This window comes from Trematomus bernacchii, unplaced genomic scaffold (assembly GCF_902827165.1).
Source record: "Trematomus bernacchii unplaced genomic scaffold, fTreBer1.1, whole genome shotgun sequence".
Classification (NCBI taxonomy): domain Eukaryota; kingdom Metazoa; phylum Chordata; class Actinopteri; order Perciformes; family Nototheniidae; genus Trematomus; species Trematomus bernacchii.
Genome location: NW_022987567.1, coordinates 9381245 through 9453333, shown reverse-complemented (window position 1 = coordinate 9453333; position 72089 = coordinate 9381245). Strand labels below are relative to the sequence as shown.

The 72089-nt window shown below is 39.3% G+C and overlaps 2 protein-coding genes across 2 annotated transcripts in view; both read left to right on the top strand.

Annotated features, from left to right (window-relative positions):
• amacr (alpha-methylacyl-CoA racemase) overlaps nucleotides 1-4119 on the top strand; it is a 26541-nt gene extending 22422 nt beyond the window's left edge. The window contains exons 6-7 of the mRNA XM_034126072.1: nucleotides 1799-1985; nucleotides 3007-4119. Coding sequence (XP_033981963.1) covers nucleotides 1799-1985; nucleotides 3007-3416 — 597 coding nt within the window. The 3' untranslated portion in view covers nucleotides 3417-4119. The remainder of the gene's footprint in view (nucleotides 1-1798; nucleotides 1986-3006) is intronic.
• Nucleotides 4120-34604: 30485 nt separating this feature from the next.
• Nucleotides 34605-66861, top strand: slc45a2 (solute carrier family 45 member 2). Its single transcript, XM_034126051.1, has 7 exons — nucleotides 34605-35067; nucleotides 38233-38409; nucleotides 49312-49679; nucleotides 52708-52851; nucleotides 57978-58101; nucleotides 62222-62427; nucleotides 66601-66861. The coding sequence occupies exons 1-7, from the start codon at nucleotides 34605-34607 to the stop codon at nucleotides 66820-66822; spliced, it is 1704 nt and encodes a 567-aa protein (XP_033981942.1). The 3' UTR covers nucleotides 66823-66861.
• Nucleotides 66862-72089: the final 5228 nt, after the last annotated feature.

The window sequence follows — 72089 nt, the reverse complement described above, 5'->3', positions numbered from 1 at the left end:
TGCCGTCTACAGCCCTGAGCGAGGGGTAATATATGCATTAAAATCTGATACCGAGCCCACACACATTGTGCATTACATGAATGCACAGCGTGTCAACAACATATTGGTCTTTACCTTTGAGCTTTGTTCGCCTTTCATTTCAACAGTTATTTACAAAACATGTCTCTATAAACACACCGTACCCGAAAAGGAGCTGGGAGAAGAAAATAATCTTTTATGACCTGCCCCGTTCTAGAAAAAACCTGTCTCATATGTTCTTACTCACAGCCAATCATAACAGTATCGTAGGAAAATAAGAGAAACACAAAAACGTACAAAATAAATAATTAGTTTCCACTTGTTGTTTCTCATGTTTTTGTTCGCTGCACCCTACACCAAAGACAATTCCTCGTATGTGTAAATGTACCTGGCAATAAACTTGATTCTGATGTTGTAAAACACCTAGGAGGGACATCTATTCCGACAAGTCCAATTGCTGCATGTCCAACCCCCCCAGAATAAAGGAGTGCTCTCTTTTCTTCTGCCTGTAGAATTTAATTCACCCTGAAAGCAAAGGTACTTTCTATGCCCAATTCCAAACCAATACTTAGGATCATATACCCGTGTCTTGTCTAGAAAACGGTAGCATCTGAAGCATCTACTCAAGATAGTAACTTCCACCTTTAACGTAGCTGCTGCTCTGTCCCTTATGATAATTACTGCCAGATGGGGGAGACAAAAGTTCCTCACTTTGACTTCGAACTGTCGTTTATAATTTGTTGTGAAAATCCTGAATGTCCTCTTCCAATCTGAGAGTACATAATAACAAAGGTATCCCAACTGTAGCTGTGAACATGACAGGATGTATGATTACCTAGAAGAGCATCAGGACTGTTTGAGGCATATGATAGCTATGTGATTAACATGATGATTCAGCCTCTATGGAGATAGACATATGACAAGCATGCTCATTTCTGACGTGGAGCTAATCTGAAGTAAACATTGAATACTGCTTTCTATTCCTCCATCTTGTGACTGTGTATCTCCCTCTCTTGGATATCAGCATGTGAAGGACACTGTTCAGGAACTAGTTGATGCTCTGTGTGTGATGACTACTTCCATTCTGGAGAGGATCACAAATACATGGATCCTGAGATTGAAGCTCAAGCCGGGGACGAGCGATTATTAACATTTTAAGTATTCAGAAAAAGACAGAATGTTGACATTTTGAGAAAAAAGTCCGAATTTTGAGATTTTTAGAAAAGGTCGGAATATTTAGAGAAAAGTCAGGATTTTTAGAAAAGATACAGAATTTTGAGAAAATTCAAACATTTTGAAAAAAGTCAGAATTTGATTTTGCGAAAAAGTCAGAATTTTGAAAGAAAGTCAGAATTTTGAGAAAAAAAGTCAGAATTTTGAGATTTTGAGAAAAAGTCAGAATTTTGAAAGAAAGTCAGAATTTTGAGAGAAAGTCAGAATTTTGAGAGAAAGTCAGAATTTTGAGAAAAAAAGTCAGGATTGTGAGAAAAAAGTCAGGATTTTGAGAAAAAGTCAGAATTTTGAGAGAAAACGAAAAGAAAGATGTATGATTACCTAGAAGAACCGGTATTCCTCCATCTCGTGACTGTGTAACTCCCTCTCTTGTATATAAGTGATGACTACTTGATGACTACTTCCTTTCTTGCAAGGATAATAAATACATGGATCCTGATATTGAAGCTCAAGCCGGTGACGAGTGATATTTTCCTGACAGAAACACAGACCCCTTCTCCTCTAATGTCCTCCTTCTCTCCTCCTTCTCTCCTCCTTCTCTCCTCAGGTTGAAGGAGCAGCGTACGTGGGATCGTTTGCCTGGAAGTCTCAGAGCATCGGGATGTGGGATCGCCCTCGAGGAGAGAACATGCTGGACAGCGGGGCGCCTTTCTACGACACCTACCAGACCTCAGATGGAAAATACGTGGCCGTGGGCGCCATCGAACCGCAGTTTTACACTCAACTGCTGAAGGGTTCGTACTGGGCAGAACCGACAGAAACGGTTATATAATGCTGCTCTTATGAAGCCTCTCCTCAGACCCCTTTATCGGAGAACACACGGTGGAAGTGCTGAACGAATTTGAATCTGAAGAAATAGAGCAGATGATGACACACGGGAGGGTGATGCAATCAAAGTTGGAGACCTTAATTTTGCCTCCACCATTAATAAATTTACAAACAAGGATTTTGTATTAAGTCTGAAGAATGCTGTTTGTAGGCCGGGGGAAAAACTTCATTCAGATATATTTACATATTTTTGCTTTATTAAAATATTGCGACTTCAGATACATGTTTAGTATTTATCTGAGACCTATAATATAATCAGGGGGGCACATACCTTTTTTGCCCTGGTTCTCAAAGGAGCACCTGGAGATGTTGCTTGGTGCGCATCCTTAAAATGAAATAAACCGGACCTTTTGAGGGGTTCTTGACTTTATGAACCGGGGGGGGAGGTGCGCTAGTGAGCACGCTCATGAACTGTTCGCCAGAGCCTCGCAGCAGGGTTACTGTGCGGAGCGCATAAAGCAGACCCTTCACGCGATAGCGAGGGGTAGAGCGAGGGATCTGTCTGACCTGTCTGAAAATGAGCTGATCAGATTTTGGCCACTTCATGATGTCATAACGATGTTTTGTCTTGTGTAACCATTAGCCAATCAGCAACCAAGGTAACCCCCCATCCCCCCTTATCACCTGGATCTCCTCCTAGAGCACCATTGAGTTCTTTGTAACCAAATCTCTCTCAGAGGGGCGTGGGGAGGGGCTCCTTATTGTCATCTAAAGTAACAGACAGAGAATCAGCACTTTGGAAACAGGGCTGAAACAGAGGGGATTATGGGTAATGCTGCAATGATCTGTTTGGTGTTTCAGCCAATCAGAGACAGGTTCTGGATATATCTGAGACCTGTAATATATTGAGGCAAAACAGTATAATAGGGGACCTTTAAAGTAGTACGTGCAAACTGATGCTTAACATTTAATTTCCTCTTCCTATAGGCTTGGACCTGGACCCTGGATCTCTTCCTCCTCAGATGAGCTTCACCGATTGGCCGGAGCTGAGGCGAATCTTCACCGAACGTTTTGCTTCTAAATCTCAGGAGGACTGGTCGCAGGTTTTTGACGGGACGGATGCGTGCGTCACACCTGTGCTTTCCTTCGAGCAGGTGAGCTCCCACCCTCACAACCAGGAGAGAAACTCCTTCCTCACGGACTCTAACGGGGAAGAGAGTCCTCGTCCGGCTCCGGTTCTCTCCAGAACTCCTGCAGAACCGAGCCTCTCCTCTGACCCCTTTATCGGAGAACACACGGTGGAAGTGCTTAACGAATTCGGGTTTAAATCTGAAGAAATAGAGCAGATGATGACACACGGGGTCGTGGAGGGGGATGCAATCAAAGCAAAGTTGTAGACACCTTTTTGGGTTTTTTTTAAAAGCACAATTTGTTGATCTGCAATAAAGCAAATTTAAATCAGAGGTGTACGAATTGTTGAAGCTGCTTTTGGAGAAAATAACTAATTGCGATTATTTTTACTGATATCGCCATTGCCATATGATTTACTTTATTAAAGGTAATTAATAAGTGTACCAGACAAGGATGTTGTATTAAGTCTGGAGAATGCTGTTTGTAAGCCTCGGCAGATGTGTAAAAAAAAAAGTATAGAAAATATATTTTTAATTATTATAAAATGGATAATAAATATACAAAAAAACATTTCAAATATTTTCAAAATAAAGTCATTATAAAACAGGTTATAATGAAAATACACAATACGTTTCTTTATTATTGTTCAAAACCCTCGGGGGACAAACTTAACTTTTGGGTATATTTGTTTTTTTCAATCATCAATTACATTTTTCGGAATAATAATAATAAATTGTATTTATAGCGCTTTTCTTGAACCTCAACGTTGAAGAAAAGCACTATAAATACAATTTATGTGAATCAAATGTCTACATTTCAAATATATCCAACCTTGCCGAACGCCTTTGACAGCAACGTGTGATTTATTACAATTAGTGTCATGCTATGAATGTAAATGTAACTCCTAAACTGTGAAACAATGTTGTAAAATAATCACAATAAAATGCAAGTTTTTCCTCATGGGTGAAATGTTGTTACTGTGAAGGATTATTTTTAAAGACACGACTGAAATGACTTTGTGACTGAACAATGAGATTAAGGGTTAATAGGATATAAAGCAGATTAGAGGTTTATTCCATTGTGCTTTTTACCATGAGCCTATTGGTTTTAAGCAGCATGGGGTCAGCATCAGGAATGTCTCACCTCAGGAAAAAATAACTCATTTGAAGGATTTCAAGCTTTTATCGTCATTATGCACAGTACAGTACCTACAGCAATGAACATCTTTAAAGGGCCCATGTCATGCTTTTCCGGTTATTACCCGTCCCCTTGTGTGTTATGAAGGTTTTTATGCATGTAAACGGTGTGCAGAGTCACAAACCCTCAAAGTACACCCTGTAGGGAGTAAAACTAACACAGAAAAGACCTCCCCAAAACGCCTCGTTGGAGATACGTCACTGTCCATTTGATTCTTCCATTTTGTTCCGGGTACGGCATGATCCGTGGAGCCGTTACGTTACGTCCGCGGAGCCGTTACGTTAAGCCCCCGCTGATTGGTCCAAATTGACCAATCCACAGACTTCCTCACACACACATCTGTGTGCAGGGAGCAGGCAGCTCAGCTGATTTCTCCTCCCTGGCTGCAGGCTGATAACAGACAGTTGGGATCGCGGCTAAATTCTCTCTGCAGACCCATTCTCTCTGCAGACCCATTCTCTCTGCAGACCCATTCTCTCTGCAGACCCATTCTCTCTGCAGACCATTCTCTCTGCAGACCCATTCTCTCTGCAGACCCATTCTCTCTGCAGACCCATTCTCTCTGCAGACCCATTCTTCTGCAGACCATTCTCTCCGCAGACCCATTCTCTCTGCAGACCCATTCTCTCCGCAGACCCATTCTCTCTGCAGACCCATTCTCTCTGCAGACCCATTCTCTCCGCAGACCCATCCTCTCTGCAGACCCATTCTCTCTGCAGACCCATTCTCTCTGCAGACCCATTCTCTCTGCAGACCCATTCTCTCTGCAGACCCATTCTCTCCGCAGACCCATCCTCTCTGCAGACCCATTCTCTCCGCAGACCCATCCTCTCTGCAGACCCATTCTCTCTGCAGACCCATTCTCACAGCGTTTATCAACCTTTTTCTTACTCAATATCAAGCCACACTTATTGTTTTTACTTCGGCTGTGACTTTGTGTGTGCTCAGGATGAGTTTGGCTGTGTTTCGCTATGTATCGCTAAACAAGGAAACAACACCTCCACGGAGCTCAGCGCGATTCACATAGCTGGAGCTATTGGAGCTACAACGAGCCGTTAAAGGCAGAGAGTGAAATTCAGTGAATACACGTAGTTTACAGAGATGCTGTATGAGAAACCAATGTGAGTTTGGAGAGATGCTGTATGAGAAACCAATGTGAGTTTGGAGAGATGCTGGATGAGAAACCAATGTGAGTTTGGAGAGATGCTGGATGAGAAACCAATGTGAGTTTGGAGAGATGCTGTATGAGAAACCAATGTGAGTTTGGAGAGATGCTGTATGAGAAACCAATGTGAGTTTGGAAAAATGCACAATATAAATCTATTCTAGTAGACCTCAACAATGGAATTATGATCAGTGGAAATGGCCATGACATGGGACCTTTAATGCTCCTCAAACAATGCAATTTATAATATAGTAAAACAAATAATAATAAAGTAATATTATTTATTTGATGTTAATAAAGAAGTGAAAGTACATTGTAGGAATAAGACAATATACATAGTAGAATAAATAATGTTTATTTTAATAATTAGAATAATAATACTTTTAATTTGTATGGAACATTGTAATAATAATAATTATTATATCAAATAAAAAAGAACACATAACAGAAATAAATATTGTTTATTGTAATATAATAATAATAATGTTATGTGGAATATTAATATAAAAAATAAAACAGGAAAGAATAAATACTATTTATTGTAATGTGAACTATTAATAATAATTTTATTTATATGCAGTATTATTTGTATAATTCTTTAATATATAAAAAGTGCAAGTTAATTGCAGGAATAAAACAAATATATATATATTTATTTATTAATAGAATACAAAGTATAATACATACTATTTTTAGAAATATTATTATTAATAATAAAATAATAATAATACATTTAGTTGATATTTATTATTATAATACAAACATGTTGAGTGTGTTAACCACAGGTTGGAAACATTTATACAAATAGAATCTTAAATAGCGGATTGTAAAATAAATACTGTTTACTGTAATAATATATACACATGTGGAAAAGCATGTCAAATGAACAGTGCACGTCTCTGAAATCGGCACAAAATGTCCAAATAAGGTTCGTTGTTTTTCAATCGATTGTGATGCTCCTGTTTGAATCACCAGGGAGCTGAAATGTGCACAAAAGGTTCAAAGGTCACTTCTCCGCTGCCTCTGGTGTTTTCCAGACACGACGATGGATTAGATTTCCTTGTCCGACAGATTGTCTGTATAATAAGGTGATTTCCAAAATGGCATTTTAAACACTCAGTAGCTGCAAGGACAATGTTCTCAGTGCCAAAGACATTCATTACTTTATACTGAAGACTTCTTCTGCAGTATTAGAGGACGGAGAGAAACCCCACGGAGACGCAGGTGCTATCTTTAGCTCTGAGATCCTGTGGTGTGCAGGAACATGTGCTAAACAGTCCTCAGGCGGCATGCTGGGTTTCCAAATCCCATGCAGCAGAGGAGCTTTTATATATGGTACGCACTTGCCACTCAAACAACCTGAATATGTAACCAGAGTTAACATGTGGTCATTGTTTGAAAGGCAAATGTAGACACCAATCACTTCGAAAGAAATGAACACTTTGAGAACAGTTGATCAGTTCACACGTGGTGGGTGTATTTCTGGGAACCCAAGTGGTGCAATGTGGACCATTTGGCACATTTAAAGAGGCCCTATTGCGCTTTGTATTGTGCGTCTTTGTGCATGTTAATGGTCTGCAGAGGCTGAAATCTCTCCCACACACATCCTGAAACACCTCCATTAAACTCCTTTGTTTACTTCTGGAACATAATGGCATCAGTAGAGACGCTACATACTGATATACACCTGAACATCAGCAGGAGAGGACTCTTTAAAGTAGAGACGGTACATACTGATATACACCTGAACATCAGCAGGAGAGGACTCTTTAAAGTAGAGACGGTACATACTGATATACACCTGAACATCAGCAGGAGAGGACTCTTTAAAGTAGAGACGGTACATACTGATATACACCTGAACATCAGCAGGAGAGGACTCTTTAAAGTACAGACACTACATACTGATATAACACCTGAACATCAGCAGAGAGGACTCTTTAAAGTAGAGACACTACATACTGATATACACCTGAACATCAGCAGGAGAGGACTCTTTAAAGTAGAGACACTACATACTGATATACACCTGAACATCAGCAGGAGAGGACTCTTTAAAGTAGAGACACTACATACTGATATACACCTGAACATCAGCAGGAGAGGACTCTTTAAAGTAGAGACACTACATACTGATATACACCTGAACATCAGCAGCAGAGGACTCTTTAAAGTAGAGACACTACATACTGATATACACCTGGACATCAGCAGGAGAGGACTCTTTAAAGTAGAGACACTACATACTGATATACACCTGGACATCAGCAGGAGAGGACTCTTTAAAGTAGAGATACTACATACTGATATACACCTGAACGTCAGCAGGAGAGGACTCTTTAAAGTAGAGACACTACATACTGATATACACCTGAACATCAGCAGGAGAGGACTCTTTAAAGTAGAGATACTACATACTGATATACACCTGAACGTCAGCAGGAGAGGACTCTTTAAAGTAGAGACGCTACATACTGATATACACCTGAACATCAGCAGGAGAGGACTCTTTAAAGTAGAGACACTACATACTGATATACACCTGAACGTCAGCAGGAGAGGACTCTTTAAAGTAGAGACACTACATACTGATATACACCTGAACATCAGCAGGAGAGGACTCTTTAAAGTAGAGACGCTACATACTGATATACACCTGAACATCAGCAGGAGAGGACTCTTTAAAGTAGAGACACTACATACTGATATACACCTGAACATCAGCAGGAGAGGACTCTTTAAAGTAGAGACACTACATACTGATATACACCTGAACATCAGCAGGAGAGGACTCTTTAAAGTAGAGACACTACATACTGATATACACCTGAACATCAGCAGGAGAGGACTCTTTAAAGTAGAGACTAACTATACCTGTATATATTTTCTAACTCGATTCTGCAGTCTGTTTCCATGCTGCATCACCAGAGGCAGAGCAGAGGAACAAACACGGATGTAATCAAAGCAGGTAAGGCTCAGACTAACAATTACTTCCATTAAACAGTAGATTTTTCTGATACATTTCTCAATTAACTGATTATTCGTTCAGCCGTTTGAGTCTCCCCTTATCAGAGGCCCACAGTTTTATTTACTTTGATTATTTCAAACACAAGCGGTTCATATTCATTTCAAAGCAAATATTTGGCTGTTGATTGGATAAAGAATGTGTATTTATTATGTGTATTCAGCCTCAAGGAGACACTGTCTTTGGTTATGAAACAGTCAATGTAAACATGGACTTTTAAAGGAAAACTGTGCAGATATTTTCAACGCTTTTTATCATCACTAAAGAGTGATGATAAAAAGTAAAAGAGTGTGTAAAGAGTGTGCGTTACTCTTTAGTGTCCCCTGGTCTCCCAGCTGTGTGCGTCACTCTTTAGTGTCCCCTGGTCTCCCAGCTGTGTGCGTTACTCTTTAGTGTCCCCTGGTCTCCCAGCTGTGTGCGTTACTCTTTAGTGTCCCCTGGTCTCCCAGCTGTGTGCGTCACTCTTTAGTGTCCCCTGGTCTCCCAGCTGTGTGCGTCACTCTTTAGTGTCCCCTGGTCTCCCAGCTGTGTGCGTTACTCTTTAGTGTCCCCTGGTCTCCCAGCTGTGTGCGTCACTCTTTAGTGTCCCCTGGTCTCCCAGCTGTGTGCGTCACTCTTTAGTGTCCCCTGGTCTCCCAGCTGTGTGCGTCACTCTTTAGTGTTCCCTGGTCTCCCAGCTGTGTGCGTCACTCTTTAGTGTCCCCTGGTCTCCCAGCTGTGTGCGTCACTCTTTAGTGTCCCCTGGTCTCCGTTGTGTTTTGAGCTTCTTGCAGCGTTTGGTTTCTGCAGCTTTTAGTAAACGCTGTGCATGTCTCCTCAAGTTGCTGAATGTTCTCTAAACGCTGCACGTGTTGTCAAGTTGCTGAAGATGTTTCTTCATGTGGAACCTTTGGGTTTTTATATCTGCATCGTTTCTGAAGCTGCAGCGTGTTTCTGATGGAAGAGATTTCGGCCACCGTACTTCTCCCTCCGTCTCCATCTAACATCCGTCTTCCTCTTCATGAATGTACCGTCTCACAGTTGTAGTTTTAAAGCTTAAAGTATGTGAGGAATGTCTGCAGTGTGACTCCTGACGTCTGACTCTCTCCGTGCCGAAGGGAACTGTAAGCATGAGATTAATGCAGCTTCAAAAACACTGAGATATTATATGAGAGAGGAATTGATCCAAATAGTTTAGGGCTATTAAATCAGGTTTTTACTTTGAATATTTAAAGATCTGAACTAAATGTCATATCTTATGTGGGTTGGCAAACTTAATTATGTTATAATGGGAATTATTTTTAATTGACGACATTTACCATTTGATTCGCGGAAAGAATTAACTTTTAACACGACATTAAATCAGAATAATAAAATATATTTATCCCGGGGGAAATTGGGTTTTGTTGCTTCATTTCTGAATAAAATAAATAATGTAAAAAATAGAAAACACATATTTATATTAATATAAGAAGTGAAAGCCCTCAAATACCTTATCATAACAGATCATGAGGACGACAGCATCAACTCGAAATCAGCAAATGTTATTTGGTTATGAAAATAAATGCTGATTAACCAGTGGCGGCCGGTCCATAGGGGCGCTAGGGGCGCCGCCCCACCTCTTCCCATATTGAAAAAAAAATAAAAAATAAATAAATAAAATTAAAATTAAAAAAAAAAAATATGTTTAAAAAAAAATATATATTTTTATTTTTATTTTTAATGAACAAGGTAAATATTATATAATTGGTATCAGTAAAATGTATAATCTACAATAAAATCTCGTTTAAAATTGTGTTACGATGTCTAAAGTTACTGATAAGTCACATGTTTCCTGCCTGGCCTTGCCCATGCACCTTCGCTCGTCTGGGCGCTAAGAGAGGAGCCTTCAACCAGTGCAGCAGCAGCCACTAGCAGCTGACTGTTGCTATCTGTAACGTGTAAACTATGCCGCGAAAATATAATTTCAGCCAATCAGCGTCGTCAAAGATGACGGTCACCGGGCGCCAATGTCAGCGCCCAGTGCAGTCTGTGAGTAGTTTGGACAGTGACTCGTATCCGGTTGACGCAGTAGTTGATGAGGATGGCTTCGTGTGCAGGTGGAGTCTCCGGACCTCGGTCCCCGCCTAATTCTGTTCAAGAGCTAATCTCCAATCCTTTCGAAAGGAGAAGTTTGGCAGATAAATTGTTGCTTAAAGACCTTGGACCGGACCAACCCGATTTGAATATATCGCAGCAATCTCGTGAAAAAGACAAAACGTATACACGAGGCTTCGCAAGTAGCTGGTACACAAAAAAGGCTTGGCTAGCTGGATGCAAACAGGTAAATGCTGTCTTTTGTTTCCCATGCTTGGATATCACTTTATATGTAGAGAGGAGGTTTCCCATGGTTGTTAGAAGTTTATTAATAAGTGGGCATTTATCACAGAAGTGATTGTTCTGTCTCCACGTTTGTTGCATTGTCTGTGATGTATTTTCCAACGGTTATAGCTCCTGTTCTGTCCCAGCAACACTACACGGTTTGCAGCTCCACCACATTTTTGGTTTATCTTCGGTGTCGCTTAAAATCTGCTTCCCATCGGACTAAAACCTCCACGTAATCTGAAGACAGATACTTGAAGTTATTTAAACCTTTTGCAAACTTTATGTTCTTTCTTGCTCTAGCCTTGCCAGTTACATTGTACATAACACATATATTATCATTATGCTAAGTGGTTGTTCGTGTTAGACGATGTAGCTTTTTCATTTCTGAGTTATTGCTATATGTAAATAAGCCTGTTTGTAAATAATCCTCAGAGAAACAAAGAAAAAACACAATTTATGACATTTTGTGCTGTGGTTATTTTTTTTAAATTGCATTTATTCACAGTTCAGTTTGAAATGCTGTAGTGACTTGTATTGAACCACTTAAATATTTATAATTAATGCTACTGTAAAGATGCTATTAATTTTATATCTCACATGCAGTTCACTGTAAAGCTACTTGGTGAAGGTGTTGGTTCATAAAACATGAACAGTTTTAAGAAAGAAAAAAACAGACTAGTTCTGAGAACACAAATTCCTGGTAAAGTAGTAGATGTTCAGGTTGATAAATAATATTTTCCACACTGAAGATTATGGAGGTATTGATCAGTCTTCTCATATTTTTAAGCCTCGATTTCTCCTTTCCCCCCCCCTCTAACATCACCAGAAGTCATCATTTAAGGGGTCATTTCTCGAAAAAAAATTCCGGGGGGAAACCCCCCGGGTAGGTCACTTACGGTACGTCAAGAGCCCCACCCAAAAAAAGACCACCGGCCGCCACTGTGATTAACATATATTGCATCTGGTTATTAATTAAGTCCATTAATGGTAACAACTGTAGGCTTTTATATGCACATGTGGCGATGATAACACATTGGATTCATGCAAATACAATGCATAATTAAAGCTGCAAGCAGCGTTGAGCGGGTCTTCGACGCTCCGCAAACTGTTGTCCGCACGTCGAGGTGTGTGTGTAGGTGTCTCGAGGACTCGGCCGTTGGCAAACGTGGGAAGTTTCAGGCCGATCGGACAACGTACATACATACGTACGAGTTACAGCAGTATCATAAACATTGTGTTTGATGGTGAGTGATCTGTCGCCATGGCAATGGAATTTGATGACACCCCATAATACGCCTAGATGTGTTGAGGGATGCATCGTTATCAAACCTGTGAAGTTTTGGGCCGTTTGGAGCATGTTAACTCGAGTTATGAGAAAACCGTGTTTCATGGCGACCATTTTGTTACCATAGCAACGACATTTGACGAAATCTCAAAACTGACACATATATGTCTCGAGGGCTTGATGGTTAGCACACATGTGAAATTTGAACACTTTTTTACCATTTACACAGGAGTTATAGCAATATCGTGCTTAACGGCGAGGGATGCGTTGCCATGGCAACAGCTTTTGAGGAAAACTCACTATTGTCATATTGAGGTGTTGAGGGCCGGACCATTAACTGTCATCTGAAGTCTGGCGCAGTTTGGACCATTTTCCATTGACTTAAGACAACATTGTGTTTTTTGGCAAGGGATGCGTTGCCATGGAAACGGCATATGATGACACCCCATAATGGACTTAGAGCTGTTGAGGGCCGGACCATTAGCCATCATATGAAGTATGGTGCTGTTTGGACGATTTTCCATTGAATTAAGACAACATCGTGTTTTATGGCGAGTGATTCGTTGCCATGGAAACGGCATACGATGAGATCTCAGATTTCACGTAGAGCTGTTGAGGCATGGACAAGTGATATAAAAGTGAAGGTTGGGGGACGATGGGACCGTGTCCATTGGAGTTACGGCGACACCGTGTTTTATGGCGAGGGATTCGTTGCCATGGTAACGCCATATTAAGTAACATCAAATTTGACGTAGAGCTGTTCAGGGCCGCAGTGTTAACCATCATGTGAAGTTTGGTGGCGTTGTGAGCATGTCAGTTTGAGTTATGACATCATTGTATTCCATGGCGAGGGATCGCCTAGCATCAAGCGAACGCGAACTTTGGCGCCAAATCCCGGCTACGCCGTGCGAAAGAAAAAAACTTCCGTGATAACTTTGAATTGCCCATGTCTCGAGACGCTACCCGACGAATTTCGAGTCATATGGATAAAGTCCCTGGGAGAAGATAGATTTCGTGCGGAGGACGAAAAACGCGATAAATCGCGTTTTTCCGACGCCAAATTCAAAATGGCCGACTTCCTGTACGTTATTTTATACCCCTCCAAGAGGCTTTTTTGTTCGTCTCTGCACCCTAGATATGCGTAGCGAGTTTCGTTCGTTTACGTGAAAGTTAAAGTGGGGGGCGTTTACGTTAAAAACGGAAGTGGGCGTGGCCTACGCAATTTTTTACGCAAAGTTCCGGAACCAATTACATATCGCAAGTTGCAACACTTCTGACGCGCGTGCAAAATTTGGTGAGTTTTCACATATGTTGCGGGGGTCAAAGGTTTATCGGTCGATGCGCGACCGATTTCAATAGGGTCTTCGCCGACCTAGGTCTCAGACCCTAATTAAACCAGTATATTTAATAAAGAGGCGAGCACATAATGAAACTTAATTTGTGTATACATCCATGAGTGAACGTATTAAAGAAGGGAAGTGGCAACCTGTAATAACAATACTAAATTGCTCTTTAGCATTAGTTAAAACAGCCCTGAGTGTGTGTTATATATTAATATTCCCTCCCGTGTGCATCTGTACGTCAGCGTGTGCACCCGGAGCAATCTCCACACCGTCTTTCAAATGAATATTCCCTGAATGCCGCTCATTTTCTGACCTTTTTCATTCCGCTCTCCCTCCTCGAGGATCACATGGATCATCACTTGATTTGCTTTAAGTGCTGCAGAGCGGCCAGAAGAGCCCTTGTGATTTCATGCTTTGCTGAAGAACACATCCATCAGAGGAAGTGCTCTCAAACACAAGTATTTCCTTGCTTTATCCCACCAAGTGTTATGGATGTATGGTCAGGCTGGTAAAAATAATCACAGTGCAGGTCAGAAAATCCTTTTAAAATTGCTAAAAAAACAAATTTTCTTTTTCCCACAGAGACGAGATGTCCTCCCAAGTAATTGCCTCCATGATTGACAGGTATGTAAAAAGCACACTTTAAAATACACTAGATAGGAGTCCTCCAGTGCTGATAGAAGTGTCAGCTTTTTGAGTTGAACAGAAGTTTTGTATCTGTTAAAGTGCGTCGTTCAAAATAAAGTTTGGTACATTGTTGTGCCTTTCAATGGAAGTTCACCAGCTCGTTAACAAAGAGAGGATTTATGATTGAAGTGTCTAATTAGATTTTTTTATTACCTCGAAGCAGATATGCTGGGGACTGGAGCCATCAATTATAATAATGATTATTTGAATACCTTTGCAGTTTTGCACTTTTAATTTGTTTTTTGGGACAGTTGACTTTCATCCAGAGGCTTTCGGAGGACGCCCAGTATTTTTTATCGTTTGTTAAAACTGAAATAAATTAATCAGCATTCAAGCAGACAAGTTCAAATCCAGCCGGACAAATAACACACAAAACATTGAAATAAAAAATCACTCACTTGCATGGCAAAAACATCAAATATGCAGTTTTTTCTCCTGATCACGCTCCCTTTAAACAGGCGCTATTCTGTGTTTTTAGTGCATGTAAATGGTCTGCTAAGACTGAAATCCCTGTGTAGGATGCATATTGTTAACCATTAAAAGGGCAAGCATATACAAATAATATTTGTTCTATTATATCTAGGCTAACATTTCATGATTTCTTAAAAAAAATTTGTCTTACGAGATACGCTGCACATTTGATATACTATTACACCTATATAACATCCATATTACATCCATATTACATCTATATTACACCTTTATTAAACCCACATTACACCTAAATTTCACCCATATTACACCTTTATTACACCTATATTACACTGTTATTGGTCCTATGTTACGCCCTATAATACCTATGTTTTTACTCATGTTACACCGGTATTACACCCATATTACGCCTATATTACACCCATATTACACCCATATTACACACCATATTACGCCCATTTTACACCCATATTACACCCATATTAGACCTATATTACACCCATATTACACCCATATTGCACCGATATTACAACCATATTACACCTATATTACACACCATATTGCACCCATATTACATACTATATTACATCCCATATTGACACCCATATTACAACACCCATAGTACAACCCATATGACATAACCCATATTACACCCATATTAGACCCATATTACACGCCATATTACGGCCCATTTTACACACCATATTATACACCCATATTACACCTATATTACACCATATTACACCCATATTGCAACACCCATATTACACCTAAATAACACCCATATTACACCTAAATAACACCCATATTACACCTAAATTACACCCATATTACACCTAAATAACACCCATATTACACCATAATAACACCCATATTACACCTAAATTACACCCATATTACACCTATAATTACACCCATATTACACCATAATAACACCCATATTACACCTATAGTACACCCATATTACACTCCATATTCACACCCATATTACAAACCCAGAATTACACCTATATTAACACCTATATTACCACCCATATTACAAAACCCATATTACAACCTATATTATACACCATATTACACCTATATTACACCCATATTACAACCCTATTAGACCCATATTACACCCATATTACACCTATATTACACCCATATTACACCTATATTACACCCATATTAGACCCATATTACACCTATATTACACCCATATTACACCCATATTACACCCATATTACACCCATATTACACCTATATTACACCCATATTACACCCATATTACACCCATATTACACCCATATTACACCTATATTACACCCATATTACACCTATATTACACCCATATTACACTCATATTACACCTATATTAGACCCATAATACACCCATATTACACCCATATTACACCCCATATTACAACCCATATTAGACCCATATTACACCCATATTACACCCATATTAGACCCATATTACACCCATATTAGACCCATATTAGACCCATATTACACCCATATTACACCCATATTACACCTATATTACACCCATATTACACACCATATTACACCCATATTACACCCATATTACACCCATATTACACCTATATTACACCCATATTACACCCATATTACACCTATATTACACCCATATTACACCCATATTAACACCCATATTACACCCATATAGACCCATAGTACAGCCCATATTAGACCCATATTAGACCCATATTACACCTATATTACACCCATATTAGACCCATATTACACCCATATTACACCCATATTACACCTATATTACACCCATATTACACCTATATTACACCCATATTACACACCATTTTACACCTATATTACACCCATATTACACCCATATTACACCTATATTACACCCATATTACACCCATATTACACCTATATTACACCCATATTACACCTATATTACACCCATATTACACTCATATTACAACCTATATTACACCCATATTACAACCTATATTACACCCATATTACACCTATATTAACACCCATAATTACACCTATAGTACACCCATATTACACTCATTACACAATTATAACACTATATTACACCCATATTACACCTATATTACACCCATATTACACCCATATTACACCCATATTAGACCCATATTAGACCCATATTAGACCATATTACAACCTATATTACAACCCATATTAGACCCATATTACACAACCATATTACACCCATATGACACCTATATTACACCTATATTACACCCATATTACACACCATTTTACACCTATATTACACCCATATTACACCCATATTACACCTATATTACACCCATATTACCCCATATTACAACCTCATATTACACCTCATATTACAACCTATATTACACCCATATTACAACCCATATTACATACACCCCATATTACACCTATATTACAACCCATATTACAACCCATAGTAACACCACCCATATTGACAAACACCCATATTACAACACCTATATTAATTACACCCATATTACAACACCCTATTACAACCCATATTACACCTTTATTAAACCCACATTACACCTAAATTTCACCCATATTACACTTTATTACACCTATAGTACACTGTGTATTGGTCCTATGTTACGCCCTATAATACCTATGTTTTACTCATGTTACACCGGTATTACACCCATATTACGCCTATTTACAACCCATATTACACCCATATTACACCCATATTACGCCCATTTTACACCCATATTACACCCATATTAGACCTATATTACACCCATATTACACCCATATTGCACCCATATTACACCTATATTACACCTATATTACACCCATATTGCACCCATATTACACCTATATTACACCTATATTACACCCATATTACACCCATATTATACACCCATATTACCCCATATTAGACCCATATTACACCTATATTACACCCATATTACACACCATATTACACCTATATTACACCCATATTACACCTATATTACACCCATTACACCCATATTACAACCTATATTACACACCCATATTACACCCATATTACAACCCATACACCCATATTACATACCCATATTACACCCATATTACACCCATATTACACCTATATTACAACACCATATTACACCCATATTACACCTATATAAAACCCATATTACACTATATACACCCATATTACACCCATATTAGACCCATATTACACCCATATTACACCTATATTACACCCATATTACACCTATATTACACCCATATTAGACCCATATTACACCTATATTACACCCATATTACACCCATATTACACCCATATTACACCTATATTACACCCATATTACACCCATATTAACACCTATATTACACCCTATTACACCTATATTACACCCATATTACACTCATATTACACCTATATTAGACCCATAATACACCCATATTACACCCATATACACCCTATTACAACAATCACCCATATTACACCTATTACACCCATATTACACCTAAATAACACCCATATTACACCCATAATTACACCCATATTACACCATAATTACACCCATATTACACCTAAATTACACCCATATTACACCTAAATAACACCAATATTACACCTAAATTACACCCATATTACACCATAATTACACCCATATTACACCTATATTACACCCCATATTACACCTATATTACACCCATATTACACTCATATTACACCTATATTACACCCATATTACACCCATATTACACCCATATTAGACCCATATTACACCCATATTAGACCCATATTACACCCATATTACACCCATATTACACCCATATTAGACCCATATTACACCCATATTAGACCCATATTAGACCCATATTACACCTTATTACACCCATTTAGACCCATATTACCCCATATTACACCCAGATTACCCTATATTACACCTATATTACACACCCTAATTACACACCATTTTACACCTTATTACCCATATTACAACCCATATTTACACCTATATTACACCCCATATTAGACCCATATTACCTCCATATACAACCCCATATTACACCTATATTACACCCATATTACACCCATATTACCCCTATATTACACCTAATTACACCCTATTACACCCTATTACACCCCATATTAGACCCATATTACACCTATATTACACCCATATTAGACCCATATTACACCCATATTACACCTATATTAGACCCATATTACACCTATATTACACCCATATTACACCCATATTACACCCTATTACACCTATTTACACACCCATATTACACCCATATTACAACCCATATTACAACCCATATTAGACCCATATTACACCCATATTACACCCATATTACACCCCATATTAGACCCATATTACACCTATATTACACCCATATTACACCTATATTACACCCATATTACACCCATATTACACCTATATTACACCCATATTACACCCATATTACACCCATATTAGACCCATATTACACCCATATTACACCTATATTACACCCATATTACACCCATATTACACCTATATTACACCCCTATTACACCCATATTACACCCATATTAGACCCATATACACCGATATTACCCTATAGTACACCCATATTAGACCCATATTACACCCCATATTACACCCATATTAGACCCATATTACACCCATATTAGACCCATATTACACCCATCTTACACCCATATTACACCCATATTAGACCCATATTACACCTATATTACACCCATATTACACCTATATTACACCCATATTAGACCCATATTACACCCATATTAGACCCATATTAAACCCATATAACATCTATATAACACCAATGTTACACATGCTACACAAAGCCTGTGTATAGGAAGGGTTTCAAGACGTGCTTTTCTTTCGTTGAGGCTTCTAATTCTCTCGGTTACTGCAAGGCCACCGCTAAGTAGTTGCTGAAATGTTTCTCTACTGTCCTCTTCATAAGGATTCACAGAAATCCCTGGATACCTTTTCTAATTGCCTCTCCAGGGTTTTATACAACAAGGCTGCATGCTAGAAGCTTTGTTAGGCTGTGCTGTGAGAGAAATGCTAAAGAGTGAATGCTCTCAGGATGAAAATACAGATAACACTGTTTCATAGCGACCGATGATAATGTACCCCTAAAGCTCCTTAATCGTCTATTTAATCATCATAATGCTCTAAATGAACATCATGCTGTATTAGAGAAGACTTTAAACTAGAGATTGAGACCATAAAAGCATAAGAAAATGTTAACTGAGGTTTTAAATTAAAGGTGGGGTAGGTAAGTTTGAGAAACCGGCTCGAGATACACTTGTTGTTATATTCCATGGAATGCTCTTAACATCTCCCGATAGCATGAATATCTGAAGTGCTTTGACAACAAATCCATAAATAAATGTCATCTGTGGAAGCCGTAATACTGTAAAAAGCACGACCAATCATCTGAGCCGGCACCGGCTAAAATAACTGGATGGCCTACCTGCCTGTCAGCCTTCACATCTGTGCACAAACTTATCTCGTGCCCTCATTGGTCATGTGCGCGTTTGTGGTGTGTTGGAGGAGGGGCTCTGTGAGGAAGTGGCAGATTTTTTCCGGTTGTGTATTTTCAAATTCTAGTGCACTCGAGCTGGTTTCTCCAAAATCTGCCACTTCCTTACAGAGCCCCTCCTCCAACACACACGAACGCGCACAGACCAATGAGGGCACGAGATAAGTTTGTGCACAGATGGAAAGCTGACAGGCAGGTAGGCCATCCAGTTATTTTAGCGGGCCGGCTCAGATGATTGGTCGTGCTTCATTACAGCCGCCACGGCTTCCACAGATGATATTTTTTTTTATGGATTTTTTGTGCCAAAGCACTTTAAGATATTCATTGCTATCGGGATAGTTATATCCATGGAATATAACACAATGTAATCTCGAGCCGGTTTTCTCAAACTATACCTACCACCACCTTTAAGTGAGAATAAGGACATTTTTTCGTAGACTTCTATACAATTCCTTCTGTATAAAGGTCCTTACACACCAACTGACACCACAGAACACGTCTCTCACGTCTCCTGCGTCTTGGCCATGTCTCATCGACGGGCCGACATCTATCGACGGCGCGAAATCGGCTTGGCGTGTAAGGGACTTTATAGAGACAATGCAGGATTCAGTTATTCCGCATTTGTATTGGAAGAATTACACATGTTGAACCGCTGAGGGTGCTCGATTAAATATTTAAAGATCACCAAAGTGCCTGAGGGAAATATTGAATGGATGTATACCGAATTTTGTGGCAATAAATCCAATAAGTTTTCAAGATATTTCACCCAAAAAACACAAATATAAACCTCACATTTGCCCTGAAGAAAAATCATATGATCACTAAAATCATAGGGGTTCATCCTCTGGGGAACAATGAATGTCAGTACAAATGTCTATGACAATTCATGCGCATTTGTTGAGATATGTTCATGTTTATAACTCAGTAGGGCACGCTGCAGATACAGTAGAGGCATTGATTACGGCAATTTTGATCAAAGTGTCTTGTTTTGATCAACTTTTTCTCCAACTTTAACCTAATAAGCGCTACATTAATATCCAAGGCCTGTCTACTTTGACTTTATCTTGTCTTAAACCTTCAGTTCCAGCTTCTTATCATTCCAATTAAGCCTTTTTATTCATGTCCTTCACAGATAGATGAGCTCTCTGAGGGTTTTAGGCTTCCTTAATGAATAACAAACGAGTGTAATATTCCTTTGGAGCCACAGTGAAAACATTTGATGGACAAAAATAGTGAGAATTAAAGGTGTTAAGTGCTTTCCTTTTGTATCACGAGGGCAACATGAATGTTTATACTGAGTGTTTCAACATTAAAATTCAATAGTGTTGTACTCAAAAACACACATTCAAACCCCATGGTGGCGCTATAAGTAAAGTCACACGTGTTTATACAGATTTTCATGACAATCCGTGCACTTTTTGTCGAGATATTTGAGCTTGTACCGAAGAATCTTGAAGATGAAATTATTCATGGATAAAGGCAATATTTGACCCCAGTGACATGTTTTTAATGAGCTCATAAGCCCCCACAGGTGACATAAAGTTACTTATTATTCAAATAACGCCTCAAATATGGATATTAAGGGTCAATATTATGCTAATTGTGTGTATTTTGCACCTCTACTGTGATGTTGTTTCCATGCTTTAAGATCAAAAAGGTCTGTATTCTTCTCCCTAGGAACAGAGGGATTTTCACCTTTGTAGAGACCATTGACATGCACACAAACCTACACTAAAAGCATGTGAACACCCCCAACAAAGCATATAAGGTTCCTTTAAATACGTTTAATCTTCCTTTGGGACCCACAGTCTATAGAATCGATGGACAAAAGTAGTAAATATGGAAAGTTTAAAGAAGTGATTGCTTTTCATCCTGAGGCGAACACTGTGTCCCAATTAATATTCCACACAAAACGAAAACATTCAGCTCATAATGGCGCAAGAGGGAAGAAGTTATTTAAATCAATCTAAGTTGGTGAGATTCCTCCTCTGTGGAACATGAATGTTTGTACACAATTTTCACGGTAATCTGTTTGAATATTAGTTGACACATTCTTTCAGGGGTTAATTGGGATTTTTCACACGTGGCGCTAAAAAAGGCACGTCTCAATTAACACACACTAATTGGAGCGGAGAAAAATGGCTTGTCTTATTTGTCACCCTCCAGCTTCACCTCCCAATTAGACACACACACGCACACACACCGCACGCACGCACGCACACACACACACACACACACGCACACACGCATATTAGATTTATGCCTTCACCATTATAAACTCAGGAACGTAAGAGACCTTTACCGTCCAAGCTAGCCTCTTTATTATAATTAATAAACGGTTATATTGAAGTAATTTGGATCTTTAATTTATATCAATGTAATATACCATAGTGTAGAAAAACCTGTACATTTCTGAGATAAAAATGTAAAAATATATATTACAATGTCCATATATTTCCCCTCATTCAAATGTCTAAAAATGACCACATGCCCATTTTCCTTTTTAAAAAGTGTATCTTTGATCAAATGTAAGTTTGGTTGGTTTTACAATACTGCATATTAGGATCAATGAAGTCACTAATGTTTTAAATTCAAGAAATTAAGAGAAGAAGGAGGTGATGAAACTGGGTAAAAACTCACCATTTCCTGGATAAAGTTGTACATGTATTTGGGAAAAAACCCACGAAAATGCTGAAATGTGAGTCGCAAATTGACGAGAAAATGAACTCGGAAAAATAGAGTGTTTTTTGTATGATTTTCTGGCCAATTACCATTTTAAATCTCAGAGAAAATCCACATCCATTTTCTCAAAATAGAACCCACTCGACAACCAGTTGAAGTTTCCCCCTGGTTTCCTGTCAGGGGCGGACTGGGCCATCGGGAATACCGGGAGTGTTCCCAATGGGCCGGTACCGAAGTGGGGCCGGTCGGACAATTCACTAGCACCCCCCCCCTCCCTGTACTTTAAGTGGAGTACACGTTACTATAAGTGGAGTAAAGTGGAGTACACGTTACTATAGTAACAAGTAGTATCAAGTATAGTATACAGTAGTATCACTGCTTTGAGCACCAGGAAAAGTGTAATGTATTATTATTATATAGTAACTCCAATCCAATGTATACATTTTATGCATTAGTAAATGAATGCACCAAATAGCTCTATTATAAACCTGGATCTTATGAATTTAAATGCATAGGCTTTATTTATATTGAATACATGAGCCTGGTTTCTAATGTATTTGAAACACTTAGGATGTATTGATCAGTGCCGTGCGGTGAGGGTTCATGGCTGGTGAGGCCACTGACTCTTTTCAGAGTCAGATTTACAAATAGTATAGCCTATTTTGAGACCTTAATCGAAATATTCTGTTTATTTTCAAAGCTTTTTTAGTCTGATGCTATGATTAATTCTTAAACAGACCCGATCAACAAAAGGATACCCAAAATCTAAATATTGGGATTGTTCTTTCTAAGTAAGATCCCCATTTTAATTACAGTTGTGGTCTTACTTGACTTGAAGATGAATATAAGTCCATGCTATCCTTCTGGACAACAATCTCTATTACTGTTTTGTAAAAGTCCTCCTTATCTTCCTGTAGTTTCAAAAGTCGAGTTTGTTGTTTGCGGTAGAATAACAGTAGCAACAAGAACCTGTGGGCTCACGTGCGCCCCCTTCAGTGCGGCAGAGGTTTATGAGGGCTGCCTCCTTCCTTGTGATTTTTCATTGCCGTTGTATAGTGTAGCGAGCCTAAATAATCATATATACGTGAAATAAGTTATTAGAGCTATGGATGGCGAGGATAAATGTAATAAAGGGATCTAACAAACATTACATTGGTGACCTACAGTGAGATGGTAACAGGCATTGCAGCTTAGCGGCCCCCCGCTTTCCAGCACAGTTTCTTGCGTGGGGTGACGCATTCTGAAGTGAGGCAGATCTCATCTGTGCCTCACCTACCCATGGATAATAAGAAACTGGATACAGCGTGGGAGGCGGGGCCTCATTCATTCCTATGAGAGTTGCTCAATCGCGCATGATGACAAAATGGCCCAACTTTTGAGAGAGCGAAACGTCACAGATTACCCGGCATGCCTGAGAAGTACCCGTATGTGCGCTCATAGCGCATGCGCAACTTTAAACATGCCCCCCAAAATGCTCGTTCACATCAAGCACGTCAATTTGCGTACACGTAACAGCACCGCGCGTTCATGACAGCATGGTAATGGGTTGTTATGATGGATTTGATATTAACGACGAGGCGGCAGTTAGCAGCTAGCGGCTAGCTAGTAATTATGCTAATTTACACATCAGTCGTTATGTACTTTTATATTACGCTGATGTAACAGGATCTAGTGATATCCAAGCAACAGAGCTTAATTTAGCATGATACTTGTGTGGGTTGTAGCCTACATGAAACCACTTGGTAATATATAAAAATATATGTATTTTGAGTTATGATCAATTGTGATTTAAATCTTTATCATTGTTCATTGTATATGTAAGTTATTTATATGTATGTAAGTTTTGTCTCGTGTGTATGTACTGTTTGTGATCGTTGTTGTGTCCTCACTCGTGGCCTGCACCTTGACGTGGTGAGTGGGCTTTAAACTAAGACAGGCCATTTATGTTTGAAATATCATGCTAACAAACCTGCAATTACAGAATTGAATGATAGTGGTTATATATGTTCATGTCTTGCTGACATTATTTGTTATCCTTTTCCGCATAGCCTCTCAGATGGATTCCTGTTTCATCTGTTGGTGTGCCACTGTCCAGTGTCTGCCGGCTGGCTCCCTCTCAGAAAAGTGCCATCTTCTGTCAACAGGAAGAACTGAGCCTCCCAACCAGCATTCTGACCATGAGTCTGACTCACTAAATGAAGCTCAGCGCAAGTTCTTTCAGGAAGACTGGGTATGTATACATTCACTCCGCAGCTGCTTATAATCAGCTCATCACAGGCGTTCTCTTTAACCTATTACATTCACCTCATTCTCCAGCAGCCAATCACCGAGCTGCAGCCAAACTTTAAAATGGTTCTCCTCTCTCCTGCAGTCAGCTGTGATTTCAGGTGTTCATGCTGCCGCCCGCCTCCTCCCCATCCACCTCCTCCCCATCCACCTCTTCTCCACCCACCTCCGTTCATCATATCCAGAGCCAGGAGAGCTAATCCAAAGACCTCATCACACCTCCTCTTCATCCCATCTCCTCATCAAATCCAGATCTTCATCATCATCACCAGTGTCTAGACCCCGGGGAGGTTCCCTATATGCTCACGGCTGCATTTCCCCCTTTAGATATAAGATTTCAGGATCGGGGTCTAATCGCCAAAGACTTAACATTTATCATATGACATGTGTCAATAAATGTTCTTTAAACAAAATGAAGTCTCTCCTGATTTAACTGTCTGGACCCCATCCTCAACTTTTTTTCAAACCACAACATGCCTTCAGAGGGCTTTCCTGTTGATCATAATTGGTGGATCTTTTAATCTAATAATTGCAATCAATATTAATATATTACCTTTTGATCTATATAAATTGTATTTACATTTGTTGTCACTATTTTTTCCACCTAGTTCTACAATGCCAGCCATAAGAGGTATACATTTCTTATTTTTGTGAATTTCTATATAAAATGCTGATTTTCTACCTGAAAATGCTTATGTATTTTTAATTACATTTTCGTAGAGCTTTGACTTTTTCAGCTGAATAAATATTATAACTAGATGGTTTTGTTCAGCATTGCCAGCTTCACTTTTGAGCTTTATGTTGTGCCCAGCATTCTCCTGTGCTCTGAAATCAAAATGTGGATAAGCATAACACAACACTAAAATAAACACTACAATACAACTTGTTATTTGACACACACAAGGTTGTTCATTTGTGTGTATAAATATAAAACACAGGCTATATATATATATATATATATATATATATATATATATATATACATATACAAGTATAATTAATACAACTGTTAATTTGATTAGAGCTTTGACACATATATCTTTATTTATATATGTATAAGTATGACGACTTCCTCGGGCGATATCATGGTATAGCTAATTAATCTGGGTCAAAACGTGTTGTGCCCACATGCAAAGGTTGTAAACTCTGGTTTATCCCTGCGTGGTATTATAGTAATAGCAAACAGCAACGTTCAACTCCTTTAATGGTATATTGCAAGTGCAATAAGAAGCTACAGGGACGTTAATCTACGTCGGTAATATTAACTTTATTTAATACAAGATTTACATCATACAGCCCATGTAGTAATATTTTACAAATGATGAATTACAGCAAACATGTGCAATATATCCATTATTACAGCTCCGTGGGCTGGCAGTAAGGCGATATGGGTCCGTTCTTATCCATGGGTAAAGATAAACTCATGTGGTGCTGAACACGTCACATCACATGAACGTGCCGGGCGGCGCGGTCCCGTGGGTTAGATGCGCGTTCATAATACAGAGGGAAATAACTCTCAGAATAACGTTATTAGCACATTTTTACAACTTGAGGAACGAATGTTTTTAATAAGGGCTATACAAGTGTTCATACTGGGTAGTTTATTTAGTTTAAAAAAAATTATCCAACGAGTTACAGACCACTCTTTCCCCATGTAAGTCAATGGGAAAAAGTGTTTCCGGGCCTGGCAACCAAAAGGAAGTGTAGTACCGCCGTTTGGCCAGCACGAATATTTTCATCAGAGTCCGGCGCACTTCCTGGGGCTTGCACCTACCCCACAGTAAATGGCTTGAGCGCGCTCACAAAATAAGTGGCCCCGCTACAATTAGTGCCCGCGCTCCAGCAAGTTACTGTGGGTTTACGAGAGGCAGAGCTCGTGCCTGCCTCACTTCTCATCGCTTCCCTAGCGGAGCTCGGCAAATTGCTGATTTTGACTATAAAATGCGAGTTGGAATCAAACAAAATCACATTTACACAAGATCAGTGGAGACATTTTATTATTATTATTATTTAGTTTTTCTTTATTTTTTTTCCGTTACATTGGAGTATGCAGGTGAGGCTCTGCCTCCCCTGCCTCCACTGACTGCACGTCGCTGGTATTGATAATATAGGTTGTAGACAGAGTTTATTATGTGTTTGCAATGCATAGCGTTGATTAGATAATAAGAACTATGTAATCCAAAATGGATACAAAATTTTATATGCAATTGAAATACATAAATCCTCTATATTAGGAGGCCAAAGTGATATGTCCTCTTTTAGTAGAAAATATTAACGTTGTTAGCACCAGCATGTTCTTCCATACGTCCATGCCACATTTCGTCAGGACAATGTATGAGCTTATTCTTCTTCAAGTGTTGCATCTCTTTTGTAAGGACTGTCATTCTGAGGTTGTTGTCTGTGGTTTAAACAAATCAATTTCTCCAAGTGGCCCGGCACAAAAGCTGTAATCAGAGTTTACAAAAAAGATCTGACGGAAATACAGAGAGAACTATTCCAGGATTACTTTATCTGAGAAGGTCAGCTGATGGCATTCACAGCTCTGACGTGGAAATGACCTTTAACAGTTGGCTTTATGAGTCCACAGTCTCTAATATTGATGACCTTTGGAACACGGAGGAACAGAATCAATATTCTTTCTCAAGTGTGATTGCTTCAATTGTATTCTAGAATAAAAGGCTAGATCTCAGTGTGGTCTCCTTTGATCCAGACGCTGATATCTCAACAACAACGAGATGGATTGGACATGTCATTTTGTACAAACAATGCTCGTCTTGTCCGTGTCTCTACTTTAAGAGTCCTCTCCTGCTGATGTTCAGGTTCATATCAGTATGTAGTGTCTCTACTTTAAAGAGTCCTCTCTGCTGATGTTCAGGTGTCAGTATCAGTATGTAGTGTCTCTACTTTTAAAGAGTCCTCTCCTGCTGATGTTCAGGTGTATATCAGTATAGTAGTGTCTCTACTTTAAAGAGTCCTCATCTGCTGATGTTCAGGTGTATATTCATATGTAGTGTCTCTACTTTAAAGAGTCTCTCTCCTGCTGATGTTCAGGTGTATATCAGTATGATAGTGTCTCTACTTTAAAGAGTCCTCTCCTGCTGATGTTCAGGTGTATATCCAGTATGTAGTGTCTCTACTTTAAAGAGTCCTCTCTACTGCTGATGTTCAGGTGTATATCAGTATGTAGTGTCTCTACTTTAAAAGAGTCCCTCCTGCTGATGTTCAGGTGTATATCAGTATGTAGTGTCTCTACTTTAAAGAGTACCTCTCCTGCTGATGTTCAGGTGTATATCAGTATGTAGTGTCTCTACTTAAAGAGTCCTCTCCTGCTGATGTTCAGGTGTATATCAGTATGTAGTGTCTCTACTTTAAAGAGTCCTCTCCTGCTGATTTGCAGGTGTATTATCACTATGTAGTGTCTCTACTTTAAAGAGTCCTCTCCTGCTGATGTTGCAGGTGTATATCAGTATGTAGTGTCTCTACTTTAAAGAGTCCTCTCCTGCTGATGTGCAGGTGTATATCAGTATGTAGTGTCTCTACTTTAAAGAGTTCTCCTGCTGATGTTCAGGTGTATATCAGTATGTAGTGTCTCTACTTTAAAGAGTCTTCCACTGCTGATGTTCAGGTGTATATCAGTATGTAGTGTCTCTACTTTAAAGAGTCCTCTCCTGCTGATGTTCAGGTGTATATCAGTATGTAGTGTCTCTACTTTAAAGAGTCCTCTCCTGCTGATGTTCAGGTGTATATCAGTATGTAGTGTCTCTACTTTAAAGAGTCCTCTCCTGCTGATGTTCAGGTGTATATCAGTATGTAGTGTCTCTACTTTAAAGAGTCCTCTCTTGCTGATGTTCAGGTGTATATCAGTATGTAGTGTCTCTACTTTAAAGAGTCCTCTCCTGCTGATGTTCAGGTGTATATCAGTATGTAGTGTCTCTACTTTAAAGAGTCCTCTCTTGCTGATGTTCAGGTGTATATCAGTATGTAGTGTCTCTACTTTAAAGAGTCCCTCCTGCTGATGTTCAGGTGTTTATCAGTATGTAGTGTCTCTACTTTAAAAGAGTCCTCTCCTGCTGATGTTCAGGTGTATATCAGTATGTAGTGTCTCTACTTTAAAGAGTCCTCTCCTGCTGATGTTCAGGTGTATATCAGTATGTAGTGTACGGCCTCTTTAAGCTTCTTAAAAGTCATCCTCCTTGCTCTTTAAAGAGTTGAGATGCTTTATGAATAACTTTTTTTCTTTGCCAGTCCTGATGTAAGATGTAATTCTTAGAAAAACGCCACCGTTTCTTCCTGGAATCTCTTCAATAGGAGAAGCTCTTTGTTTCCAGGAAGCTTTATTAAATATGCCCCCAAGTCACACATGTATACTCTATTTACAAAAGACTACATTATTTCCTAAACTATGGGCTCAGAACAGTCTCATAATACACACATGCACACAGAAGGATTCACACTTGTATTTCCGGATCCACACTTGTGTTTTTCAATGCACACACAAATGTGTTCCGTTCATATACATGTAAAATAAAATCCAAATACAGAAAAAAGTTTTACATATGTATTTTGATCCTCACATATTTGTTTTCCGTTTAAAACCGCTGCACCTGCAAACACAAACCGCTTTCTGTGCATGGATCGCTGTGCATTCGTGTGTGGGTTTTTTGAGACTCCCCTGATGTGACCCGATTCGTACTTGTCATTTTTTCTATCTATAGCCAATCAGATGTCTCCCTCAATTCTAAGCCAATCACATGAGGGTAGATTTCTTGCGTTCATGACGTAGCGCTTCATGTACGCATTTTGCGCTGTCCGGAGCTGACAGGTCCATGGAGCCTGCCTGCAGGCGCTAATCTCAGGACACTTCCACTCTCAGTACATTGCCACTTTCCGAGCAGGAAATGCACGCAAATACAAGCCTTTATATTATTAAGGTACAGTGCCACTTTCCGAACCATTAATGAATGCTGGTGTACATAAAAACGGCAGGCAAAAACCGTTTTAAATGTGTGTTTCCTGTATGGCGAATACAGCTGCTTTATTATGTCTGTATGAAGTTGTTGTGAGTGTGGAGGGAGCAGCTACAGGTTAGCTTAGCTCAGATCAGTTGCACTACGAAGCCAGTGCTAGACAGTGAACTGTCAACGGGGGGAGGCCCCGCCGGTCATTATCGGCCGATATTCACTCTTAATAGTTTGATTCGGTGCTCTCTATAAAGGCCGATCAGGAGAGCTGGATCTGATCGATATGACATAAACGCGAGTAAAGTTTTAGCGAGCTGCATGAGAAACTGACGGGCTGTCAGGAGAGAGGGAGGGAGAGAGGAAAAGAGATGATCCTTACTCCCGTTGTTATTAGCCATATCCGGTCATAGTCCGGTAATTACCTACTAACGGAAACTCTGCTACACAATTCTTCTTCTTCTTATTATTATTATTGAAACATGACCGGTAAGTTTCAAATTCCTGTCCGCGGAAACCCTGCTCCGGACAGCACAAAATGCGTATATGAAGTGTCATGAACGCAATAAATCATACCCTCGTGGGGGCGCGCTCATGTGATTGGCTTATAATGAAGGAGACATCTGATTGGCTATAGATAGAACAAATTACAAGTACGAATCGGGTGACCGTCAGGGGAGTCTCAAAAAAACCCACACACGAATGCACAGCGATCCATGCACAGAAAGCGGTTTGTGTTTGGTAGTGCAGCGGTTTTTAAACGGAAAACAAATATGTGAGGATCAAAAATACATATTTAAAAAAAAATTCCTGTATTTGGATTTTATTTACATGTATATAAACGGAACACATTTGTGTGTGCATTGAAAAACACAAAGTGTGGATCCGGAAATACAAGTGTGACTCCTTTGCGGATCATGAAATACAAGTGTGAATCCTTCTGTGTGCATGTGTGTATTATGAGACTGTTTCTGAGCCCATAGTAAACAGCTGCAGTTTTTCAAGCAAACATTACTCAAACAGGAGTAAAAAGTACATTTTTCAGGGACTATTTTGTGCTGCGGATCAATACAAACGTGAGGCTGTGGTTAATAAAGTATTGAGTGCAGGCGGATTGGATCTAAGGAACAGATTTTAAGATCAACTACAAGAGGCTGCATTCAGTTTGATGAAAGAACATGTCTCTGTCTCAACATGTGACCAACTCACTTGTGTTTGAAAAGGTTTTTTGCACGACAATGGCACACACAGAGAGGAGAGAGAGAATAAAGACAATACTTGTTAGTGAGATCAATTCATTGTTGATGTTGTCACAGGAAAATCACAAGACTCAACCTTTAGGTAAGAACTAAAGAATTACATTACATGTCACTTGTTAGGGAACCTTTATCCAAAGCGACTTCATACTCAATACTGTGACAATCCCACAGGAGCACTTTGGGGTGAAGTGTCTCAGGGACACAACGACATGCTGACTGCAGTGGGGTTTTGAACCTGTGACCCCCTGACAACCAACGCACAAACCCACTGTGCACACGCCCACCGAATCATACATTACATTTCATTTAGCTGACGCTTTATCATGACCAATTACAGGGACATAACGCTGAAGAAGCTCAAAACACAACGGGAGACCAGGGGGACACTAAAAAGTGAACGCACACAGCTGGGAGACCAGGGGGACACTAAAAAAGTGGACAGACACACAGCTGGGGGGAGACCAGGGGACAACTAAGGACTGACGCACACAGCTGGGAGAACCCACCGGGGACACTAGAAGTGACTGCCCACAGCTGGGAGACCAGGGGACACTAAAAAGTGACGCACACATTACAGGGGACATTCTCCCATGGAGTAAACTAAGGGCTAAGTGCCTTACTCAAGGGGCAAAACTAGTGGTGGTGTGTTCCCTGGCGGGATTTGAACTCACAACCTTCTGATCTCAGCCCACCTCACTATCCATTAGACCACCACGATCCTGAATCAAAAAGTAAAGTGGTTGTTGGTGTAAAAATGTGTTTTATTTAAACGTAATTTAACCAGAACAATTCATTAACAACACATTCCTGTAATCAATGGCTGTTAATAGTTTTGTTTACTGTATATTCTTAGCTACAAATTATATGATTTGATTATATCAGCGATGGCCTGATCCACGTGGAGTTCATAAACTGCAGCTAGACTATTGTATAGACATTACATTACATTTCATTTAGCTGACGCTTTTATCCAAAGCGAGTCCTTACAATAAGTGCATTCGACCAAGAAGATACAAACTAGAAGAAAACAGAATCATATAAGTACATCAGGTTTCATAGAGCACGAACATTCAAGTGCTACTCAACTGGCTTTAGATAAGCCAGTCCTTTGTTAGTATATAAGTGCTTTGTTAGAAATTCTATTGCTCGAAGTGAAGTGGAAAGAGATGAGTTTTCAAGTCTGCTCTGGAAGATGTGTAAGCTTTCTGCTGTCCTGATGTCAATGGGGAGCTCATTCCACCATTTTGGAGACAGGATAGCAAACCGACGTGTTTCTTCTGCTGATGGAACTCGGGTCCCCCCTCGCAGTGCGGGTGCAGTGAGCCGTCTGGCTGATGCAGAGCGGAGTGCACGTGCTGGGGTGTATGGTTAACCATGTCCTGGATGTAGGAAGGGCCAGATCCATTCACAGCATGATACGCTAGCACCAGTGTCTTGAAGTGGATTCTAGCAGTTATAGCAGCGCCTTTGTTTTATAACTGCGTAATAATCTGGCACTGAAAATACAGCTGTTCAATAAAAGGAGTATATTTTCACCTGAGATTTTAAGCTACGAATGGGAATTATTATCCTAAGAAAAAGATAGCAAAACAACATGTACACATACTACATTACGAGTTAAATATCCTTTAAATGTAAAATAAAAATGTGAGCAAAATGTCCTTTCTTTGCAATAAAATGTCATTTAAATGAATAATGGATAGTGAAAGGGGAGTGGTGTTGAAGGGGATACTGCTTATCATTTATATTTACTCCACTGGTTCATCATGCTATCTGTTTATATCGTTTCTTTGTATTTTTCTAAAGTACTAAAGAAAGTTCTAAAGAAAAAACGATATTATTAAATGTACTATCATTTTTTTATGCATTATTATTTTCATCATTATTTTTTGTTATTATTATTATTATGACTTAATTAGTTTTCTGACTGCACACCCCTGCAGAAAGGTCACTTGAGTCTTTTCTGTGCCTGCTTGTTGCCGTACAGGTGCATTGTGGTTAAGAGAGTTATCACGTCATGCTGATTTGTATTCAGGTGGTTCTAAAAAAGGATATGAAGGTGATAAGTCAGCACAGTAGGACCCGACCTCTGCAAGAACATAACGTCTGTGAACAATAGCAGAAATGTGAGTTTAAATTCAACAGAATGAAAGACCTCTTTTCCCTTTAGTGCTCACATGCTGCTTCTCTGTCTGAATGATGCTCTTGTGTTTTCTTTTAGGGGCCGGTCTGCTGATTCTGTGAATGACGGAAAGCCTCAGCATGACCTCAGCATGACCTCAGCATGACCTCAGCATGACCTCAGCATGACCTCTGTCTTTGAAAACGCTGTTATGACAGAAAAAGAAAGTTCACAGTGAGGAGTTCCTAAAAAGATTTCTTCTTCCTGAATGCTGAATTTGAAGTCACAGCACGATGCTATCTTTACAGCTTCAGAGGAAAAACTGTCACATTTTAATCCTTCCCCCATTCCTTCTTTCTAGCTTTTAGTTGTTTCCCACATTAGCCGCCTTCACACCGGAGTACTTTTCCCCGTACTTTTCCCGTTTAGTTCCGTTAGTACCCCTTATGTCGCGTTCACACCAAAAAGAGTACTGAGTGCCGGGAACTTTTACCCCCCATTTTTAGTGCCCGCTGAGAGATGGTACTTTCCTGGGGGAAAAAGTGCCCCAGTTCTGATTGGCTGGGCGAATTGCAAACCAGCATTCGCCCAGCGCACCAACGCAGAGAGACTAACTTATGGCAACACAAAATAAAACATGGGAGCGGTGGAGATGAGGAGGTGTCGGCGTTCTGGCGATTTACTCGGAAGGCTTCAGTAGAAGCTGCTGGGAGTCCCAGCACACACACACACACGCACGCACGCACGCACGCACGCACGCACGCACGCACACACGCACACACACACACACACACACACTCACATGCATGTAATCCCTCACACACTCACATGAGCCGCCTCAGGCCTTTACTACAGCACTTTGAAAACATCTCAGAAAGGGGAAGAGCCCTTCAGTAATCCTTAATACTCCCCCCTGCTCTCTCTCCTCCCTTTTCCCTTTTGGTTTTCAGTGCTCTTGGACCTGAAGTAAATCCTTGTGGACTGATTGCTCAGCTATGCAGTAGAAAGAGAGGCGGATTAGCTCAAACTGAGCGAAGGATTTGACGTTTCCTCATCACCTGGTGGACCCTATTCTCCATTTCTTTTCACCTACATTTTCCTCCCTTCTCCCCCTCTTTCTCCCCCTTTTCTCCCAGCCATGACCCTGTTATCAGAGGACCAGTCTGTGAGTTCTCAGCCCTGCAGAATCCCAGAGGCCGGTAAACACATCACTTCTTCCCTGTACCCACAGACAGACTTCACCAAAGAAACCTTCATGGAAAGTGGGGAAAGTGGTGTTTTTGGAGCCGTGGAGCCTCACAGGCACTCCAGAGGACGCCTAATTCTCCACGCCACGGTAATGTTTGGACGGGAGTTCTGTTACGCCGTGGAGGCCGCCTTCGTCACGCCGGTGCTTCTGAGCGTGGGTCTTCCTCGGAGTTTGTACAGCTTGGTGTGGTTGATCAGCCCCATTTTGGGCTTCCTGCTGCAGCCGATCATCGGCAGCGCCAGCGACTACTGCCGCTCGTCGTGGGGCCGCCGGAGGCCGTACATCCTGGCTCTGGGGGTCCTGATGCTGGTGGGACTCATTCTGTTCCTCAATGGAGACGCTGTGGTCTCAGGTGAGTCAAGAGGGAGGATAATCAGATCCAGAGAAGGCAAAAGTACACACATCCTTTACTCAAGTAGAAGTACAGATACTCGTGTTTACAAATACTCTGGTGAAAGTAGAAGTACTGACTAAACTTCTTTACTCAAGTCAAAGTAAAGAGGGCTTTGAAATGTACTTCAGTAAAAAGTACCCATAACTAGCAGCTGTTTTAAAGAGTACCTGACCTCCCTTTATATTAATAGAACAATAATGTCATTGTTAGCTAATGAATGTTTCCATGCTGAACAACGGCAACATGACAACGTTTTCATTGGTCCCTCTTCTTTAGAGAAGACCAGGAAATGATGGATACACGGATCGTGTTCAAATCAATAGGCACGCAATGACTCTAAATAATAATGATCACGCCACCAAACACAAATATACACCTGAACATCAGCAGGAGAGGACTCTTTAAAGTAGAGACACTACAGACTGATATACACCTGAACATCAGCAGGAGAGGACTCTTTAAAGTAGAGACACGACATACTGATATCCACCTGAACATCAGCAGGAGAGGACTCTTTAAAGTAGAGACACTACATACGGATATACACCTGAACATCAGCAGGAGAGGACTCTTTAAAGTAGAGACACTACATACTGATATACACCTGAACATCAGCAGGAGAGGACTCTTTAAAGTAGAGACACTACATACTGATATACACCTGACCATCAGCAGGAGAGGACTCTTTAAAGTAGAGACACTACATACTGATATACACCTGAACACTAGCAGGAGAGGACTCTTTAAAGTAGAGACACTACATACTGATATACACCTGAACACTAGCAGGAGAGGACTCTTTAAAGTAGAGACACTACATACTGATATACACCTGAACATCAGCAGGAGAGGACTCTTTAAAGTAGAGACACTACATACTGATATACACCTGAACATCAGCTTGAGAGGACTCTTTAAAGTAGAGACACTACATACTGATATACACCTGAACATCAGCAGGAGAGGACTCTTTAAAGTAGAGACACTACATACTGATATACATATATACATATATATATATATAATACTCCCTTTTAAGTGAATGTTACAATATTATGTTGTAATTCGTCAGTGAACAGCAACGTTTGGATACTTGTAGATACATAGAATATACACTACATCGTTTTATGTGTGCAAAAAGTAAACAAGTATAAAATAAATGCAGTGGAGTAGAAATACAAAGTGGGTGAGAAACAGAAAAGCAGACGGAGAGAGGGGGAGGCTGATTGTCAATTCAGAGAATGAGCTCTTGTTTTGGGCGCCGGCTGTGACTCAGAGGGAATAACAGAGAATGATTCATCATCTCTCTCCATTAGAGAAACTGGAATTACAAAAATAAATCATTTAATCTTATTCTTATGTCCGCTCATGCTCGGAAAGATAATTATGGCTTGTAAAACTCAAGATAGCTTTCTATGCTTTGCTTTTTAGCTCTTGCAGTCAAACTTCATCAGTATCTTCTCGTTCTGACATTTTGATAAAAATAACGAAATGAAAGGTCCTGTGTGGCTCCTCTGCTCACACATTGAACTTGTGATGAAGTGTGTGACTTGTTAGGTCGATGTGATGCCCGCTGGCACACACAGATGACTGAGAAAATGTCCTTAGTTTTAAACACAATTTGTACAATTTAAAATCCCCAAAACTCTGCAAACATGTGAAGTGTTTGGCACATGCTCTGGAGAGGTCTCTTTTATAATTAAAGCATAAAATAAACAAGAAAGCAGGCAACACAATGTGTATTCAACGAGCTGCACGATACTTATTTCTGCTTGCCTGATCAGCTTGTTTGAAATATATTTAATTCTGAGTTGAATGCTGTGATTGTTGATTGAGTTTCTTTAGTAAAGGCTCTGGAATTTGCTCTAATCATCACACGGAGCATAAAGTATTCTTACGCTCGTTAAGCTGATTATCTCTCCGTGTTTCTCAGGATTGTAGAAAATGCCACATGTCGTGAATGTTTGCATTGTTTGTAGCATAATCAGTATTGTAGAGTTTTCCCTTTTGATTTGAACTAGCATTTCTCTGTTTGTTTCATAATTATAGAGATGTCACTCCGTGTAACTTCATAACAACTTCTCTCTGCTATACTACATCTATTTTAAACGTGTAATTATATAATTAAATTACACTGGGATGGGATTTTTATTCTCAAAAACACTATGTTCTTTAGGTAATAAGTTCATTTAATTAGTTCACCTGCAGAGTTTCTGTACAGGAAGTTTATTTTGACTATGTGTTTGTACTCCAGAGAAAAAAAGTCAGAATTTTCAGAAAAAAAATTCAGAATTTTCAGGAAAAAAGTCAGAATTTCAGGAAAAAAGTCAGAATTTTCTCGAAAAAGATGTTGGTGAGAAAATCTGAATTTTTAGGAAAAAATGTCAAAATGTTCTGAAAATGTTTTAGCGGGAGAAAGAAATCAGAATAAAATAAATATATATTTTGAGAAACATTTCGGAATTCTGAGTCAAAAGTGATTTTTGAGAAAAACATCAGAATTTCCGTAAAAAAAGTTTAGGGGGAAAAAAAATCTGAATAAAACAAAGAATTATAATTTCAAGGAAAAAAGTCAGATTTTGAGAAACAATTTTTTTTTGGAAAAAAGTCAGAATTTTGAGAAACAATTCAACATTTTCTGTGAGTGTATTTCCTACAGTAAAATGAGATTTGAACAATTGTAATACATCTTCCATGCAGAGCCACTTACAAAACATCTTCAACATAAATTCAGGACAGCAAGTACATTCGCTTCAAATAAACCAAAACATTTCAAGTGCTGGTGTACTTCATTTTTTCAATTATTTTGTTTGCGTTGCCGTGGAAACAGATGGGTTTTTCAGACGTTGTGTTTACTCTCTGCCGTCCTGACATCAATCATTTATCTAGTTTTGTGCCTGTGATGTTTTCTTGTATCCTTTATTTCTTCAGAGGAAATTATGTAGAGAGGCAGGTTTTTTAAATACAATTATTTCCCGTCTTTAATGTCTCTGAGTGTCTCTCTGTTGGATTTCTCTTTTTGACACTCCAAGTATAGCACTAGAGTCGTCATTATTTAGTTTTCCACACCTGGCAGACTGCAGTTTGTTGTGAATAATGAGGTGCTTTGGTTCTGTCTTTCAGAATTAGTCACGGACAAGTCGTTGAAGAGCACCTGGGCCATCGTGATCGTGATGCTCGGAGTCGTTCTGTTCGACTTCGCTGCAGATTTCATCGACGGACCCATCAAAGCTTACCTGTTCGATGTGTGCTCACATTCAGACAAAGAGAGAGGGCTTCACTACCACGCCCTACTCACAGGTGTGTACTACAGACACTATCTAAAAATATTGACTTTTTTCTCAACATTTTGACTTTATTCTAAAAATCTAATAATTCAGACATTTTTTTTCAAATCCTAACTTTTTCCTTAAATATCTGTCTTTTTTCTTTAAATTCTGACTTTTTATTAAAATCTTAAAATTCTGACTTTTTCTCAAAATGTTGACTTTTACCTGAAAAACAAATAATTGTTACTTTTTTCCCAAAAAATCTGACTTTTTGGAAATCTCTAAATTCTGACTTATTCTGAATATCTAAAAATATTAATAATATATAAGTCTCAAACTTTTGACTTTATTCTAAAAAACTAATAATTCAGACGTTTTTTTCAAATCCTCTCTTTTTCCTTAAGATTCTGACTTTTTCAAAATAAATTCTGACTCTTAATAACATAAATTAAAACACTAGAAAATAAACATCCAAAATATTTCTGAAATAGAAATAAAATAGCATTAAAAAGTTAAAAAATATACATGTGGAAATACACATTTACAGTAACAAAAATATAAAACGGGATATTATATATATGTAAAACAGTGGGAGTTTAATTCCAGTTATTAAAGAGAATCAGAGAGTTCTCTTCCAGCCAGAGGAGATTTGTTACTTCAATGCTTTTTGAATGCTTATATCTGTCGTAAATCTCCACTTTTTTTATGGCCATTTCCAACGTGTGTTTTGCTGTGAATTCCTCAGGACTTGTTGTTTGTTTGGTGACAGTTTCAGCAGGAGCAGTTCTCAGAGATGTATGGCAGTGATTCTGAGTTTAATGGATGTTTTTTTTATGGTGTGATATTGTTGGTGGGTGGAAGAGCCCATACTGAAGGAAGTGTGAATTGGATTTTATGGACGTTGTTGCCATCTGTGAATGTTAAGTAAGACTCTGGATGACCTCTTTTTTCAAAATGTGATGAGATTTAGATAAGAAGGTTGATTTTAGGGAGACAGTTGGCATAGCTTAGCTTAGCATAAAGACTGGAAACAGGGGGAAACTGCTAGCCTAGCTCTGTCTTTGCTTAGTCTGTACAAGAGTATAACATGACATATTTTTAGTGGGCGTTAAGTGCCAGACTCTCTCTTCGCCAGACACAGTATCTTCTTGCCTGTGTCCAAGTGTGTTTGAATACTTTGTTAGCGTCTTTCAGCCCTTTGTTTTGGTTCTACATCCGTCAACTTCTCTGTTTTTGTTTCACTCCTAGATATCAGCGTCTTTTTACATCCAAATCAGGCAGATGTTTCCCAGCTAAAAAGCTCTAAATGATAAATGGACTGCTTTAACATAGCACCTGTTGACAATTAAACTCACCGATTCATGAGTTTCAAGGGAAATGAATTTTCTCCAAGTTTGTTTTTGAGGTATTATAAATATGTTGCAGAATTCTGCTTGTGCAAGAAATAGAGGCAAATGTATGGTTCAAATATAACACTTAGGAGAGTGCTGTTTGTGTCCAACGTTGTTTAAAAAAAAAAGTACTTCTGTACTTAATTTACATTGCAAAGGTTCCCGTCAAACCAGGATTTTTTTACATAACATAACCAAGTAGTTCTTATAAGCTTTCGTTTTAATTTACAACACAAAACAAATGTTTTTAATTGTATGGGAACTAAAACATGTTGCTTGGAAATAGTTAAAGTTCAGTGTTTTGCTCAAGGACACAGAGAACCCTGGGGTTAAACAGCTAACACCCAAATACTAAAAAACAGATGCAGATATTTGGTGGTGGAGACCAAAAAACGGAGCTAAAATTGGACAACCCCAAATAAATCATAATGTGTTTCTGTAACTGCTCAATGTGTAAATTATCAAAAACGAATAATTGTGGCTTTTTTCAGAAAAAGTAATAATTCTGAATTTTTCTTTCAAATCCTCACTTTTTCCTTAAAATTCTGTAGTTTTTTCTTAAAATTCTGACTTTTTTTTGAAAATCTCTAAATTCTGACTTTTTCTGAATATCAATTTTTTTTAAACTTCTTTCTCAAAATGTTGACTTTATTCTCAAAAACTAATAATTCTGGCTTTTTTTCTGAAAAACTAATAATTCACACATTTTTTTCAAATCCTCACCTTAAATTTCTGCTATTTTTTGAAAAACGCTAAATTCAGACTTTTTCATGTTTAGTTTTGACTCCTCTCCTTACTAAATACTGTATGATCCAAATGAGTTGAGGATCAAGCAAATACATATCATGATGTTTAGCATGTGCTCTGATTTCTTATGACTTCTTCCTGAAAAACTCAGAATTCTGTAATGTAATTATCTTAAATGTAACCCACATTAAAAATAAACCAACAGACCCCAGAATGAGTCAAAACTCGCCTATTTGATCGTTGTTTCGCTCATACGTCATTGAAATCTTGCCAGTACAACGTCCCTGTGTTCCTGACGTGGTTTTATCAGATTAGGATCTCCAAATTAAACCGAATGCTTCCTTTCTTAATAAATTCCTCAGGGGGAATTACAGCGTGAGTTTGGACCAGTCTTTCATTTGAACTCCTTTTTCCTTTGAGGGATTTGCAGGATATTGAACATTAGCTCCAGGTCCAAAGTGTGACATTTCAGAGGGATTTGTATTGCCTTTTTCACAAACTTTAAATTGTCCTTGGCCACTTTGATAGAAAAAGTTTCACCGTGTTCACTTCACCTTCAGGTCGTTGACGTAATGACAACATTTCAGAAAAAGTGTCTCCGGCGAAAAGGCTTTCAGTCGACACAAAAGACAAAGTAGACGAAGGCCAGACGCAGCATTGATTTATTTTATTATACTCGATGTCTGGAGGTTGAGATTTCACAACTCTTCCCTCTGAAGGAGAGCTCGATGTGTCCGAGGCCAAAAGGCTGCATTACTCACATCCTGGATGATATCACAACTTGTTTTTGGAGATATTTTTTCCCGATGGACACATTTAGACACATTTAAGAGCGAGCCAATAACTTGCTATTTAGTGGATGTGTTAACAAAGCGTAGGTTGTTTAAAAACCCTCTTTATTTGTGTCATTCAGTGAGATTTGATGTAACAGTCCACGCTCCATATTTGAGCCCCTATTGACGGAGCCACATGCTTTTTTATAGCAAAGGGACTTCAGATAAAAAGGCTAATATTAAATAAAGAGGCAAGCACATGTTTATAAAAGTCAAAGAAGCCACATTATATAAGCCAAAAATAACAATAATAAATTGTGAAAAAACGTATATTGCACATGACCAGTATAATTGATTATAACTTATTTTATTCTATGTTTCATTTCTACACTTCTACCTTACTCAATATGAATACAAATGAGTTTCAAACTTACGGGATAAGACTTTATTGCACATTCTAAGTTATATTTGATATAATATAAGGCAGCAGCACACAGATAGAACTCCAGACTTTATTCAAAAAGCTGTGAACGTTCAATCGGCTTTTTAAAAATCTATTAATTCTGACTTTTTTATGAAAAACTAATAATTATGATATTTTTCTGATAAACTAATAATTCTGACATTTGTTCCTAATCCTGATTTTTTCCTGAAACACGCAATTCAGACTTTTATTCTTAAAATTCTGACTTTTTTCATAAATCTTAAAATTCGGAAAATATATGAAAATCTCTAAATTCTGACTTTTTTTCATAAGATTCTGAATATTTACATAAATCTTAAAATTCTGACTCCTCTACTTATACGACCCAAATTAGTTTAGGATCAAGCAATTATATATCCTTTTTTTGAGGAGCATGATGTTTAGGGTGTGCTCTGATCTCTCAAATTCTGACTTTTCCAGAAAATGTCATGACTCTTGACTTTTTTTTTAAATCCCATAATTCTGATGTTTTTGAAAATTTCATAATTCTGGCTTTTTTCTGAAAAACTAATAATTCTGAAAAAAAATTCAAATCCTGATTTTTTCCTGAAAAACTCAAATACAAAGCAAATACATATCCTTTCGAGGACCATGATGTTTAGGGTGTGCTCTGATCTCTCAAATTCTGGCTTTTTTCTGAAAAACGAATAATTCTGGCTTTTTTCTGAAAAACTAATAATTCTGAAGTTTTTTTCTGATCCTGATTTTATTTTCCTGAAACACTCGTAATTTCTCATTTTCTGAATTTTTTTCTTGAAATTCTGACTTTTTTTCTTAAAATTCTCACTTTTTTCATAAATCTTAAAATTCGGAGTCCTCTACCTTACTAAATGTGATACAAATGAGTTTAGGATCAAGTAAATGTATATCTTTTGGAGCATCATGATGTTTGGGACGTGCTCTGAGCTGTCAGCAGGCACCGGGTGGTGTGAGTCCGGCAGTAATCAGCCCTGAGCTCATCATGTGCTGCAGTCATGGGTCTGAGCTGAGAGACGCAGCACATGACTCTGAAGGCGCTGGTATGTGAGCTTTAAAGAAAGAACAGGGAGTGAGAAATGTTTCCCTGTGAGTAATGTGCCTTTAGGCCAGAGATGGCAAAAGTACACACATCCTTTCCTCAAGTAGAAGTACAGATACTCGTGTTTAAAAATACTCTGGTGAAAGTAGAAGTACTGACTAAACTTCTTTACTCAAGTCAAAGTAAAGAGGGCTTTGAAATGTACTTCAGTAAAAAGTACCCATAACTAGCAGCTGTTTTAAAGAGTACCTGACCTCCCTTTATATTAATAGAACAATAATGTCATTGTTAGCTAATGAATGTTTCCATGCTGAACAACGGCAACATGACAACGTTTTCATTGGTCCCTCTTCTTTAGAGAAGACCAGGAAATGATGGATACACGGATCGTGTTCAAATCAATAGGCACGCAATGACTCTAAATAATAATGATCACGCCACCAAACACACATTCAAACTAAAGGAACCAGCCTGTTTGGAAAATGTGAGGAGTAGAAAGTACAGGTATTTGTGTTCAACATGTAAGAAGTAGAAAGTACAGGTATTTGTGTTCAACATGTAAGAAGTAGAAAGTACAGGTATTTGGGTTCAACATGTAAGAAGTAGAAGTACAGGTATTTGTGTTCAACATGTAAGAAGTAGAAAGTACAGGTATTTGTGTTCAACATGTAAGAAGTAGAAAGTACAGGTATTTGTGTTCAACATGTAAGAAGTAGAAAGTACAGGTATTTGGGTTCAACATGTAAGAAGTAGAAAGTTCAGGTATTTGTGTTCAACATGTAAGAAGTAGAAAGTACAGGTATTTGTGTTCAAAATGTGAGAAGTAGAAAGTACAGGTATTTGAGTTCAACATGTAAGAAGTAGAAAGTACAGGTATTTGTGTTCAACATGTAAGAAGTAGAAAGTACAGGTATTTGTGTTCAACATGTAAGAAGTAGAAAGTACAGGTATTTGTGTTCAAAATGTAAGAAGTAGAAAGTACAGGTATTTGTGTTCAACATGTAAGAAGTAGAAAGTACAGGTATTTGTGTTCAACATGTAAGAAGTAGAAAGTACAGGTATTTGTGTTCAACATGTAAGAAGTAGAAAGTACAGGTATTTGGGGTTCAACATGTAAGAAGTAGAAAGTACAGGTATTTGTGTTCAACATGTAAGAAGTAGAAAGTACAGGTATTTGTGTTCAACATGTAAGAAGTAGAAAGTACAGGTATTTGTGTTCAACATGTAAGAAGTAGAAAGTACAGGTATTTGGGTTCAACATGTAAGAAGTAGAAAGTTCAGGTATTTGTGTTCAACATGTAAGAAGTAGAAAGTACAGGTATTTGTGTTCAAAATGTGAGAAGTAGAAAGTACAGGTATTTGAGTTCAACATGTAAGAAGTAGAAAGTACAGGTATTTGTGTTCAACATGTAAGAAGTAGAAAGTACAGGTATTGTGTTCAACATGTAAGAAGTAGAAAGTACAGGTATTTGTGTTCAAAATGTAAGAAGTAGAAAGTACAGGTATTTGTGTTCAACATGTAAGAAGTAGAAAGTACAGGTATTTGTGTTCAACATGTAAGAAGTAGAAAGTACAGGTATTTGTGTTCAACATGTAAGAAGTAGAAAGTACAGGTATTTGGGTTCAACATGTAAGAAGTAGAAAGTACAGGTATTTGTGTTCAACATGTAAGAAGTAGAAAGTACAGGTATTTGTGTTCAACATGTAAGAAGTAGAAAGTACAGGTATTTGGGTTCAACATGTAAGAAGTAGAAAGTACAGGTATTTGTGTTCAACATGTAAGAAGTAGAAAGTACAGGTATTTGTGTACAAAATGTAAGAAGTAGAAAGTACAGGTATTTGTGTACAAAATGTAAGAAGTAGAAAGTACAGGTATTTGTGTACAAAATGTAAGAAGTAGAAAGTACAGGTATTTGTGTTCAAAATGTAAGAAGTCAAAGTAAAAACTCGTCAGAAAAATAAGTAGTGGAGTAAAGTACTGATACCAGAAAAATGTACTTAAGTACAGTAACCAAGTATTTGTACTCCACTACTTCCCACCTCTGCTTTAGGGTGACCTTTTCTTATAATGATCCTGTGCAGTAGAAGAAGAGGTATAATCAATACTCTGCAGAAATGTCCTCCTGAGATTAAAGAAAAGGCATTCCAGGAAGAAACAGGATGTACATTCTCCTACAATCAGCCCTTGTGGTGCAATGTCAATACATTTTCACTACAGACATATGAACATTTGATAAAGCCATGTTCCTCATTCTTGATCCAAAGGTTTAAACAGAGGGAATTATCTGTTTATTTCTCCATACGTCTGAAAAAAGGGCAAGAACAAATATATTTTTTCCATGTTTTTCGGGATAAAACGTGACATAAATAAGCTATAAGGCAGTTCAGTAAAATAATGATTTTCTACTCTACAAATATATATTCACGGCACATAAAGACTTCACTCAGTGGCTCACCAGTACGACTAATTTGTGACCTTCATTTTCTTCTGACATGGCACACAAAGCAATTTGCTGTTCCTATTACAAAATAAATGGGGTTAAACCTTTAAGATGCTGTTCTTTGCCTTGTTTGCATTACAAATATACTTTAAAAAGTGTGTCCTTGTCAATTAAAGAGTCCTCTCCTGCTGATGTCCAGGTGTATATCAGTATGTAGTGTCTCTACTTTAAAGAGTCCTCTCCTGCTGATGTCCAGGTGTATATCAGTATGTAGTGTCTCTACTTTAAAGAGTCCTCTCCTGCTGATGTCCAGGTGTATATCAGTATGTAGTGTCTCTACTTTAAAGAGTCCTCTCCTGCTGATGTTCAGGTGTATATCAGTATGTAGTGTCTCTACTTTAAAGAGTCCTCTCCTGCTGATGTTCAGGTGTATATCAGTATGTAGTGTCTCTACTTTAAAGAGTCCTCTCCTGCTGATGTCCAGGTGTATATCAGTATGTAGTGTCTCTACTTTAAAGAGTCCTCTCCTGCTGATGTTCAGGTGTATATCAGTATGTAGCGTCTCTACTTTAAAGAGTCCTCTCCTGCTGATGTTCAGGTGTATATCAGTATGTAGTGTCTCTACTTTAAAGGGTCCTCTCCTGCTGATGTTCAGGTGTATATCAGTATGTAGTGTCTCTACTTTAAAGAGTCCTCTCCTGCTGATGTTCAGGTGTATATCAGTATGTAGTGTCTCTACTTTAAAGGGTCCTCTCCTGCTGATGTTCAGGTGTATATCAGTATGTAGTGTCTCTACTTTAAAGAGTCCTCTCCTGCTGATGTTCAGGTGTATATCAGTATGTAGTGTCTCTACTTTAAAGAGTTCTCTCCTGCTGATGTTCAGGTGTATATCAGTATGTAGTGTCTCTACTTTAAAGAGTTTTCTCCTGCTGATGTTCAGGTGTATATCAGTATGTAGTGTCTCTACTTTAAAGAGTCCTCTCCTGCTGATGTTCAGGTGTATATCAGTATGTAGTGTCTCTACTTTAAAGAGTCCTCTCCTGCTGATGTTCAGGTGTATATCAGTATGTAGTGTCTCTACTTTAAAGAGTCCTCTCCTGCTGATGTTCAGGTTCCTATCAGTATGTAGAGTCTCTACTTTAAAGAGTCCTCTGCTGCTGATGTTCAGGTGTATATCAGTATGTAGTGTCTCTACTTTAAAGAGTCCTCTCCTGCTGATATCCAGGTGTATATCAGTATGTAGTGTCTCTACTTTAAAGAGTTTTCTCCTGCTGATGTTCAGGTGTATATCAGTATGTAGTGTCTCTACTTTAAAGAGTCCTCTCCTGCTGATGTTCAGGTGTATATCAGTATGTAGTGTCTCTACTTTAAAGAGTCCTCTCCTGCTGATGTTCAGGTGTATATCAGTATGTAGTGTCTCTACTTTAAAGAGTCCTCTCCTGCTGATATCCAGGTGTATATCAGTATGTGGTGTCTCTACTTTAAAGAGTCCTCTCCTGCTGATGTTCAGGTGTATATCAGTATGTAGTGTCTCTACTTTAAAGAGTCCTCTCCTGCTTATGTTCAGGTGTATATCAGTAGGTAGTGTCTCTACTTTAAAGAGTCCTCTCCTGCTGATGATCAGGTGTATATCAGTATGTAGTGTCTCTACTTTAAAGAGTCCTCTCCTGCTGATGTTCAGGTGTATATCAGTATGTAGTGTCTCTACTTTAAAGAGTCCTCTCCTGCTGATGTCAGGTGTATATCAGTATGTAGTGTCTCTACTTTAAAGAGTCCTCTCCTGCTTATGTTCAGGTGTATATCAGTAGGTAGTGTCTCTACTTTAAAGAGTCCTCTCCTGCTGATGATCAGGTGTATATCAGTATGTAGTGTCTCTACTTTAAAGAGTCCTCTCCTGCTGATGTTCAGGTGTATATCAGTATGTAGTGTCTCTACTTTAAAGAGTCCTCTCCTGCTGATGTTCAGGTGTATATCAGTATGTAGTGTCTCTACTTTAATGAGTCCAGTATATAATATCTCATTCCTTCTTGTTCTCCATCTCCATGGATACCTTTGGGAACACAGAGTGATATTTCTGCACGTTGTTATGAAAACTGAGTTATTTTGGGACAGAAAGATAAACACTGGATTGGATTTGATGACAGAAACAGAGGTTTTAGAGCAGAGGCGAGCACACAGTAATGTTCACAGTGAGTGAAGCGTGACTCCTGAAGTGGTTATTACTTTACCTGCCAGCCGCTCTAATGAAGAAGAATGGACTTCTGATTGCAGGGAGACACAGTTGATCAGTCAGGAATCACGTTTTCATGTTCTGTGTAACCATCTCTCCTGAGTGTATATCACAAGAACTCCTGGGGGGAATTTCTCCGAAGTCAGTACAAACATCCAATTTGACTCAATTTCATTTCATTTCAAACCTTTATTTATTCAGGTTGTATCCCATTGAGATCATTGATCTCCTTTTCAAGGGAGACCTAAGAATGAAGTGAGAATAATTTGATCATAAAATGTCCCTGTGACCAAGAACTCCTGGAGGGAACAAACACCCAATGAGACTCAAGGTCACAGTGACCTCACGCGACATAATCCAATAAATAATATGCTGATTATTAAATTAATTTGCATGAATTACTAATAATGAGGTAAAGGCAATTGCTGGATGTGAACTACTATCTTTTTTTGAAGATCTCCAAATTCTGACTTTTTTTTTTAAATCTTACAATCCAGATTTCCCCCCATAAAATTCTGACTTTTCCCCAAAAATTCAGATTTTTGCAAAAAAATCAAAAAAGTTCCCTCAAAATTCTGACTTTTTTCTCAAAAGCCATTTTTTTTTAATTTTTTAATTCTTACTTTTTTCTGAAGATTCTGTCTTTTTTCTCAAATTCTGACTTTTTTAGCTGCGTCTCCATTTACTGAGAGACCTTAACCATCTGTAATAGGACTTACTGCATGTAGTATCAAATATGTCTGTTCTTACATCACCAAAAAACATTGATTAATTTTTGATAAACTTTTCAGTTTTAAACTTCTCCTAAAATATTCAAAATATCTAGATTAAAACAAGCCTTGCCTTCACATCACAATCTTTACACCATAATATAGGAAAAACAATAGAATCGGAGGGATGAAACCCTCTTGGTCACACATGCAGAGCACACAGCACTTTTCAACACAAGGCAATTCAAAGTGCTTTGCAGAAATGACAGACATTAAGAGAATAAAACACATTAGAAACTTTAAAAAGCAAAGATAATAAAACATGAATGACACAGGTACATGAATAAAAGTTACAGAGCAGTGTGAGATGTGAATAGTTCAATTAAAAGCAGCGGCAAAAAGAAAGTCTTCAGGCTGGATTTAAAAGTAGTCAGAGTTTCAGCAGACCTGCAGGTTTCTGGGAGTTTGTTCCAGATATTTGACGATATCCCTGTTTTACTGTTACCTGAACCCATCTTTGACCTTTAAACCCAGTAATGTAACTTTAGGGTGACCTTTTCTTATAATGAGCATGTGCAGAGGAAGAAGAATGATCAATACTCTGCAGAAATGTCCTCCCTGAGGTTAAAGAAAAGGCATTCCAGGAAAAAGCAGGATGTACATTCACCAACAATCAGCCCTTGAAGTACAGACATATGAACATTTGATAAAACCAGGTTCCTCATTCTTGATCCAAAGGTTTAAACAGAGGGAATTATCTGTTTATTTCTCCATTCGTCTGAAAAAAGGGCAAGAACAAATGTATTTTTTCCATGTTTTTCGGGATAAAACGTATCATAAAAAAGTTATAAGGCAGTTCAGGCTAGAGTTCAGTAAAATAATGATTTTCTACTCTACAAATATATATTCACGGGACATAAAGACTTCACTTAGTGACTCACCAGTACGACTAATTGTGTCCTTGTATTTTCTTCTTTTTTGATGAAACCCTCTTTAATGGTCACACATGCAGCGCACACAGCACACACGGTGACATTTGTCCTGCATCTAACCCATCCTAGAGCAGTGGGCTTATACAACACCTTAATAGAAGAAAAAAAGACACCTGTTTGAATATTTATTGCTGCTGTTTCCTCCAGGTCTGGGCGGTGCGTTCGGGTACCTGGTGGGAGCGATGGACTGGGGCCACTCTGTTCTGGGAGAGGCGCTGGGATCAGAGTACCAGGTCATCTTCTTCTTCTCAGCGCTGACCTGGGGAGTCTTCCTCACGCTGCACCTCTTCAGTATTCCTGAACAGCCTCTGGATAAAGACCCCTCAGACTCTGGCCCCTCTAAACCCAGTGCCCTCCGCCTGCTGGGAACTCAGAGTAATGGATACGGAGCGCTGGTTAAAGAGCCCGTTTCTCCAGTGGGACCCGGACCCGTCACAGACCTCAGGCCCAGATCCTTCTCTGCTCTGGGGGAAGCCAACTCAGTGACCTCCAGCGCCAAGCAGCCAAACAAAGAGGTGGGTAAAGAAAAAAACATTATTAATCCTCATATTCTTACTTTCTGGGGCTTTTATTTTGAAAAACAAGCATAGTATACAAGTATACAGTTACCCTCTGAAGCCAACTCAGTGACCTTCAGCGCCAAGCAGCTAAACAAAGAGGTGTAAAGACAAGATTAAAAAAAACTTCATTTATCCTCATGTTCTGGTGCTTTTATTTTGAAAAACAAGCATGGATCTGAGCTTCCTGTAGAGATAGTTACTACGCTTGTTTGAGACGAGCTGCGGCTCGCCTCGAAAGTAGACGAGAATAGCCGATCGCAGCCGGGGGAGGTCTCAAAAAACTCGCCTGAAGTCGGACAGCTCGGAGTCGGCTTCTTCTTCTTCTTCTTCTTCTTCTCTCGGTTTTTTGGCGGATTTCAAACAACTTTAAGGTGCATACCGCCACCTCCGGAGTCGGCTTGACTCGGTTTGCATTTATAAATGCACACGGCATCTATTGCACGTCTGTCCGTCCTGGGAGAGGGATCCCTCCTCTGTTGCTCTCCCTGAGGTTTCTCCCATTTCCCCTTTAAACTGTGGGTTTTTCTCTTAAGTGTTTCCTTGTATGATGTGAAACGTAAGGACAGAGGGTGTCGTATTGTCATACTGATATTCTGTACAAACTGTGAAGTCCACTGAGACAAATGTAACATTTGTGATATTGGGCTATATAAATAAACATTGATTGATTGATTGATAAAGAATGGACAAATGTGTTTAATCGTTAATGTCAGATATGTACTAAGTAAATATATTTGTTCCTGCTCAAGATTAGATTCAACTTTATTGTTATTGCACAGATTACAGGTACTGAGACAACGAAATGCAGTTTAGCTTCTAACCAGGAGTGCATAAAGCAGTAAAGTGAAAAGTAATGTACACAATCTACAGAATAAAATATAGAATGAATTGAATGATGAAAAAACAGTGAGGGGTATGAATACACTATACACAGTAGCCTAGCCTAGTATGAACAGTGTGTTGTATGAATATGCTAAGATATATAAAGTATGACAACGGTAAGCAGTGCAAGTATAGTATACAAATATATAGATATTAATTTAATGATGATAAACATTGTGGAACAATGATGAAAAATGAATGGAAGTGGCGACGTAAAACTGACACAAAACAACAACACACTTTTGCCGAGCCAATGGAGAGTTTCATCTCCAGCACGGGGTAAAACCCACCAATGAGCGCTCAGCTCGAGATACCAGCAAGTCGTTTCCCATCAAGCATTTCGCTTCCGCAGCCCGTGGAGAGAAACTGCGCCGCCTCGCCGCGCCTCGCTCTCAAGTCTGCGGGCGTCTTTGTCCCGCGAGATTTCAACGTCTCATGTAGGCGAGCCTCCTGAGCAAGTCGGACAAAATGACTAACCATCATGCAACGCACTAGCAAGACGTTGATCGCAATTGCGCAGGTCTGCGCAGGTCTCGCTTGTCTCAAACAAGCCTATTTTCTTGAGATAGGTATCTTCTGGGTGCTTTTATTTTGAAACATGAAACATTAAACATCAAACATTAAAAACATGGCCAGTGACCTCAAGCGCCCAGCAGTCAAACAAAGAGTTTGTAAAGGAGAGATTACCAAAAAAACATTATTAATCCTCAAATTCTTGCTTTCTGGGGCTTTTATTTTGAAAAACCAGTATAGACCTGAGCTTCCTGTAGAGATAGTATTTTTCTTGGGGCTTTTATTTTGGAAAACTTGCCTCTTCTGTAGCTTCCTGTAATTATATAGTTACCCCTACAGCTTTATTTTGAAAAAAACCTTCCTCTTACTGAGCTTCCTGTAAGGTTCAAGTTACTGTATGGTGCTTTTATTTTGAAAAACATGCAAAGTTACTCTTTGTGGTTTTCGTAAAAAAAATAATGAAAAAAACACGCTTCTTCCTCAGCTTCCTCTAAAGCAACCATTACTATATGGGGTTTTATTTTGAAAAACATGCTTCTTCCTGCGTTTCACGTTAGGATGCAGTTACCGTATGGGGCTTTTATTCTGAAACACATGCTTTTTCTGAGTGTGTTTAAAATATTCCGTTTTTTATGCATTTTCTTACAATCTCAGCAAATCTGGGCTTGACCTACGTAAATGAAGAATACTCCTTTACTGGAAGAACCCTTGTCCAATAATCCTGAGGGTGTTTAAAATGTTGTATAGGTTATTTTCTGCAGAGGAGACTCTTCAACATCCTGAAGTGTGAATATATCCTGTAGTATTAACTATTTTTGAAAACATCTCTCAATCTGTCCGACGCTCCCGAGCTGAGTCTCTGTCTTCTGATGAAAAGGATACAGATCTTTTGAGAAGAGTGCATCGTTATCTTCTTCAGCTCCATGTCTAATTGCCTTTGCTCTATTGAGCCCAGTTAGCTTCCTGACCACCATGAGGTTTCTTTTATGTATAAAAGCTGAATATTGTGATGTCATGTCAGCCTTTGTAGCGTTCATCATAGCCTGAATATGTCGTTGATTGCATGACTTTGTCTTCCACCCGTTTCTAACCCCTGAACAAAGCCCTTAATGTCGCCTTGTGATCTTTACTTCCAACCCTTTCATTCCTTCTTGCTCAGACCCTCGTGCCGCACACGTCTTTTTTTATCTTCAAATCTCTTGAAGTGACACTTAAGCATCACTAGAAAATAAATATCAGAGGAGTAATGAGAGCTACGAGAGGAAAATCTGCTCTGTATGATTCATATTTGTCGTTTGTGTGTGTGTGTGTGTGTGTGTGTGTGTGTGTGTGTGTGTGTGTGTGTGTGTGTGTGTGTGTGTGTGTGTGTGTGTGTGTGTGTGTGTGTGTGCGCAAAATCCTCAAAAGGATAATTGTTTCAGACTGTTTTTTCAGGGGCACCGTACACTCTTGTCTAACGTGTGTGTGTGTGTGTGTGTGTGTGTGTGTGTGTGTGTGTGTGTGTGTGTGTGTGTGTGTGTGTGTGTGTGTGTGTGTGTGTGTGTGTGTGTGTGTGTGTGTGTGTGTGTGTGTGTGTGTGTGTGTCTAGGCCCAGAAGAGGATGACATTCAGGTCGATGATGAAAGCGTTAATGAACATGCCGAGTCATTACCGCTACCTGTGTGTCAGCCACCTGCTGGGCTGGACCGCCTTCCTCTGCAACATGCTGTTCTTCACTGATTTCATGGGACAGGTAATTATTCTTGTTTACCTTTATGTGTGGTGTTCAAATGAAATAAGATCTGTGGTTAACACAAGCTGAAGAGATACACATAAAACATGTCCGTAAATACAACACTGGTGAATTTAAAAACAGCACTCGCTAACAAGTGTTTAAATGAGACGACTAAACTTCATCCAACTCTTTAAAGTAGAGACACTACATACTGATATACACCTGAACATCAGCAGGAGAGGACTCTTTAAAGTAGAGACACTACATACTGATGTACACCTGAACATCAGCAGGAGAGGACTCTTTAAAGTAGAGACACTACATACTGATATACACCTGAACATCAGCAGGAGAGGACTCTTTAAAGTAGAGACACTACATACTGATATACACCTGAACATCAGCAGGAGAGGACTCTTTAAAGTAGAGACACTACATACTGATATACACCTGAACATCAGCAGGAGAGGACTCTTTAAAGTAGAGACACTACATACTGATATACACCTGAACATCAGCGGGAGAGGACTCTTTAAAGTAGAGAAACTACATACTGATATACACCTGAACATCAGCAGGAGAGGACTCTTTAAAGTAGAGACACTACATACTGATATACACCTGAACATCAGCAGGAGAGGACTCTTTAAAGTAGAGACACTACATACTGATATACACCTGAACATCAGCAGGAGAGGACTCTTTAAAGTAGAGACACTACATACTGATATACACCTGAACACCAGCAGGAGAGGACTCTTTAAAGTAGAGACACTACATACTGATATACACCTGAACATTAGCAGGAGAGGACTCTTTAAAGTAGTCTTATATAATTTCAAACTGAATATTTAACTTTAAACCAAAGAAATCAAAGGAATAATGGTAACACTTTATGGTAAGGGTACATGAATCATGCATGTATACTTCATGAACTATCAGTAATGTATAAGTGTTAATAGTATCTCGTATCCACGTCCTCCCTAAAGTAGGCCTCCTAGTCTTGTGTCTTTGCCGACATGTGTTGCTGCTTTCTTATGGGACATGATATGTGAAAATGTGATCTTGTTGGCTTTGGATTATAAATTAAAGTTTGTTAATATTATGAATGAGTTATCTTTAATGGTTTGTGAGCTTTAAGATAATACATGATGTACAAGTATGATACATTAAAAAAAAGTCCTAACTATATAATTGATAATTGAAATTAAGTCCAAAATGATGATCTGATTTGCATTTGTAATATTTCCAAATACATGATGCCTAAATAGACATCAGGGCTGACTCTTTTTGAGGGATCACAAAGATGATTGATGCATGAGCACCAAATGGTTCATAAAGGTGATTTCACATTAATCACATGTTATCTATCAGAGTAAACGACGGAACAGGTCACCACTTTATTTGAAGGGGCACAAACATGATGAAGTAATGACAAGATAATGCTTAGATTACAACACTTGGAATTGCTGTGACTGGTCAATTTTGGCCTGTCACTTTAACTGCAGATCTAAATGAAGAAGACATCATTAATAACTCAGAAGTCATGATGATTGAGATACCTTAGTTGATGCATGAATTAAAGGGGACCTATCATGCAAAATGCACTTTTGTACGTCTTTTCTACATGAATATGTGTCCCCGGTGTTCCAGGGAACTCACCAAGTGTCAGAAAACACAACCCTCTCTATTTTCCTCCATACCCAAATCTCTAAAAAAGGGGCTGCAACGGATCTGATAAAAACTGATCCAGATTTGAACACTGTCCTGACGTCAGGACGGTGGCGCTACGGCTATTGGGCCAACTCCACCAATCAGGAGGAGACAGCCACGGCCATTGCCGCTCGAAAGCGCTGGAGACGCTGTAGTACATATGCCAGGCCTGTAGATGGTGCTGTTCTCACAGAATCAGCCCTTGCTAAAACAGAGCTAAAAAATGTCAAATTGAGCGAAATGAGGCATGGCTAAAATGCATGATCTGTTTGGTATTTTGAAAACAGAAAAGTATAAATATGCCTTATATAGGTATGGTCCTACACTATATTATTCAAATATAGCATGATAGGTCCACTTTAAGGTATTGTTCGTGCATTAAGTCATGCATGAGATACTATTAATCCTTATACATTACTGATAGTTCATGAAGTACTACATGAATGAATTCATGCTTTTTCATGCATGAATTCATGATGATTCATGAACCCTTACCATAAAGTGTTACTGGAATAATCAAGGTTCAAGGTTCAAGGTTCAAGGTTCTTTATTGTCAATCTGACATAGCTACAGAGTAATTATGTAGTTGAAAATCTAATGTCTCAGGCTTCTCCAACAATGCAACATAATAACATAATAACAATAAGAGCAAGAGCAATACAAAAAGAAAATAGTTATAAAATAAAGTGATGATGTGGAATAGTGCAGTACGAGTCTATATACAAGTTATTGGAATGATATATATATATTAGGTATTAGATACATAATACTGAGTAGCAGATGAATGTTTTGAAGTTGTTTCAACAGTCAATCAACCGTTCAACCGGAAATAAAACAAGCTGCAATATGTTTTATATGTATCTCTGTTTTGTTTGTGTTGGAGGGTGGTCACCTCCTGCTGTGTCTCATCTCCTGCTGACTGATATTTTAATGATTGTTGACACTTTTCTCCGTGTGCATGCTGATCAGGATGTTACCTCTCACCACGGCTCATTATGAGACAAAATGTAATCTCACACTGCAGGCTTTGTTATCAGGAGAACACACAGTGAGCTCCTGCTGGGTGTGAAAGGAAGGAATAAAATAGTGTGTTAAAAGAAGCTGGCATCTGATATCAATATCAGTGAAGCTGTATTTTATGAGCATGCACTGCAGGGGTTATCTTTTATGCACGGATCAATTTCAGGCTTCCATAACATAACGTTTTCTTTCATACTGGGGGAAAGAAAACATGAACATTACATATTTATTCAACCACTTTTGTCTGTTTGCATCTGTGGATTTCTCTACCCTATAATATTCAGCTGTGTCTGAATTTCACAATCCATATCTTTCAAGGCTGTTTTGAAAGATATGGATTTTTCTCTGAGCACAAATCTCCACTTCAGTAGCACTTACTGTACACACAGTTAACCGTCCACGTTCATCTCTTTATATCACCGGCAGTGTTTTGCACTCTGTCACACACTCAATTACACAATTTATTACTAAAAACATGCAGAAAATATACTTTTTATGGCAGTATTTTATGATATAACGACATTCCCTTTGCAAAAGCCTTTGACTCTAGTAGGTCGCAAAATGAAAAAACAGTTTTGAACCTGGTTTTCATCCAATAATCACATTTCTGTGACCAAAATGTTTGCAAATGAGCCCATGAAAATCACATTTCAGAAAACTTGTAATAGTAAAAAGTATTGTCGTCATGTCTGTAACCACCTGGGGAAGTTTCATTATGATATCTATACGTTAATTTTTGCAGTGAGATATAGGGTCTTGTTTTTAGACAATACATCATCTCATTAAAGGGGACCTATCATGCAAAATGCACTTTTTGATGTCTTGTATACATAAACATGTGTCCCCGGTGTGTCAGGGAACTCACGCAGCGTCAGAAAATAAAACCCTCTCTTTTCCTCCGTACCCAAATCTCTAAAAACGGGGGAACAACGGAGCTGATCCAGATTTGCGTCCGATATGACGTAATATCTGAAATGTGGACCCACGGCCCAATCAGAAACGTTGCTATCAGAAACAATGCCCGACTGTTTTGGACGTAATATGGTCTGTGTTTACATTAGCATCGCTAACACTCAGAGCTAACCTGTACTGGAGAGCATATGTGTGAAGAAGCAGGAAATAAAAAGGAACTCACCTTGTCAAGAGAGAAAGCCTTTGAGCTCCATACTGTTTCAGAAAGAATCCTTGATAATCCATGATATGGCGTTTCATCACGGCAGTATTTAGTTTAGACAGTAGCTGCCGGGTCCCACATGAGCTCAGCCCCCTCCTTTTTTCTTTTTATATCAACAATTTTTTTTTTAAAGCTTTATACCCCAAATCAGCACTTTTGAAACAGGAAGTGAAATAGAGGGATATGAGGCATGGCTAGAATGGGTGATCTGTTTGGTATTTTGAGCAAAACACTTCATAGACATGTTTTTTATATATTTTTAATATATCTGAGACCTATGCTATTGCCTAAAAATGTAGTTTCTGTCAGTCCAAAACCTAAAGAGATGTGCTTTTAATGTGATGTAAAACAGGAAATATTCATATATGAAAAGCTGAAAAAAGTATTTTCTGACAACATAACTTAAAGGGGACCTATCATGCAAAATGCACTTTTGCACGTCTTTTATACATGAATATGTGTCCCCGGTGTTCCAGGGAACTCACCAAGTGTCAGAAAACACAACCCTCTCTATTTTCCTCCATACCCAAATCTCTGAAAAAGGGGCTGCAACGGATCTGATAAAAACTGATCAAGATTTGAACACTGTCCTGACGTCAGGACGGTGGCGCTACGGCTATTGGGCCAACTCCACCAATCAGGAGGAGACAGCCACGGCCATTGCCGTTCGAAAGCACTGGAGACGCTGTAGTACATATGCCAGGCCTGTAGGTGGTGCTGTTGCTCACAGAATTAGCCCAGAGCTAAAAAATGTCAAATTGAGCAAAATGAGGCATGGCTAAAATGCATGATCTGTTTGGTATTTTGAGAAAAATGCCTTATATAGGTATGGTCCTACACTATATTATTCAAATATAGCATGATAGGTCCACTTTAAGTCAAAAAATCTTATTTTGAGTTGTATCTCAGATTTTTACATATTTATTTGAAAATCACCAACTAACATCAGAAAACAGAAAAACTTTTGAGCATTTGCGGCTTACAGTATATTGTAACAACATTTCCTGATTCTGGTCAAATATAGTTCAAAATAAGTTTCCCAGCTAATTACAAGATCTGATTTATCTAAATATCCCTTCTTATTTCAAGAGATCTTACCAAGCACATGTTCACTTGTTCTATTGGCAGATGTTTGTACTTATTTCAAGTGAAAACAGCTTGTTTTCATTATAGTTTAACTTGCTTTTGGAGCAGCATTTTTTCAAGTGTTTAATGTGTTTCTCTGTTTGTTTTGCAGATCGTGTACAAGGGGAATCCGTATGCAGAACATAACTCCACGGCCTACAGTAGGTATGAGCGAGGAGTGGAAGTGGGCTGCTGGGGTCTTTGTATCAACGCTATTTCCTCCGCTCTCTACTCCTGTAAGTAACCCAAAGATTGTTATTATTGTTGATTTTTATTTCACACACACACACTGGAAAAAATGCTGCTCCAAAAACAAGTTAAACAATAATGGAAACAAGGTGTTTTCACTTGAAATAAGTACAAACATCTGCCAATAGAACAAGTGAATATTAGCTTGGTAAGAGAACTTGACATAAATCAGATCTTGTGATTAGCTGGAGAACTCATTTTGAACTATATTTGAGCAGAAGCAGGAGATGTTGTTACAATATAATCCGCAAATGCTCAAAAGTTTTCTGTTTTCTGTTAGTTGGTGATTTTCTAATAAATATGTAAAAATATGTGTTTCATCTGAGATACAACTCAAAATAAGATTTTCTGACTCAACAAGATGAAGCATTGTCTAAAAACAAGACCCGATATCTCACTGCAGTGTCACTTCTGAAGTTATTATGTCTTATATCAGGTGTAGAGACATATTCTGACTAGATATTAGACAAATATACTTGGTAAGATTTCAAGTTTTTGTCGTGCAGCCATTAGTCTCCAGATGTCCTGAACCCACATCTCTATCTCCTCTGCAGCAAAAATGCCTGCCTTGTTACTGCTTTGCTTGAGGATTTCAATAGCTTTTCATAGCAGGAGCACACAGCAGTCATCCATAGAAACAAAACAATCAGAAAGACAGGGAGAGAAATAATGTGCAGCAGGCAGAGCGAAGTTCAGCCAAATAACAAAATAATGGCATCGCTGGCCCTCCGAGTGTGAAATTGGATCTTTTTACATTCTGGAAACAGAGAAAATAATAAATAATCAACCCAAGTATCCAAAAACTCTTGATGAATTGAAGTTAATCGGGGCAGCATTTAAAAGCAGCAGCAAACTATATAAATAAAAAATCTCACACAACTCGTGCAGCAGTCTCATTTGCATGCATTTCTTTACTAAAACCTCACTTTTTTAAAAGCCCTTTTGCATGCACAGATGCACGAGCGAGCAACACATCAGTCCGAAGTGAATTAAATATTAAGGTTTTATGAAAAATGCATGTGTTGGGAAAATAGTGAGCGTGCAACTGGATGAATGAGACTTGGATTAAACTTCTTGAGCTGTGTGAAACTCTCTGTCTACCGGGCCATCTTCGTTCCTACCCTCACCTATGGTCATGAAGGATGGGTCATGACCGAAAGAACGAGATTGCGGATACAAGCGGCCGAGATGGGTTTTCTCCGCAGGGGTGGCGGGCGTCTCCCTTAAGGATAAGGGGAGAAGTTCAGTCATCCGGGAGGGACTCAGAGTTGAACCGCTCCTCCTTCGCGTCAAAAGGAGCCAGTTGAGGTGGTTCGGGCGCCTAGTAAGGATGCCACCTGGGCGCCTCCCTAGGGAGGTGTTCCAGGCACGTCCAGCTGGGAGGAGACCGAGGGGTAGACCTAGGACCAGGTGGAGGGATTATATCTCTTCTCTGGCCTGGGAGCGCCTTGGGATCCCCCAGTCAGAGCTGGTTGATGAGGGGAAAGGAACGTTTGGGGCTCTCTGCTGGAACTGATACCTCCGAGACCCGACCACGGATAAGAGGGAGAAGATGGATGGATGGATGGATGGATGGATGATGGATGGATGATGGATGGATGGATGGATGGATGGATGGATGGATGGATGGATGGATGGATGAATGAATGGATGGATAGATGGATGGATGGATGGATGGATGGATGGATGAATGGATGGATAGATGGATGGATGGATGGATGGATGAATGGATGGATGGATGGATAGATGGATGGATAGATGGATGGATGGATGGATGGAATGGATGGATGGATGAATGGATGGATAGATAGATGGATGGATGGATGGATGGATGGATGGATGGATGCATGGATGGATGGATGGATGGATGGATGGAGTTGTGTGAATACAGTCGATCTGGGGTTAAACAAAGCGCACATTTACCCCCATTCCTCGAGAATTTCCTAAAAATGATTTGATGCTTGGTCCACACGTGATGGAACGGGGTGAATAATTGATGTAAGAATACTGGCTTTGTGGGTTCCTTTAAAATCGATACTGGGAGTCTATTTTCTTCGTATTTAGAGGCTAGGAGAAGTTTTCTTATCGACTTTTTCGAGAGATAGGAACAGCTTTACTTTGAGATAACTTCTAAACTGGAAAAATGCTGTCTTTAACTTTCAATGTAACTTTGCTCATGTGGGCTACAAGGTTTAAGTCCAAAATGACAGCAAGACAACATTGTTCTCGTGTGACGACAGGTTCAACAGCCTATTCAGTTTCAGTCGTGTCTCTTTTGTACCCTTAAGTTGTAAAACATTGACACTTATGCATTGTTTCACGGAGGCCAAACACACAGAGACAAAAGCTCATTTTGCTCAAAAGTTTTAAAGACGATGTATAATTGTGTGTCATCAGCATACGGTCACAACTTTAGCAAATCTACTGCACACTAAGGAGGATTTAATCATATTTAGAAGATAAAGGAACATGATCACATGACTTCACCACCGCTAAGCTAAAGGCGGCTAATGTTGGGCTATGAAGGAACTACAGCACGGTCACATGACTTCACTTCACCACCGCTAAGCAAAAGGTGGCTAATGTTGGGCTATAAAGGAACTACAGCACGGTCACATGACTTCACTTCACCACCGCTAAGCTAAAGGTGGCTAATGTTAGTCTATAAAGGAACTACAGTACGGTCACATGACTTCACGTCACCACCGCTAAGCTAAAGGTGGCTAATGTTGGGCTATAAAGGAACTACAGCACGGTCACATGACTTCACTTCACCACCGCTAAGCTAAGGGTGGCTAATGTTGGGCTATAAAGGAACTACAGCACGGTCACATGACTTCACGTCACCACCGCTAAGCTAAAGGTGGCTAATGTTGGGCTATAAAGGAACTACAGCATGGTCACATGACTTCACGTAACCACCGCTAAGCTAACGGCGGCTAATGTTGGGCTATAAAGGAACTACAGCACGGTCACATGACTTCACGTCACCACCGCTAAGCTAAAGGTGGCTAATGTTGGGCTATAAAGGAACTACAGCATGGTCACATGACTTCACGTAACCACCGCTAAGCTACCGGCGGCTAATGTTGGGCTATAAAGGAACTACAGCACGGTCACATGACTTCACGTCACCACCGCTAAGCTAAAGGAGGCTAATGTTGGGCTATAAAGGAACTACAGCACGGTCACATGACTTCACTTCACCACCGCTAAGCTAAAGGTGGCTAATGTTAGTCTATAAAGGAACTACAGTACGGTCACATGACTTCACGTCACCACCGCTAAGCTAAAGGTGGCTAATGTTGGGCTATAAAGGAACTACAGCACGGTCACATGACTTCACTTCACCACCGCTAAGCTAAGGGTGGCTAATGTTGGGCTATAAAGGAACTACAGCACGGTCACATGACTTCACGTCACCACCGCTAAGCTAAAGGTGGCTAATGTTGGGCTATAAAGGAACTACAGCATGGTCACATGACTTCACGTAACCACCGCTAAGCTAACGGCGGCTAATGTTGGGCTATAAAGGAACTACAGTACGGTCACATGACTTCACGTCACCACCGCTAAGCTAAAGGTGGCTAATGTTGGGCTATAAAGGAACTACAGCACGGTCACATGACTTCACGTCACCACCGCTAAGCTAAAGGTGGCTAATGTTGGGCTATAAAGGAACTACAGCACGGTCACATGACTTCACTTCACCACCGCTAAGCTAAAGGTGGCTAATGTTAGTCTATAAAGGAACTACAGCACGGTCACATGACTTCACGTAACCACCGCTAAGCTAACGGCGGCTAATGTTGGGCTATAAAGGAACTACAGCACGGTCACATGACTTCACGTCACCACCGCTAAGCTAAAGGAGGCTAATGTTGGGCTATAAAGGAACTACAGCACGGTCACATGACTTCATGTCACCACCGCTAGGCTAACGGCGGCTAATGTTGGGCTATAAAGAAACTACAGCACGGTCACATGACTTCACGTCACCTTCGCTAAGCTAACGGCGGCTAATGTTGGGCGTGATGACGTTTAGTCGTCTCATTTAGACACTTAGTCACCAATGGGGTATTTATTGACGTATTTTACTGTTTTCAGACGTGCAGCGCTTCCTGCTCCCGTACATCGGTCTGAAAGGATTATACTTTGTGGGATACTTCACGTTCGGCCTGGGAACCAGTCTGATCGGACTCTTTCCGGACATGATCGCCGTGCTCATCCTCTGCAGCGTGTTCGGAGTGATGTCCAGCACGCTGTACACCATCCCCTTCAACCTGATCGCTGAGTACCAGCTGGAGGAGGAGGTACAGTACCTAAAAAATACATGTTTTTCAGAGTGAAGATGCATTCAAAGATTCAAAGGTTTTATTGTCATATGCACAAAGCTACAGTGTAGAAATGGCAATGAAATTCTTCTGACCTGAGCTCCTCCAACAATGCAACATATATAATAAAATACAAAATACAAACTAGTGCAAGAAGTCTATAGGCCTATACATGTAAATAGAATATGATATGTACAAGAACAGAATATGAAATTAAATAATGTACATTAAGACAACATTAAATACGGTTTATTGCGGTGATAACTATTTAGATAAATAAGTAGATTGCAAGATGACAAACAGATGAATGTTTATCGAGGCACTGTACAGAGCTCGGGTGTTTAATAGTCTTAAAAAACGTAAAAATAAAATGTGGGTACAGAAGGGAAAAAACGGGCATCAGTCACCAATATATTCCTGCGTTTCATCTAAAACGTTGTGGTTTTAAGAAAGGTTTTCTTAAATAGTAGAATAGAGCAATGCCGTAAGAAGTATTCTGGTTCTTTAGTATTTAAAATGACTGTTTATTGCATCATTTAAATATCATTTTGTGGATGTATGGCTTTGTTTTGGCTTTCCCACTAACCGAAATAGTGTCTTTATTAGTTCTGTTTTTCAGACCAACGCTCCCAAATCCAAATCCATTTAGGTTTCTGTTATTTATGACCAGTGTTGGGCAAGTTACTTCCAAAATGTAATAGAGTACTTATTACTTATTACTGTCTTCTTTAAGTAATAAGTTACATTACAATATTACTGTCTCTGAAATGTAATGAGTTACACTACTTTTATATTAATTTGAGTTACTTTACCAAAATAACCGCAAAAGAATGGCTAGGTATTTTAAATGCTAACATGTAGTTTCGTGCAGCTCATTATACATCCAGTGAAGGGCGATGTGGTGTAGCATAACAACTGTGTTGGCCATTAAGGCTACTAACAACTTCTATTATACGGCTTAGTTGAATACTCGATTCTGATTGTAAATTATTAACATGTGACACGTTGTTAATCCAGTACAGACCACTGTCAAGGACTATAATGAAGGTTGCTAAAACGGGGCAGCAGTGATATCATAAACCTGTTAATGTACGCATTCAAACGCTTTTTCTTTTACCAGCTGTATTCACCTTGCAGCTGCAGCTATGTGGCTTTTATCCTGGATAAAGTGTTTAAGTCATGGATGTTTAAAGTTTAACGTCTTCATATTTGTCTAATATTAGTTGACTTTTCATTCAGGAAATATATGACGTGCTGCGCTGTCAGTACACGGCTTCTCCATGTTTGTGATTGGTCGAACACTCCAAATACAACCCCTTTTATGTGAACGTGCGCCTAACTAGATAGGACACGGCTGGCTTGAGCGATCGAGTTGATAGCCAGCGTCGTAGGACCGTTTAGCGAGAGCGTTTTTTTTTTATTATTTAGTCAACCGGATAATTCAAAACATATCCAGGATATGTTGAACTAGATTCGTAGTATACCCCCCTGGTTTACTAATCTACCGGCACAATTTTTCTCTGGTGTCGGAATGTCTCGCGATGTCAGTCAATTCCTAAAAAACAAAACACCATTTCATTTCGGGTTAAAATGTGTTGTAACTGCGTTACTGATAATTGTAACGGGTAGTAGGCTATATTACCCACATTTCATTAGTAATGCGTTACATTACTTCGTTACAGCAAAAAGTAATACATTACTGTAACTTACTGTCATTTTAGCTTTATTAGAAATATTTGTTATTATTTGTTACTATGTGTTAATATCAATTCAATTGTAGGCCTATACACAGTTTTGTGGATGCATAGCTTATTGAGAATTGTTTTAGGAACATTTTCTTGAAGGAAAGAAGAGAGCAATGTTGTAAGAAGTATTCTAGTTCTTTAGTATTTTAGATGTCTGTTTATTGCATCATTTAAATATCATTTTGTGGATTTATGGCTTTGTTTTGGCTTTCCCACTGACCGAAATAGTGTCTTTATTAGTTCTGTTTTTCAGACCAATGCTCCCAAATCCAAATATTATTAGGTTAAAGTAGTCGTGAAGAGAGGAAGGTCTCAAAAAGCCTCAGTCACAAACGTTGAGTCACACTTTTAGTTGCAGAAATGTAATGAGAAGTCAGCCGTGAAATTGAAGCACACTTTGCATATTGAAGATGTCTGAGTCACAGAAGAGTGTACCAACAAAGAAGAAGCTTATTTGAGTGTGGGACTACGATCATTATATCGCTGCAGAAGCTTTATACTCGTGAATAAATAATAAAATACAGAGTTAGGAGTAAGTTGCTGGTAGAAAAACACTGTTTGTTTTCTTTCAAAGTCTCCCGCAGTCAATACCTCATTAAGACGTATCGAGGCGTGTGTCGAAGCGTCTGAAAAAGAACAAGATACTGGAAAAGAAATATATAATATGCTCTTTTAAAACTCCCCAGAGCTGAGTCTTTTTACCCAGATATTGATTGCTTTCTGGCTGCCTTCTTAGTTTGACGAATGTAATACTCAAACTAGAATCTGTAAATAGCTCTGTGCATTCTAGAAAAACACTATATCAATTAAATGTGTTGTTGTTATGTAACGTTACCTGTTGTGTAGATTCTACCACACCACAATCTACATGTTACGCTTAATTTATTCCATAATCTCCATATTTGAGACTTCAAATAAACATGTGTGCATTCAAAATTACATAAAGTAGTGATCTTGTGGTCAGTTAAATGTCAGAAAATATTGAAAATGCCCATCAAGTCCATGATGTCTTCAAAAATGTAGTTTTTGTCAGTCCAAAACCTAAAGAAATGTGCTTTTAATGTGATGTAAAACAGGAAATATTCATATATGAAAAGCTGAAAAAAGTATTTTCTGACAACATAACTTAAAGGGGACCTATCATGCAAAATGCACTTTTGTACGTCTTTTCTACATGAATATGTGTCCCCGGTGTTCCAGGGAACTCACCAAGTGTCAGAAAACACAACCCTCTCTATTTTCCTCCATACCCAAATCTCTAAAAAAGGGGCTGCAACGGATCTGATAAAAACTGATCCAGATTTGAACACTGTCCTGACGTCAGGACAGTGGCGCTACGGCTATTGGGCCAACTCCACCAATCAGGAGGAGACAGCCACGGCCATTGCCGTTCGAAAGCGCTGGAGACGCTGTAGTACATATGCCAGGCCTGTAGGTGGTGCTGTTCTCACAGAATCTGCCCTTGCAAAAACAGAGCTAGAAATTGTCAAATTGAGCAAAATGAGGCATGGCTAAAATGCATGATCTGTTTGGTATTTTGAAAAAAAGTATAAATATGCCTTATATAGGTATGGTCCTACACTATATTATTCAAATATAGCATGATAGGTCCACTTTAAACACATTCTTTTGTTGTCAGAAAATATTGAAAAATGTCCATCATAGTTTATCAAAAGTCCCAAGGTTCTGTCTCTAAATGTTTCCTCAGTCCAAAATCAAAAGACATTCACTTCAATACGATTTCAAACTGAGAAACGCAAGAAAATCTCCATATTTGAGACAGCATTTTCTACGTCAAGATGCGCTAGAATTTGAAAATACGCAGCCGAAAAAAATGTGCCCCTTCCTTCAGACTTCCTTACAGAGCCCTTCCACCAACACACATGAACGCGCACATGACCCTTAAAGGCACTCTCTGGCACCAAAAACACATCTTTAAAAAACCATGTGGATCAAGGAGGTTCTAAACAAGGTGAAGTTGGAAAAACTGAGGTTCTCTCTTGGAGGTTCTTTAAAGAAATATGGAGCCCTTGTTTATCTTTCATAGAAACTCTGGATAGTATGCCTCACAGATCAGATGAGTCCTTTTGGTTCATAATATTCTTATTGTAAGAATATTTTTGCTTACATTTTTCCCTTATTATTATTATTATTATTATTATAATTTGTTTTGTGTGTGCTTAATTTAGTTTCTTACCTGAGGTCAAGGCGGGGTGGGGATGGGGGGTGGGATGTTTAAAATAGAAAACTAAAAGTGAGCATTATTTGTATATCCCTTTCTTATTCTGTAAGTGTATATTTTGAACTTTTAATGCTCAATCAAATATATAAAAAATATGTAAATCTCCAATTTTTCGGATTCTGACACCCCTCCTGTTCCTCTCTTGTCTCCTCGTGGTGCGTTCAGGAGCAACTGAAGCTGCAGGGATTACCGGGCCTTCAGCGGGGGTCGGGTGTGGACTGCGCCGCCCTCACCTGCATGGTGCAGCTGGCTCAGATCCTCGTGGGCGCCGGACTGGGAGGTCTGGTGAACCTGGCGGGCAGCGTGGTCGTGGTGCCGCTCTCCGCCTCCGTGGTGTCGCTGTTCGGATGCATCTTCATCGCAGTCTTCATCAAATACGTGGACTAACTCGATACAAAACATGTCTCTGATTGGCTGAAACACCAAACAGATCATTGCAGCATCCCATAATCCTCTCTCTTTCAGCCCTGTTTAGATGACAATAAGGAGCCCCTCCCCACGCCCCTCTGAGAGATATTTGGTTAAAAAGAACTCAATGGTGCTCTAGGAGGAGATTCAGGTGATAAGGTGGGGGGGGGGGTTACCTTGGTTGGTGATTGGCTAATGGTTACACAAGCCAAAACAATCGTTATGACATCACAAAGTGGCTGTTCGGATGCATCTTCATCAGATACGTGGACTAACTCATGGCTCATGTACAGTAAAAGTGTTTTTATGGTGTTGTTTGAATAAATACAGATTCTTTATTATATCCTCAAGTTTCAAGGCTTTTATTGTCATTTAGCTACAGTGTAGATATGTCGATGAAAATCTTAGGTCAGAATCAGGTTTATCACCAGGTGGGTTGACACGTACGAGGAATTTGACTTGATGTGATAAATACAAATAATAACAAATAGAATAGAAATAGTGCAATCAGAGTCTATTAACTTAACATGTCACTCAGTTCTTGCACACTATTGGTGGATTTCTTTTTTTAGTTTTCACCTCGAGGTGGCACAGAAATGGGTGTTTTGGTGACTTGTCTCAATGTTATTTGTGTGAAAGGATCGACAATCCATGTGTACATTTAAAACACCTTCCACAAATATAATAGCGTTTGTGCAAAGGATCTCACTATATGCTTCAGATTTGAAATCTACCCCTGCCATTTTTGGATATCATGCCGATGACGGGATTTCAAAATAAGAGATTTTTTTCAATTTAAAGGGCCCATGTCATGGCCATTTCTACTGATCATAATTCCATTGTTGAGGTCTACTAGAATAGATTTATATTGTGCATTTTTCCACAACGGCTTGTTGGAGCTCCAACAGCTCCAGCCCCCACCCTCCCTGTGAGCACAGTGTGCTCTGATTGGTCGGGATGTTGTGAATCGCGCTGAGCTCCATGGAGGTGTTGTTTCCTTGTTTAGCATACACAGCCAAACACAGCCAAACTCATCCTGAGCACACACAAACTCACAGCCGAAGTAAAAACAATAAGTGTGGCTTGATATTGAGTAAGAAAAAGGTTGATAAACGCTGTGAGAATGGGTCTGCAGAGAGAATGGGTCTGCAGAGAGAATGGGTCTGCAGAGAGAATGGGTCTGCAGAGAGGATGGGTCTGCAGAGAGAATGGTCTGCAGAGAGAATGGGTCTGGGTCTGCAGAGAGAATGGGTCTGCAGAGAGAATGGGTCTGCAGAGAGAATGGGTCTGCAGAGAGAATGGGTCTGCTGAGAGAATGGGTCTGCTGAGAGAATGGGTCTGCAGAGAGAATGGGTCTGCAGAGAGAATGGGTCTGCAGAGAGAATGGGTCTGCAGAGAGAATGGTCTGCAGAGAGGATGGGTCTGCAGAGAGAATGGGTCTGCAGACGAGAATGGGTCTGCAGAGAGAATGGGTCTGCAGAGAGAATGGGTCTGCAGAGAGAATGGGTCTGCAGAGAGGATGGGTCTGCAGAGAGAATGGGTCTGCAGAGAGAATGGGTCTGCAGAGAGAATTTTGCCGCAATCCCAACTGTCTGTTATCAGCCTGCTGACATGTGGCTATCCTGGCTCCAAAATGGTGGAATGAGCTCCCCATTGAAATCAGGACATCAGATAGCGTGCACATCTTCCGGCGCAGACTGAAAACTCATCTCTTTCGACTCCGCTTCGAGCGATAGAAGCACTAACAAAGAATTTCTAACAAAGCACTTACTAACAAAGGATTGGCTTATCTAAAGCCAGTTGAGTAGCACTTGAAATGTTTTAGCTCTATGAAACCTGATGTACTTATATGATTCTGTTTTCTTTAAGTTTGTATCTTCTTGGTCGAATGCACTTATTGTAAGTCGCTTTGGATAAAAGCGTCAGCTAAATGTAATGTAATCAGGGAGGAGAAATCAGCAGAGCTGCCTGTGTGTGAGGAAGTCCGTGGATTGGTCAATTTGTACCAATCAGCGGGGGCTTAACGTAACGGCTCCGCGGACGTAACGTAACGGCTCCACGGATTGGTCCATTTCGTTCCGGGTACGGGGTTACGTCACCCCGTCCAGGAAGAATCAAATGGACAATGACGTATCTCCAACGAGGCGTTTTGGGGAGGTATTTTCTGTGTTAGAGTTTTACTCGCTACAGGGTGTACTTTGAGGGTTTTGACTCTGCACACCGTTTACATGCATAAAAACCTTCATAACACAAGGGGACGGGTAAGAACCGGAAAAGCATGAGATGGGACCTTTAAATAACCAGTTACAACTAACGTGCCTTTTTTATTTTGGAAAGCAGATCCATTTTGCCAAATATATATTTTTTACAAGGTGTTTAGAGATTACACACAGGACAGCAATCTGTTCACCAAAATAATATCTCACTTTTTCTTGGTTTTGCTCTTTACTTCTGGGTTTAGGAGACTTTGCAAACCCTCACCCTGGGAAATAAGATCATTCTGTTGGTTTTTTGTGAAAACATGTGACTCAACAAGCCCTTCAGATGTGTCTCTCCCCATCGGAGAACATCCATCCAGCACGTGAGTACTTTTAAATACTTGTTTAATATTCTCACAAGCCAATCAGAGCAGACTGGGCTTTCTCTAAAAGGTTCTTAAAGAGACAGGCACTAAAAATAAGGGTGAAAACGGGTGCATTTAGACAGAAAGTTGGAGGTAAATAATGTGGTTTTTTTTTTCACAAATATAATAGATTGCGTTTGTGCAAAATATCTCACTTTTATTTTTGAGATTTTAAATCTACCCGTCACATTTAGCCCTTTTTTGGATATCATGTGATGACCAGCTGATGACGGGATTTCCACATTTACTAACAAGAGCTTTATTATTTTTTAAATAACCAGTTGCGAGTAACGTGCATTTTATTTTGTCATGTGATAGTAAATACTTGTTTAATATTCTCGCCAAAGCCAATCAGAGCAGACTGGGCTTTCTAGAAGGTTCTTAAAGAGACACGCACTCAAACTAAGCGTGAAAACGGGTACATTTAGACAAAATATAAGTTTTTTAACCTAGAATCAGGTCAGCATGTTGTTGATTAAACCCAATACACAAGTATGCAACTGGAAATCATAATAATACATCCCACATTTTGGGAAATGCGTTTATTTGGAGAGTTGCAGGAGGATTTCAATACCAATTTCCTGCAGAAAAACCGATTAGATCCTTTGTACAGCTTTCTGACAAGTACAGCATCTCAATGTTTCCAAGAATTTTTAATAAGGTAGTTCAACTTTTGTTGGAGGGGAAAAATATATCAGAAGTATTATTGTAAAGCAGAATGTTTCAGGAGGATCTTTAGCTACCGGCAGAAATTGATTTTCACGTGAAAAACACAAGTTATCCGTCTTTTCTGCTCATTATCTTTCAGTCCTCACTCCAAGGAGGATCAGTGTTTGCGAGGCGTTTGATATTCCCTTGTACTGTCCTGACGTCTGGAGAAAAGAACGAGCTGCGCCTGAAGGCATCGTTGACATTTCTGCCAACATTTCAAAAATGTTAGTTCTTTACCAACGTGAAGCGCTCGAGGAATTCTCTTTTCAGGGTTTCTGTCAGTGAACTAGATTTCTCAGGTTTGCTTTCAGGGGATTTCTTCTGACTATGAAACAGGAAGTAAGAGATACAATGACTACATACTGAGGACTCTTTAAAGTAGAGACACTACATACTGATATACACCTGAACATCAGCAGGAGAGGACTCTTTAAAGTAGAGACGCTACATACTGATATACACCTGAACATCAGCAGGAGAGGACTCTTTAAAGTAGAGACGCTACATACTGATATACACCTGAACATCAGCAGGAGAGGACTCTTTAAAGTAGAGACACTACATACTGATATACACCTGAACATCAGCAGGAGAGGACTCTTTAAAGTAGAGACGCTACATACTGATATACACCTGAACATCAGCAGGAGAGGACTCTTTAAAGTAGAGACACTACATACTGATATACACCTGAACATCAGCAGGAGAGGACTCTTTAAAGTAGAGACACTACATACTGATATACACCTGAACATCAACAGGAGAGGACTCTTTAAAGTAGAGACACTACATACTGATATACACCTGAACATCAGCAGGAGAGGACTCTTTAAAGTAGAGACACTACATACTGATATACACCTGAACATCAGCAGGAGAGGACTCTTTAAAGTAGAGACACTACATACTGATATACACCTGAACATCAACAGGAGAGGACTCTTTAAAGTAGAGACACTACATACTGATATACACCTGAACATCAGCAGGAGAGGACTCTTTAAAATAGAGACACTACATACTGATATACACCTGAACATCAGCAGGAGAGGACTCTTTAAAGTAGAGACACTACATACTGATACACACCTGAACATCAGCAGGAGAGGACTCTTTAAAGTAGAGACACTACATACTGATACACACCTGAACATCAGCAGGAGAGGACTCTTTAAAGTAGAGACACTACATACTGATATACACCTGAACATCAGCAGGAGAGGACTCTTTAAAGTAGAGACACTACATACTGATATACACCTGAACATCAGCAGGAGAGGACTCTTTAAAGTAGAGACACTACATACTGATATACACCTGAACATCAGCAGGAGAGGACTCTTTAAAGTAGAGACACTACATACTGATACACACCTGAACATCAGCAGGAGAGGACTCTTTAAAGTAGAGACACTACATACTGATATACACCTGAACATCAGCAGGAGAGGACTCTTTAAAGTAGAGACACTACATACTGATATACACCTGAGCATCAGCAGGAGAGGACTCTTTAAAGTAGAGACACTACATACTGATATACACCTGAACAAGGGCATAATGTTTCCTCTTTAAGAAGTGAGGACATACATGAATATAACTTAAAATTAAAGTTATTTCAGGGCACATTCGATAAAGAGCATGTCTAGACGGAACTGTTTATAACAACATTTCTCTTTAAACAGCAAGAAACCTGCTGTTCTGGTTCAAATGAAAGCAGGGAGAGACTGAGGATCCAATCTGTGTGTTTATGTAAATTGATCGACTGTTTCCTCGACTTTCTCAACACATCAGAGGCTCTTCTTCTTCACGCTGGGAGATGAACGCCTCTGGAGGAACACTCGCTGTTACATTTGAGTGTGTGTGTGTGTGTGTGTGTGTGTGTGTGCGTGTGTGTGTGTGTGTGTGTGTG

Coding starts and splice junctions, on each gene's coding strand:
- slc45a2 (XM_034126051.1), top strand. CDS start 34,605: ATGACCCTGTTATCAGAGGACCAGTCTGTGAGTTCTCAGCCCTGCAGA. Junction 38,410..49,311: donor CTACCACGCCCTACTCACAG/GTGTGTACTACA, acceptor TGTTTCCTCCAG/GTCTGGGCGGTGCGTTCGGG. Junction 58,102..62,221: donor TTCCTCCGCTCTCTACTCCT/GTAAGTAACCCA, acceptor TACTGTTTTCAG/ACGTGCAGCGCTTCCTGCTC.